Source organism: Cryptomeria japonica, chromosome 7 (genome assembly GCF_030272615.1).
Source record: "Cryptomeria japonica chromosome 7, Sugi_1.0, whole genome shotgun sequence".
NCBI classification, from domain to species: domain Eukaryota; kingdom Viridiplantae; phylum Streptophyta; class Pinopsida; order Cupressales; family Cupressaceae; genus Cryptomeria; species Cryptomeria japonica.
In genome coordinates, this window is record NC_081411.1 from 830,449,005 (window position 1) to 830,521,093 (window position 72,089).

The following is a 72,089-nucleotide window of genomic DNA, read 5'->3' on the forward strand; positions in this document are numbered from 1 at the left end:
GACCCCACATGCACCCCAATGAGACCATATGACCCCTTAGGACCATGTATGATATCCCAAGGCATCATATGGTGTCATAAGGGATCATATGATGTTGTAACACATGTGTGGCCCAATTAGGACCCCACATGACCCCTAACGATATCATGTGACCCCTTAGGAGCATAAGATGTCGTAAGGGGTCATACGGTGTCCTAGTGACTCATATGGTGTTATAACACATGTATGGCACCATTAGGGCTCCACATGACCCCTAATGACACCATACAACCTCTTATCACATCAAATGACCCCTCAGGACCATATGATCTCCTACGGGGTCATATGGTGTTCTAACACATGTGCAGACCCATATGACCCCTTTAGACCATATATAGGGTCATATGGTGTGCTAAGGGGTCATATGGTGTTCTAACATGTGTGGCCCCATTAGGACTCTGCAGACCCGTAACGACACCATACAACCCCTTAGCACATGAGATGACCCTTTAGGACCATACTATATCCTAAGGGGTCGTATGATGTTCTAACACATGTGTGGACCCATTAGAAACCTACATGACCCACAATGACACCATATGACCCCTTAGGGCCATGTATGATATCCTAAGTGGCCATATGGTGTCGTAAGGGCTCATATGGTGTTGTAACACTATGTGGCCCAATTAGGACCCCATGTGACCTCTAACGACATCATGTTACCCCTAAAAACACCACATGACCCCTTACGAGCATATGATGTCCTAAGGGGTCATATGGTGTCCTAGTCGATCATATGGTGTTGTAACACATGTGGCACCATTAAGACTCCACATGACCCCTAATGACACCATATGACACCTTAGCACATGACATGAACCCTTAAGACCATATGTTGTCCTAAGGGGTCATATGGTGTCCTAAGGTGTCATATGGTGTTCTAACACACTTGTCGACCCATTAGGACCCCACAAGACCACTACAACATGATATGACCCCTTAGCATACCACGTGACCCCTTAGGACCATATGATGTCCTAAGGGGTCGTATGGTGTCTTAAGGGGTCATATGGTGTTCTAAAACATGTGTGGCACCATTAGGATGCTCAAGACCCGTAACAACACTATACGACCCCTTAGCACACAACATGACCCTTTAGGACCATATGATATCTTAAGGGGTCGTATAATGTCCTAAGGGGTCATATGGTGTTCTAAGTCATGTGCAAACCCATTAGGACCTTACAAGATCCCTAATGACAACATATGACCCCTTAGCATACCACATGATCCCTTAGGACCATATGATGTCCTAAGAGGTTGTATGGTGTCCTAAGGGGTCATATGGTGTTCTAACACATGTGTGGCCCCATTAGGACCCCAAAGAACCATAACAACACCATACGACTCATTAGCACAGGACATGACCCCTTAGGACCATATGATATCTTAAGGAGTCGTATGATGTATTAAGGGGTCATATGATGTTCTAATATATGTGTGTCCCCATTAGGATGCCACATGATCCCCATTGACACCATATGACACCTTAGGACCATGTATGATATCCTAATAGGTCATATGGTGTCGTAAGGGGTCATACGGTGTTGTAACACATGCATGGCCCAATTAGGACCCCACATGACTCGTAACGATATCATGTTGCCCCTTAGCACACCACATGACCCCTTAAGAGAATATGATGTCCTAAGGGGTAATATGATGTCCTAGTGGGTCATATGGTGTTATAACACATGTGTGGCACCATTAGGACTCCACATGACCCCTAATGACACCATACAACCCCTTAGCACATGACATGACCTCTTAGGACCATATGATGTCCTAAGGGGTTGTATGGTGTCCTAAGGGGTCATATGGTGTTTTAACACATGTGCAAACCCATTAGGAACCCACAAGACCCCTAATGATAGAATATGACCCCTTAGCATACAAGATGACCCCTTAGGATCATATGATGTCCTAAGGGGTCGTATGGTGTCCTAAGGGATCATATGGTGTTCTAACAAATGTGTGGCCCCATTAGGACCCCAAAGACCCATAACAACACCATACAAGCCCTTAGCACATGACATGACTCCTTAGGACCATATGATATCTTAAGGAGCCGTATGATGTCCTAAGGGGTCATATGATGTTCTAACACATGTGCGGCCCCATTAGGACCCCACATGACCCCCAATGACACCATATGACCCCTTAGGACCATGTATGATTTTTAAAGGCATCAAATGGTGTCGTAAGAGGTCATATGGTATTGTAACACATGTGTGGCCCAATCAAGACCCCACATGACCCCTAATGACATCATGTGACCCCTTATCACACCACATGACCCCTTAGGAGCATACGATATCCTAAGGCATCATATGGTGTCCTAGTGGGTCATATAGTGTTGTAACACTTGTGTTGCACAATTAGGACTCCACATGACCCCTGATGACACCATATGACCCCTTAGCACACCATATGACCCCTTAGGACCATGTATGATATCCTAAGGGGTCATATGGTGTCGTAAGGGGTCATATAGTGTTGTAACACATGTGTGGCCAAATTAGGACCCTACAAGACCCCTAACAACACCATATAACCCCTTAGCATACCACATGACCTCTTAGTACCATAAGATGTCCTAAGGGGTTGTATGGTGTCCTAAGGGGCAATATGGTGTTCTAACACATGTGGCCCCATTAGGACCCCGTAACAACACCATACAACCCCTTACCCCATGACATGACCCCTTAGGACCATATGATACCTTAAGGGGTTGTCTGATGTCCTAAGGGGTGATATGATGTTTTAACACATGTGCAGCCCCATTAGGACCCCACATGACCCCCAATGACACTATATGACCCCTTAGGACTATGTATGATATCTTAAGGGGTCATATGGCATCATAAGGGGTCATATGGTGTTGTAACACATGAGTGGCCCAATTAGGACCCCATGTGACCCCTAACGATATCATGTGACCCCTTGCACACTACATGACCCCTTAGGAGCATATGATGTCCTAAGGGGTCATATGTTGTCCTAGTGGGTCATATGGTGTTGTAACATATGTGTGGCACCATTAGGACTCTACATGACCCTTAATGACACCATATGACCCCTTAGGAAAATGTATGATATCCTAAGGGGTCATATGGTGTCGTTAGGAGTCATATGATGTTGTAATAGGCCAATTAGGACCCCACAAGACCCCAAGTGACACCATATGACCCCTTAGCATACTACATGACCCTTTAGGACAAAATGATGTCCTAAGGGGTCGTATGGTGTCTTAAGGGGTCATATCATGGTCTAACAAATGCGTGGCCCCATAAGGACCCTGAAGACCCATAACAACACCATATGACACTTTAGCACACAACATGGCCCCTTAGGACCATATGATATCTTGATGGGTCGTATGATGTCCTAAGGGGTCATATGGTGTTTTAACACGTGAAAATCCATTAGGACCCCTTAGGACCATGTATGATATCCCTCTCTCTCACCCTTTCTCTTTTTCTCTCCCTCCCTTCACACTCTTTCTTTGTCCCTCCCCCCTTCTATATCCCTTCCTTTCTCATCCTCTCACTCTCCCTCTCCCCACTCTTTCTCTCTGTCTCCCTATCCCTCACTCCCCTTACCATCCCCCTCTCTCTCTCACACCCGCTCTCTTTTTCTCTCCCTCCCTCCCCACTCTTTCTCCCTGTCTCCCCTCTTCTATCTCCCTTCCTTTCCCATCCTCTCACTCTCCCTCTCCCTCATCCCCACCTCCCTCTCCCCACTCTTTCTCTCTATCTCCCTGTCCCTCACTCCCCTTACCATCCCTCTCTCTCTCTCACCCTCTCTCTTTTTCTCTCCCTCCCTACCCACTCTCTCTCTATCTCCCCTTTTAATTTAATTTAAAAATAAGAGGGGGTTAGGGACCCCGCAACCCCGTAAGGTTGAGGACCACCCCACATCATCATAGGGTTGTGGGCCCCCCTCCCCAAATCCCTTTTCGGAGTGTGGTGGTTACCATACTCTCACAAGGGATTTGGGGAGTGGGGCCCACAACCTTGTGGGGCTGCAGATTTTAACATAAAAAACACATATGGGTTTTTCAACATAAAAAGCACATACATGTTATGGGAATTATGAATGTTGCCATGTTGGGGTATTTTTAGGGACTAATTATGTGTATGGGTTAACTAAACATAACTCGTACACATTTCTTGTACATATTTTTATTTGGTCAATGGCCTTAATGGTCACAAAAGGAGTTTGTGAAGTCGTTGAAGGCCCCACTACAACTGATACTACGATTCTATGATATTTTTATGTCAAAGTAAGGGAAATTTTATTTTGCATGATTTTAAATGATTGAATTATTGTTCTAATTGGTGCAAAATGACTCTATTTAGGAAAATCGTTATTTCTGTGATAGTTATTTAGAAAAATGACTCTATTTAGGAAAATCATTATTTCATTAGTCAATGGCCTCAATGGTCACAAAAGGAGTTTTTGAAGTCGTTGAAGGCCCCACTACAACTGATACTATGATTCTGTGATAGTTTTATATGTCAAAGTAAGGGAAATTTTATTTTGCATGATTTTAAATGATTGAATTATTGTTCTAATTGGTGCAAAATAACTCTATTAACAATGGGAAAGAACAAGCGAGGAGCAATCGAACAATGAGAGGCTGAAAAGGAAAGACAAAGGTAATGTATGAAGAAATTATGTGAACTAAGAACAATGGGACAAGAAGGTATGTCATCCACAACATCTCAATCAGATGTACCAAATGAACCTAATGCAATTGAAAAAGAAATCACAATCAATAATCAAACAAATGATAAAGATGCACCAACAACATTTGATTTACCGAATGAACCTAATGCAATTGAAGAAGAGACCACAATGAATAATCAATCAAATGATGAGCATGCACTAGCTCAATTTTATGCGATGCATGTACCTAATGCACGCAATGCACTAATGTTAACACCTCCTAGAATTATTCGCAAGAAACCAAAGTATCTAAATGACATTGATGAGAATATTTTGAATCCAATGCCTGATAAAATAAATGAACGAACTTGTAGAAGAATGGTTAAACTAATATGGCAGCAGTATTTTGAAAAAAATAAAATTGGAAGATGCCATTTAATTGTTGAAATGATTAAAAATTTGAATTTTAGAGAGAATTAAAATTCTAGGCCTAAGATCATCGAAGAGTAATAGTGAAAGAACTATTGTGAGAAATCTATTTAATGCATATCAAGATATTGGTTCAAAATCATGTACTAAAGATTCTAATGTTACTCAACATGATATTTCACCAACCATAATGAGTAATAAAATAAAAAAAATATTGTTTGATAAGAAAAACAAGTAATTCATTAAACATAAGTAGAACAACATTACCTAAAGCATTAGAGAGGCAAGAGAAAATAGAGGATCCTAAAAATAATTCTCTTTGGGTGCTCTTAGGTAGACTACTACGCAAAGATAAGGTTGTCATTGATGCACTAAGAACATTGATTGAATTTTTTTGACATGACAACACAAGGGCTTCGCCCAACCAAAGAGATGTTGTTAGAAGGTGAATTGGATCTATAGATCGTGAGCCACATGCCAAACACTATTTGGATATGACTCAACAAAATTTTATCAAAGATTCCTTCAAAATTTTCCTCAAATAATAATTAGTCAAATATTTTTTGAAATGGAAAAACCTTTTTATTTTAAGATTAATTATGTACGCACCGCGTGTTGTTCTAGGATACATATTGAATTTTCCATGCACTATGATATTTATCGTCATATATGTTGTCCTTTTCACTCTAACGATGTTTTGCAGGAATGCAATATACAAGTACCTCATAAGTCACCAAAAGAATTTATTTCAAGTGTGCTATGTAAAAGACATTATGATTTCATTTATTATAAGATGATGTGTCTGAAAGGTTCTTGTGCTACATGTAGTGGTTTGCAACATTTACCAAGATGTGTACATTTGGAGAGCATACATGAAATTGGTAAGAAACTATTTTCTTTTGGAAAATACAAGACAATCACATATGGGGTTAAAGATGGAAAAGAATTGAAGAGATGTGAGTTAGTGAAAAATGATATATGTGTAGCTAAATTTATGAAAATGTTTCAAGAGAAACTAGTTTATGAGTACATAATACATACACATAGAGCTTGGTGGTTAGATGAGAAATTCAAGTTATTCAAGGACACATTTCCTCTTGGTACCATTGTCTCTATCATTGATTTTGCTAAACATTATACACTAAAACCTCAAAATGAAGTGAAATCTATGCATTACTATTCAACAAAAGTTTCTATTTTTGTACACATAGCATTCATGCATGCAGATGATAGCACAAAGGAGGATAGAAATGTTGTAAGAGAGTATCACTTTTACATAAGTGATGATCGTACTCATTCGTCAGAGTTTGTGCAAGGATGATTTAAAGTTTTTTATGATAATTTAAGGGAAAGAAACATATAATAAAACCAACACATAATATGGTCAGATAATTGCACCTAACAATTCAAGAATGCAAGGATGTTCTATTGGTTGACTAGAATGCATGAGACAAGCATTGTACAAAATTTTTGGAATTTCACTGAGGCTAGACATGGGAAGGAGGAGCACGATGGTGTAGGAGCATGTGTAAAAAGAGCTCTAGCTAAAGAAGAATTGAAGTATGAAGGTGGTGCTGAGTTGATGGATGCAAAAATAATTGTGTGATTGTGTAACTCTACAATGGGACTGGGTAATGCAGGTATGTCAATGTTTCACAGATATTTTTGGTTGATCAGTGAATCTAATATTGAAAACTATCGAGGTTGTTGTACATTTGTAGGATCGAGTGAAATGCACTCATTTAGAAGTTCAAATGCAATTTCACTAGTAATTTATACTAGAGAGATTGTATGTTTTTGCTCTTCATGTATTTATTTTTTTTGGGAAGAATGTGAATCACAAGAGTGGGTTGACAAATGGTCTTGTAGACCATTGGTTCCAATTGATACATATCAAGTTCCCAAAGCACTGCAATTGAACCAGATGAAAGCATCAGTGGATTTCAACCATGTATCCAACCTAGTTGAACTAGGTGATTGTTTTGGTTAATTTTTTGCAAGATTTTTTTTTAGCACATTCTTTTACATCACAGATTATTTTTGGTATTAATTACCATTCTATAAAATGCAGGTCATGTGTACGTAGTTGTTGCAGAAGAGAATAATGAAAAAGGAACAAATTAATTTTTGTCTCATTGTAATGAGCCTAAAAGAAGATTGACAACCACAATCATTGAAGAAAAGGGTATTGAGTACCCAATAGGGTCTATTGTCATGACAGACACATGGCTTAGGAGATACCCTATCAAGAATTTGGATGTTTGGTTGTTTAAGGACTTTGAAACACATAGGCATATTTTTCATTTCTCCAACCTTGTTGTTATGACAAATATTCAATTGATTAAGTATCGCGGTATACCTCATAACAAGAATTAATGGAAAGTTTGTGAATCAGACCACAAGGCAATACTAGACATGATACGGGTTAGACCCAATCTAGAAGGCTCGATTGATTTTGGGTCATCTACAAGTGTTCAATTGTTGGAGCATTACAATGATTGTATGGTTTAGGGTAGAATGATTTTGAGAATTTTGTATATATTGTCGACAAATTGTTCTATATTCATTTTTTGTATATATGTGTGTCCATGAGCTAATTTGTTCATATTTAGAGGTAAAATTTTGCATATTTAAATGGCCATGAGCTGATTTGTACATATTTAAATGCCAATTTTTTTATATTTAGATGACCATAAGCTAGATTTTGCATATTTAAATGCCGAATTATATATAAATGCCCATGAGCTGATTTGTAAATATTTTTTTTGTATATTTAAATAGCCAAGAGCTTATTTGTCCATTTTTAGAGGTAGATTTTTTAATACAAGTCAATTTTTGTATATGAAAATTTTTGTATATGTAAATTTGTGCATAAATGGAATTTTGTGATGCATTTTGTATTTTTTATTATACTTAAAATTTTGTATGACTATTTATGAGTACTCGACCTAATTTATGACTATTTATGGTTACATGTGTATGCCTACCATATGGCTCTGGATGTTCCAATGAGCTGGGATGCACAAAAAGAGTGGGCCTACCATAAACCTCCCCACTTGGGTGTACTCGTGTAGTTGGTTCATGCCCACAATGAATGAAATCATGTTTATCCTATCTTCCAACCTTGCATTGCATGCATTTGACAATTATTACATGCACTAAAAAAATGCTACCATATGAAAATGGCTACAAGTCTTCAAAAACCAAGATAGGTCATTGTAAATGGGACTCACATGACCCTATAAGTCCAAATAGATCAATCATATTCCTCTTGGACTACAAGAAATAGTTCGTCAAAGTTTGACATTTTTTTGGACTTAGGGCACTTGAGAGATCGTGTCAGTGGGGTATGGCTTTGGAGGTTTGAGTGAGCTAGGAGGCACAACAAGAGAATGCATACCATAAACCTTCCCACCCAAATGTGCTCCTATTATTGGTTCATGCCCACGACGGACATAATCAAATTTATCCTATCTTGTAACCTTGCATTGCATGCATCTGACGATTTTCACACCAACTTAAAAAATGCTACCATGTAAAAATGTATCTAAGTCTTCAAAAACCAAGATAGGTCATTGTAGATGGGCGTCACATGACCCTATAGGTTCAAATAGATCAATTGTATGCATCTTGGATTGCAAGAAATAGTTTGTCAAAATTCGACAATTTTTTGGACTTAGGGCACTTGAGAGATCACGCAGATAGGGTATGGCTCTGGAGGTTCTGCCAAGCTAGGAGGCACAATAGGAGCATGCCTACCTTAAACCTGCACACCCAGATGTGCTTGTGCTACTATTTTATGCCCACGATGAATGAAATCAAATTTAGCCTATCTTGCAACCTTGACAACAACTGATCAACTTTTACATCTTTTATCCAAATGACCCCAAACTTTCACAAATGACTCCAATTGATCATTAGAGCTCCCAAATGACCTTATTTAGATGAAACAACACAAAACAAGACAAAAACCCAAATTTGACCATTGCAAGCATGAGGGTTCTCTCGCACCACTCACATTGATAGAGATAAAGGAAATGAATAAAAAACATCCAGTGATCATTACTATGGATCAAATGTGATCATTACCATTGAATTTCATTGTTATTGAGGCAAGGAGTTTTGTAGGGTTAATTCTATAATTTATAAAGCTTATCAAATCACCTTATTTCATTGTAACCCATGATTGTAGAAAATAGATTTTTGTTGTTTACGTTCATATTGTTGATTACATAGGTAAAAATTCATTTAACTTTATAAAAGGGAAATCACCAAATACACTGAATAGTTGTCTAAGTCTAATATCAAAGATTAGCCAAGTCTATGGAGTAGCTGAGATCAAAATTTATCAAACAAGGATCCAGCTATTGTTAGGAATTTAGTAAAAGTGGAAGCTATTTTGAAGTGATCAAAGACTTTAATTGTGATTGAGACATGGAGTTTTCCAAGGGTAGTTCAATATCTGAAAAATCTTATCAAATCATATTCCACAGTTGCAATGCTTCATATTCCATGATAGCAATTGTTAAGTCTCTTATATGGGGTAGAATTCAACAAAAGGCTTTTATTTAGTTGAAGTAATTGATTAGCAAGCCACTAGTTTTGGCAATACCTAACTTGCAACTACTATTTTAGGTAGAGACAAATTTTAATGATTGTGGGTTGGAGGCTCTTTTATTATAATTTTGTAAGCTTGTTTGTTGTCATTCAGACTTATTTCATTGAGCACTTTGGATATATTGCTCACATAATGAATTGTATTTCTTTGTTTGAGCAAAAATTAACTAAATCAATTATAAATCATTTATATATATCAAAATGCACAATAATGAACACAATGAACAAATTGTGTGTATCTAATATCAAATCAATATCAACAAAATGCAGAATAATGAACATAATGCACATTTATTGGACCGAATATCAATATTTATATAATATCAAAATGCACAATACTTGTGTATGTATGCATAAAATGGCATATATGCCAAGTTGATAAAAGTTTTACAAAAATATGGCATATGCCATGTCCAGATCGATATACAATAAAAATGTAGACTATATCTAGATGTGTTGGTCCTTCAATGACCAAAAATAACACTATATGATCCTATAGTTGTGGTGGATCATCAAAATCGAGCCTCTTTGATGTAGTATGTGGCTTTGTAGATGGCTACACAAGCACAATTCAAAAGCCAAGTTAGAATCATTTTGTAGAAAATAGTTCACAACTATCAACATAACTATACATTCAACTATAATTTTTTTGCAATTGAATTATAGATTACCTCATCTATTGATCTGAGATCTATCATCTTTTCTTTCGTTGCCTTGTTAGACTTAGGAGTCTTATTAAAATGGAACTTAAAAGGATCCACGTTATGCCGAAACTGAGAAGGGCACTATTGTAGGTTAAATACAATTAATACAAGGTAATAACATATGTAGATCAAAACACTAAAAATATACAATATATAGAACAAAAATGTATTGGAGCCTAAGATGCTTCTCCAACAGACTTAGGAGGGCTCGCAATTGATGAAGCAAGTATGACTATTTCCTGTAGGAAAAAAGATAAGATTAAATACAATTAATACAATGACAAATATTGTAGGTTAAATACAATTAATACAAGGTAATAACATATATAGATCAAAAACACAAAATCTACAATATATAGAACAAAAGTATACTGGGGCCTAGGAAGCTTCTCAATAGACTTAGGAGGGCTCGCCATTAATGAAGTAGCTATGGATATTTCCTAAATGAAAAAAGATAAGAATAAAATTTATCTAAAGTTCACTTGTACATGTGCATATAATCATCAAATCAAGAAAGTAAAGTAGAGATACATACCTCTTCCCTCTCTTGATCCTCTAGCATATTAGGTTCATTCATAAATTCTACAAATCTCAATTGCTATTATATATAAAAGAGAAAAAAAACACTAATCAATCTACAAGTTCCAATTTAGACAATTTCAACCATTTCAAACAATTGTGTCAATTAAAAATGTGTTCAATTACCTTTTGACATTTAGGCATCCCTGAGGATTTATTTCATTGAGGAGGTGTCCTAGACACATGTAGGGTACCCTAAAAGAAACAAAATTAACACAAGAGATATCAATAGATAATATCAAATATAATTTAATAAATCTAGAATTAAGTGACTTTCATATTCAATCAAAATAATACATAAAAAGAGGTGTGCAAAATATGATACCACATAGCTTTCGAGGCCAAAATTGATCCCCTAACAACACCTATAAAATGAAAAATAAATATACATTAAAGAGAGTTGGTATATCTTATAAAAAAAAAAATTAATTCAAGTTACTATTCTATTGTAACATGTTACAAAATTTATACCTCAAGAGTCGAAGCTACAGCTACAACAAGTGTGGGAGGAATATTCGATGGTGTATTAACACCCGATGCTACATCCTGAAATGCATATTGTTTGTGTCAATTTAAATCGATCTATAAATGAAAATTCATTTATATTTACAAGTTCTAAGAGATTGATAAATAAAATTTTATCAATTCAAATCAACACACCTGTGTCTATGTGTGACCACCAAACACCATATCTATCAAATCATCCATCAATGCCACATCCTCTATAGTGGTAGTTTGACATCTACTCCCACAAATTCTACATAGATGGGACATGGAACCATCTTCACTAGTCTCGACATCCATCTCAGAGCATATACCTAAACAATTGGGACACACATGCTAAATGGGCTCACCAAGGCCAGATGGCTCAACTACTAGATCATCGTCCACGCCAAGAGGGTGTGATAGTTGTGTGCCATGTTGAATGATGACATCAGTCAATGCAATGGCCACCTGAAGAGTCTATAGCTCCATCAACTCTTTCAAGGGCTAATGGGATTGTGACATGGACCACAGGTTTTGGTGCTAAGGGGATGTGACTTTGGGGGTTTAATACCCTCTGAGCTCCGAGTTTATCTTGGCCAGAGCCTCACCTCTACCCTGGAACTCTCTCATATCAAAATAGTTCAGCCGCTCAGTGAGGATAAAATCACAATATAGATTAATCAAAAAATATAATAGAACCTCAAAATTATTACAAGGTGGCTGATCAAAGACCATCCACCACCTATTCCAAAAAACATTTTTCATTTGTAAATGGCTACACCAATGTATAGGAAACCTCTTTGAATTAATAGGTAAGGTCTCACTTGTTTTGGGATCAATAAAAAGAGCACATATTTGTGCTTTACTTTATGTTTTTTTTTTCACTTCATTATATGACAACCCACTAGCATAAAAAGCATGACATCGATCTCTATAGCATCCCCATTTTGTAATTTGATTGAAAACTTAATTGGCACTACAAGAAAATGATTCTAGGTCTGTGGAAAGGGATGGATGATGCTCATGCTCGGATCCCTTTAGTCTATTCACCAATCTAGTTATTTTGGCAGTGTTTTATGTTAACGGATTTATCAAATCCTCCTGTGTAGCTTGTGAATGGTCTACTGGAGGAGTTGGAGGGTTTGTATCTTCAGGGTTTGGTTGTGAGTTCTCTTATGGGTTCTCTTGTGGGTTTTTCCCTAAGTTTTCAAGAGGTGTGTCTTGTTGGGGGGCATTATTTTTCAAATCTGATATCCATTCATAATAAAAAATAATAAAAAATGATGAATTTTCATTCAAATTGCAAATATAATTTATTAAATGCATAGAATAGATGAAAAAATTAGATCGCATACCTCTTTCCATTGTGCATGTGTTTGATTTTTAAAAACCTTGTTTGCCTATCATTTAGCTTGAAACCCTTAAAGTGTTTTTTCTTGTAGCCGTGGGTGAAAATGACCCAGTGACTGTAGTCAAATTTTTTTTATTGATAGCAAAATGCATATGGGGTTTTGAAAACTAAATTGAGTACACATTTATTATAAGAAAAACCTTGTACGTGGTTTTTCTTCGGTTAGGCTCGACAAAATGAGCCAAAAGGCATACGGGCTTTTTTAAATTTTAAATAACCCTTGCACGTTTTGTGTTTTTCTAAGTTTTTTGGGGGTGTGTCCACTTTTTTGCACACCATCTTGGTGCACACACCTGAAATTTTTTTATTAAATTGATATAGTGCTACTAGAAGTTTTGAATAAGGATGCCAAGGAGGTTGAAACTCTTGTTAATCCAATAGTTTGAAATCTTCATTTGGGAAAACTAGTTACTCACTATCTTATTCAATTGAAATTACAATAAAATTCATAATATTTTCCTATCAAGTGTGTTTTTGTGTAGAAAATAATTTATTAGGTCTATTCAAAGGCTATTATATAAGGAGTTAAATTAGAGGTTGGTGGCATTAGAGACTAGAGGATCTTCATCATTTAAATAGAATTTTATACCAAAGGTTTACTAGAGAGAAGCTATACATATAGTAGTATATACCCTTAATAGAATTTTATTTTGGAAAAGATATGGGAAGACATCATATGAACTATGGTATGAAAGAATTCTAATAGTGAAGTATTTCAAGGTATTTGGAAGCAGTTGTTATATCCAAAGAGTTGAGGATAATCTTGGAAAATTTGACAATAGAGAAGATGAAGGCATATTTGTAGGATACTCTATAAGGAGAAAGGCATACCAGTGTTAGAACAAAAGAATAAACAAAATTGTTGAAAGTGCAAATGTGAAGGTTGATGAAGACATTTCTAAAGACTATGATCAATTAGTAGGATATGAATCAGATGAGTCCTTAGAATGAAGAAGGGAAGAGGAAAATAAAGAAGAAGAAAAGAAAAATGAAACTCAGGATGCTTTAGAAACTACATCAAAGACCCTGAGGTATGTATAGATGAAGCAATTCAAGGATTAGATTATTGGAAATAAGAACAGAGGAAAAATCACAAGAAGTAAGGCAACTCAAGAACAAGTGTCACTATGTTTACTTTCGGAGACTGAAGCAAAGGTAGTAGAAGAAGCTTGCAATGATCAAAATTGGATAAAGGCAATGAGAGAAGAACTAGACCAAATTGAGAAAACTCGGACATGGGAGCTTTTACACAAGCTGACAGATAAAATTGTAATTGGAACAAAGTGGGTATTCTAGAACAAGCTAGATGAGGATGGAAAGGTTGTAAGAAACCAAGCAAGGTTGGTTTGCAAGGGTTACACTTAGGTTGAAGGAATTGACTTTGAGGAGACATTTGCTCCATTTTCTCAAATGGAAGCTATTATGATGTTCTTAGCCTTTATATCTTTTAAGGACTTCAAATTTTATAAGATGGATGTAAAATCAAAATTTTTGAATGCAGAACTGAAAGAAGAAGTTTATATAGAAAAATCAAAAGGATTTAAGTCGAGAGATGATCTAGATATTGTTTGCAAGTTGAAGAAGAATTTGTATGGATTTAAATAAGCTCCTAAAGCTTGGCATAGAAGCCTAGACAACTATTTGATTGGTGATGCAGGAGAATCGATCTAGTTCTTACTGGTTGGGAAGTTTTCAGTGGAATTGCTTGAGAGCGTGGTATTTCTTATGGTTTGAGTGTTTAGTGTTGTGGTTTTGGGTTTATTCCCTTGTGTTCATGATCCTTTTCGTGTTCAAGATTCATGGCATTTGAATTTGTTCCCAATGAGTTATTGATTTCGGTATTGACCCGGTTGATATGTTCTTACCAATTAGCCTGGTAGTGTGTTGAGAGAAGTTGGATTGGGTTACGGTTGATCTTCATGACTTGCAGATCATTGGAGATTTTTCTTTAGGCCTTGGCTAGTATTTCTAGAGGTTTGTGCATCATTTTATGCTTTTGGAGATGTTTTTAGTGGTTTGAGCTGACTTGTTACCATTGCATGTTTCATGAACCGGATGGTCTTTGGGCTGACTTGATTGAGTTGTAATTACTTAAAGATGGTATAAAGGGTGGTTTGCAAATCATTTGAGGGACAAAGTTAGATGATAGAAGACAGAGTTTTGAGATCAAGCGAAGATGTAGATCTGGAAAGATTCTGATCCAGTTGGACTAATCTCAGAAGGCTGAGGTCTAGATTAAGATAGAACTGACAGACTGTTCCCGAAAGCTAATTTGATATGAGCATGATCTATGGATCTTGTAATTGTGTTGTAAGAATTATTTATATCCTAAACTATGTTCTAGCATGTGGCATGTGTAACCCTTCAAACTGTAATAAGATTTATTCATGTTATTTACCGGTTATGTGTTTTGTGTTGTTACCGGTTGTTCTTGTTGTTGTTCTATTACCGGTTACTAGGATATCTTGCATGGTTTATGTGTTAAGCTGCAAGGTTGGTTTGTTCTTCATTGGATCTCCCTACCTTATTTGCATCAAGTGGTATTAGAGTGAAGTCTCAATCTAGAGGTTGCATGCTTTGAATTTCTTATTGTAGGGTGGTGGATTGTGGATCCAACCTATGGTTGTAGAGGACTAGCATGAACGATGGTGCAAAGAGGAACTAGGAATAGTGGAGGGCATGGGAATGCAAACCCTACTGTGATGGAGATGTTGCAAGGAATAGAAACCTGGTTAGAAACCATGGAGATAGCCCAGAGAAGAGGCCAACACACTAAAGATGTGAGTGAAGATGAAGGAGAAGAAGCCTCGAGAGAAAAAGTAAACCTACCAGTGGTTGATCCGGATGAAGAAATGTTTTTGAGGGTTTTGAGTAGGGTGAACACTAAACCTCATTTTACCCCACCGGAATATGATGGGAAGTTAGATTCAAATGAATTGATGAATTGGATCTCAAAAATGGAGAAGTATTTTGATTTTAAAAACACTGCAGAAGAGAGGAAGGTGAAATATGTCTGTACCTGGTTGAAATGTCATGCATCTCTTTGGTGAGAGGATTTGCAAGCTGATAGATAGAGAAGACGTAAAGAAAAGATCAAGACATGCGATCAGATGATTGCTAAGTTGAAATCAAAGTTTGTGTCAGCAAATTATCAAGTGGATTTGTTCTGAAAGTTGCAGAATCTGAGACAAAAGGAATCTAGTGTGAAGGAGTACACCAAACCATTTTACAAGTTGAACATCAGATCTAGACATGTTGATGATGAAGTTGAACAAGTTGCAAGATATTTGAACGGATTGTAGATGTCTATACAAGATTAACTCAGTATGATAAAATTGGAGAGTGTTAAAGAGGCTTACTAGTATGCCCTAAAGGCTGAAGAGAAGTTGACCAAAAGACCTGAGAAGAGACAGAGAGGTAGAGGTGAAAGGTTTACTAAAGGAAGAGGATATACTGGAGGAAGAGGAACCAGTAAAGATTATAACAAGGAAAAGGAAGTGAACAAAGAAAGTAATTCATACCGGAAGGATGATAGAAATTTTTACCGAAGGAGAGAACTAGATGGTTACCAGAATGAGAACTTTGGAAGACAACACAAGAGGATATTTAGAGGAACTTTATTTAAGTGCGGAGGAGAAGGACACCGTGCATTCGAGTGTAAGAAGACAGAGACTATCGAAAGAGCAGTAGTGGTGGAAGAAAACCCCACTGAATTAGACAATAAACTGGAAGATGGAGAATTGTTGATGATGAGGAGAGATTTGTGTCATACCGGAGGAGATGAAGAGCCCTTGCAGAGGAAGAATATGTTCAAGACCAGATGTAAGGTATCTGGTACATTTTGTAAAGTTTTTATTGATAGTGGTAGTTTAGATAATCTTGTTTCAGAGGAGATGGTAAATAAGTTGAAATTGGAGAGATTGAAACACCCTAAGCCTTACTAGATAGCATGGATTCAAGATGAACATAAGTTTCTAGTAAGTGAACAATGTTTAGTAAAATTGAAAATTGGGAATTATCATGATGAATTCTTATGTGATATTATGCCTATGGATATTTGTCATCTTTTGTTGGGTAGACCTTGACAGTTTGATAGATAGGTAGTACATGATGGGAGGAAGAATACATACACTATTGTGGTCAATGGGATGAAGCAAACCTTGTTACCTTTGGAGGAACCTTTGAAGAGTGAAGTTTGTACGAATGCTAGAATTTATTTAGTAGATGGAAGGAAATTTATGGATGGACTGAGACATGAGAATGTATGTTTTGTCTTAAATCCTAAGAAGACTGAGAGACCAGAATCGGAAGGGGAGCACCCAGAAGAGATAATAGATTTGCTCAAAGCATATGAGGACATCATTTTAGATAATATACCTAATGGATTTACACTTGTAGGAAGTATTATTCATTGCATGGACTTGGTTCCCAAAGCTAGTTTTTCTAACAAATCTGCATGCCGATTGACACTAATAGAGAATGAAGAATAGAATAGACAAGTACAAGAGCTATTGAAGAAAGGTTTGATCAGGGAGTCTAAGCCCTTGTATAGTACTAGTAGTATTAGCACCTAAGAAGAATGGAGAGTGGAGAATGTGTACCAATTCGAGAGAAATAAACAAGATCATAGTGAAATACCGGTTTCCTTTGCCTAGGATGGATGACATAATGGACTATTTGAGTGGAGCAAAATACTTTACAAAGATCAATTTGAAGAGTGGATATCATCAGATCAGGATCAGAGAAGGTGATGAGTGGAAGACAACTTTAAGACAAATGAAGGGCTATATGAATGGTTGGTGATGCCTTTTGGATTGACTAATGCACCGAGTACTTTCATGAGGCTGATGAATGAGGTATTGAAGAAATTCTTGGGTAAGTTTTTTATTGTGTATTTGGATGACATTTTGATTTTCAGTAAGACAAAAGAGGAGCTTTTGTTGTAATTAAGACAAGTTTTGCAGAGATTGAGAGAAGAAAAGTTGTTGATCAATATCAAGAAGTGTACTTTCATGAAGGATGAGTTAGTCTATTTAGGATTTGTGATATTTGAGGATGGTTTGAATATGGACCTTGAGAAAGTGAAATCAATTTTTGAGTGGCCGACACCAAAAATCATTGGAGAGGTAAGATCATTTCATGGACTAGCTAGTTTTTACCAAAATTTTATCAGAAATTTAAGTTCAGTTTCTAACCCTATGACTGAGACCATGAGAGGAGATTGAAAGGAATTTAAGTGTACCATCGGAGAAAACAAAAGCTTTGAACTATTGAAGCAAAAAGTGACTAAGCAGCCTATGTTAGCTTTACTGGATTCCAATGAAGTATTTCAAGTGGATTGTGATGCAAGTGAACAACAATAGGAGAAGTCTTGAGTCAAGAAGGGAGAGTACTAGCCTGTTTCAGTGAGAAATTTATTGATGTTTGGAGGAGATATTTAGTGTAGTATAAGGAATTTTATTCCATAGTTCAAGCCTTGAAGAAATGGAGACATTAATTATTTCCTAAGGAGTTTGTGTTGTAAACAAATCATCAAGCTTTGCAGTATTTGCATAGTCAGAGTAAGTTGAATCAGAGACATTTGAGATGGGTAGAATTCTTGCAGATTAACACTTTTTTGTTGAAGCATAGAAGTGGGAAATCTAACAAATCTGTTGATGCATTGAGTAGGAGAAGGAATTTTCTGATAGAGAAGAGGGTGACAATATCAGGTTTCGAAGATTTGAAGACTTTGTATGATGAAGACCCGGATTTTGCAGAACCTTGGAAAACATGTAGAGAACCGATTATGGTTGATAGGAGCAAATGGTTGGATTATTTCATTCAGGATGGAATGTTATTCAAGGGAGTTCAGTTGTGCATACCTAAGAGTTACATGAGAGAGAACCTAATAAAGGAAAAACATAGTGAAGGACTAGTTGGACATTTTGACATTGACAAAATAGTAGCATTGGTGAGTGAGCAGTACTTTTGGCCCCAAATTCATAAGGAGCTTAAGAGATATGTGTAGAGTTGTAGACTTTGTCAAGTTGCAAAAGGTAGTAGTCAAAATGTGGGATTGTATAAACCTTTGAAAATACCAGTAAGACCTTGGGAGGATATAAGTATGGTTTTGTACCTGAATTGCCTAAGACACCAAGAGGGAATGATTATATATTTGTGGTAGTGGATAGATTTTCAAAGATGGCTCATTTCATACCTTATAAGAAGACATCAGATGCATCAAATGTAGCACACCTATTTTTCAAGGAAGTGGTGAGATTGCATGGATTACCTAAGAGCATAGTTTTAGATAGAGACACTAGGTTTGTTGGCTAGTTTTGGAGAATAATTTGGAAGAAGATGAAGACAGATTTGAAGTTCAGTTCTACTTTTCACCCACAGACTGATGGATAGACAGAAGTTGTTAACCATAGTTTAGGAAACTTGTTGAGATGTTTAGTGGGATATAAAATGGGAAGTTGGGATTTGATTCTTGCACAAGTAGAGTTTGCCTACAACAATTTTGTGTATAGAAGTACCAAAAAAACACCTTTTCTTAGATAGTTATCGGAGTGCATCCTAGAAGTATATCAGATTTCAAAGAAATTAGCAGTGAATATCGAAAGATTTTAGAAGCAAAAGGTTTTGCAGATCACATGTCAACATTGCATATTCAAGTTAAATAACATTTGGAAGACATGAACAATAAATATAAGGAGAAGGCGGATGAGAAGAGGAGACATAATGAATTTGAAGTTGGCGATGAAGTGATGGTATATCTGAGAAAAGAGAGATTCCCGGTTGGAACTTATAATAAGTTCCAAATGAAGAAGTTTGGACCCTGTAAGATTTTGAGGAAGTCCAGTTTTGGAAATCAATATGAAGTGGAGCTATCGGATTGTCTAAGTATTTCATCTATATTCAACATTGTATACCTTCATGAATACCATGAACTAGAATTCAGTGAGGACAATATTGTAGACTTGGAGAAATAGTTTCCCCAAATGGAACCAGATCAGATTGAAGAGGTTTTGGACAGTAGGATTGGGCATAGTACCCAGAATAGTCAGTATAAGGAATATCTTGTGAAGTGGAAGGACATACCAGTTAAAGATTCATCTTGGATTTGTTAGGCAGAGGCTGACCACCTTGGTTTTCCTCTGACCCCAGCAAAGTGAGAGGCTCACTTTTTCAATAACCCTTGATGTCTGATGCACGAGCATCCTCAATTCATAGCAATCTTGCATCAACCAAAAAAACATTTTCCTTTCTATTTTTCTTTATGTTTGCAGTTTCAGTTTTCCTTTCTGTGTGTCCCATTTTTGGCTCACCGGATCCTGTGGAGTTGGATTCTACTTGAAGACTTAATCATCTTTCTTGTTTCCTAGCCACATCACATTCAAATCACTTTCCGACAAGATATCATTGTCGGTTTCCATGACAGTTTCTTGTTGCCAGTTTCCTTTATACCCGTTGCCTGGACCTATTTTGGTGATCTACCTGAACCCATCCTGAAGATTGTGGAGCCTTAGGCATTGATTTTGATGTTCCTTGGCATGTGGCCAACCTTTTCCCATGATCTATGTTTCATCCTTTATATTTTCCAAAGGAATCTCTTGGAAAAGGCCGACCTTGTTGTTTTCATGTTAGGTCTTGTTCTTTGGATTTTGATCCCTTTTGGGTCAACTGGAGAATATATTTGTAATTATGCTTTAGAATGTAATCAATGAGAGAATCAAGTAGCTAGGTTGTGTATAGAAGATAGATATCTTGATTGAAGGTTTCAGTTGTGACCTATTCTACTAGGCCTATGAGCTGGTATGTTGTAACCTGATTGTTACTGGTTGGATGTAATCAGATTTCATGCAATAAAAGCTACCTGTTTTGCATTGCCTCCATCATATCTATCCATTTCTACTGTGTTTACTCTTTTTGATCGGTCTAGATTGATCTCTTTGATGTCCCTCCTCACTAGTGACTGCATCAAGTGGTATATGAGCTGGTTTGTGAACCTATTGTTGGAGAGAGTGTCGATTATGCACCGATTGGTTGGAGAGGAAGTTGAGGCAACTTGTAGACTTGTTCAAATTACTGAACATAAGGCAGAGAAAGGTTTTTAGGTAGACCACTAATCCTAGAGCTTGAGCTTGAGGCAGTTAGTGGGTGGAGACTTGAATAGATCGCCGATTGAGGCGGGTTGTAGTTTGGACTGGTAGATAGCTGTGGAGAGGCAACCAAAAGCTGTAGTCAGATTGTCGAACCCCTAAGGCAGTTGCAAGTACCTACTGATAGATCGTCAAACCAGATCAAGTGATAGGATTGACTTTTCAATTAACCCCAAGAGTATGATGCAGGAGCACCGGTCTAGTTCTTACAAGTTGGACACTTTTCGATGGAATTTCTTGAGAGTATGACATTTCTTCCAGTTTGAGTGTTTAGTGTTGTGTTCTTGGGTTTATTACCTTGTGTTCATGATCCTTGTCATATTCGAGCTTCATGGCATTTGGTTTTGTTCCTAGTGAGTTATTGATTCCGATATTGACCCAATTGATATGTTCTTACCGGTTAACCTAGCAGTATGTTGAATGAAGTTGGATTGGGTTGCAGTTGATCTCCGTGACTTGCAAATCATTGGAGATGTTTCTTTGGGCCTTGACCAATATTTATGGAGGTCCATGCATCGTTTTAAACTTTTATGCTTTTGGAGATGTTTTTAGTGATTTGAGTCGACATGTTATCATTGCACGTTTCATGAACTGGTTGGTCTTTGGGCTGACTTGATTGAGTTTCAATTACTTACGAATGGTATAAAAGGTGGTTTGTGAATAATTTAAGGTGTAGAAGTTAGAAGATAGAAGACAGAGTTTTGAGATTGAGCAAACATGTAGATCTGATGAGATTCTAATCCGGTTGGACTAAGGCTAGAAGGCTAAGGTTCGGATTAGGGTAGAATCGAAAAATTGTTCTCAGAAGCCAATATAATATGAGGATGATATGTGGATCTTGTAATTGTTTCATAAGAATTATTTGTATCCTAGACTGCGTTCCAACATATGGCATGTGTAATCCTTCAGACTATAATAAGGTTTATTCATGTTATTTAACGGTTATGTGTTTTGTGTTGTTACAGGTTGTTCTTGTTGTTTTGTTATCGGTTACTAGTATATCTTCCATGGTTTATGTGTTAAGCTGGAAGGTTGGGTTGTCCTTCATTGGATCTCCCTGCCTTGTCTGTGTCAATTGGTTAAGGTTTTTAAAAGAGATCTACTGACAGTAATCTTTATTTCTAAGTTGATTCAGATAAAATCTTAATCGTTGTAGCATATGCTAATGATGTAATATTTGGAGGAAATGATGGTATGTGTAGAAGGTTTGTTGGTGAGATGTAGAAGGAATTTGAGATGGCCATGATTGTTGTGTTGATTTTTTTCTTGGAATGCAATTTAATCAAAATAGCAAAGGAATTTTCAATTCTCAGTCTAAATATGTCAAAGAGTTGTTGAAGAAGTTTGGGTTGGAGAATTATAAACCGGTTTGTACACCTATGAAGTCCTACCAAATGCAAGTTATCAAAGCATGATAAGTCTCCTAAGGTTGATGCAAGTAAGTATAGATCAATGATTGGAGGAATATTATATCTGATTATAATCAGACCAGATATCATGTATTTTTATTTTTTAGTAGCTATATTTCAGTAAGAACCAAAAGAATCACATCTTATTATAGTGAAAAGGACTTTTAGATATTTAAAGGGAAAACAAGAGTTTAGATTGTGGTATCCTAGAGATTCGGATTTAATTTTGATAGCATATAGAGATGCAAATTAGGTAGGAAGTGTTGATGACAAAAAAAGTACAAGTAGTGGAGCATTTTTCCTTGGCTCGTGATTAGTTACTTGGTCAAGTAAGAAGTAGGATTTTGTGTCTCTATCCATCACTAAAGATGAATATATTGTAGAATATTCATTCCATGCATAGGTACTTTGGATGAAACAAACTTTGAAGGATATCGGTGTATTGTTTGATGAACCTATCTCAATTATGCACGATAACACCAATGCAATAAATATTTCTAAGAATTTGGTATAACATTCCAAAATAAAACATATATATATATTCAGTATCACTTTTTGAGGGGAAAGGTGTTGGATAATTAAGTAAGGCTTGATTATGTATCTACGAAAGAGAAAATTGTAGATATCTTCACAAAGGCATTGTGTAAGGTTACTTTTGAGTATCTTTGGTAGAAGTTAGGGGTATTACCCCTTCCTAGCTCAAACTAATGTGTATTGGTCCAATAAATTGCATGATCATTCTTGTCTAGACTGATGCTTCGGGGATTCCTCTCAGGGGGAGTAGAGTAAGTTTCATAGGGGGAGATATGCATGCCTTTGTCCTTGATGTCAAAGGGGGAAACATGCAAAGAAAATGATGAGGCAAATAATGATGTAGAGAGACATGCACATAAATAATATAAGTGAGTTTTTTTGTTTGTTGTTGATGGATGTTTCCATCAGTGACAAAGGGGGGGATTGTTGCAAATGTGATATTGATGATGTTGATATGATCGTCATGGTTGTCATTAATGTCAACAAATGATGTTATGAGTTGGTGATCTGGAATATGTTTCTCAAACTGTTTGGTGCTCTAAAAGTTATGCTCCAGATGATGTCTAGTGTTGACTAGTAATTGATAGTGTTGGTTGTTATCTATATTTCTCCATTTTCTGGATATGGTGTTGATTGCTTGGATTCATGTTTATCTTGGTTATTTATTTATTTTTTAAATTAAGAAGCATTATTTTGGTTCTGGTCCGATCTAGAATTGGAGACTATGTAACGTGTTGATCTGATCAATGAAGTGTGTTGTGGTGTGGTCCACTTCTCATTCTTTTCCACCATGAGAATTCTTAGTGCAGATCTATTTTAAATTATGTTTAGCCAACTTGGAAGGTTATGTAGTTAGGAGGACAATATAAGTAAAGGATGACTACAATGAATGAGGTATGGAAGACATGCAAGATTGATGTTTGATGTGAGAAGTTGTGAAAAGTGTGTAGTGTATTGTTAGGTACCGAAGGCTATTTTGGCATTGCTATTTGTGGTAATTGTATCATAGTGGTGGATTTTATTTTTTTCTTTCTCTTCCAGTAGTGAGCCATCCTATAGTGAACATTTTGGTAGTGAGACACCTTTATGAAAATCAACTTAACTGGTGTCACCCTAACAAGTGTTATATATTGAGAACTAATGTTCTTCATGGTTTTTCCCTTCTAGAGATTTCCATGTCAGATCTGGTGTTCATTGTGTATGATTTCTTTGTGTATGTACATGCTTTCATATTTACATCTACTCATAGTAAATAACTCATATGTTGGTTATTTCAGATCTATGAACGAATCAAAAAGTTTAATTGACAACTGATTCACCCCCCTCTTACTCAAGTCTAGACATTCAACACTTAAGACATCAACATAGGACTATGTTGACATCTTAAGGGGGGTATTGCATATTTCCCTCTTTGTACTATATTTTTGTATATATTTTGCATGTCTTATACGGCATGTTTATTGTCAAAACTAGATAAAACGAAGTCTTATATGAGATGCTTCGTGCCTAAAACTAGATACAATACTTATATGTCCTATATGGGGTATACATTCTCAAAACTAGATAAAACAAAGTCTTATACAAGATGTTCCTAAAACTAGACATATATTTGTCTTATATGGGGGTACACATTCTCAAAACCAGATCAACAAAGTCTTATACGAGATGTTCCTAAAACCAAACACATTCTTTCATTTCATGTCTTATACTTGATTTATTGCATACTCGAAACCAGACTAAACAAATTCTTGTACAAGATGCTTAACTCCTGAAACTAGGCAACAACATATGTGATGGGATGAGTGGAACTAGTAAAACATAGCTAGACTATTCAGACAACCCTTATCCCCAACACAGATCACCTAGCATAACACAAATTGCTAGCTCACAACATCCATATCCTCTCTTTTCTCTTCCCCGTGAGCTAATATATTTTCTATTTGTGGATCATAGCTCATCATTTGGTGCATGCTCTTGATCTTTTTATGTGATTATTTGTGTTCTTGTAATGGCATTCCAAGAAGGATATTAGTGGTTAAGACATTTTATTATTGAGTTCCCTTCAACTAGTTGACTTAGAGCCTTTTTGTGTTTTGTGTCTTTGTTTGCCTTTTTTGTCTTTATCTTCTTTTGTGTGTCCTTCCACAAGATTGTGTGAGTTAAGATCCTAAGATTGTGGGCTTGGTTACTTGAGATTAGTGATGTCTTATCTCCTTATGATCTTGTTCCTAATTTACCCTCTCTCTTATCCTTCTACTTTATGATGAGAATTTTCATGGGCTCATAATATAGTTAAAGTGGGGGCTACATGTAGCATCATAAATTGTAACTGGTCCAATTTACACCTCATGTTTGTGCTCTTACTTTAGCATGTCCTATCTCCATACCCTCTTGAAGTCTAGTTTGACCCTATTCTACAACTTTGATATGAGGAAATAGGTGCAAGATCTATACTCAAAAAATTTGGCAGAGTTGATAGTAATGAACACACTCAACTTTTGAGGACAGAAAATTTAGAGGACTAGGGTGGATCTATGCTACTTGGTCTCGATAAATTAGGCCAAACTTCTATGAACAAGTTTTGAATCTATTTTTTTGCCCAGATCCTAGTCTATGGCTCTATGAGATAACTATAGCATTTTGTATTCATTAATTTACTTCAATTATCTCTCATTTTGTCCTAATTTCACAATTACATTCCAAATTACACTAAGAAAGAGGATAACCATTCCCAATCAAGGCGAATCCAATCAATATCTCAACTATTTTCTCATGTGGATTGAGGCAAGATCTATTAGATTCAACCCTCTTTAAATATTTTGGTTAATTTGGATTATTAGTGGTCTTAATTGGTAAAACCCTAAACCAAATTACACCATTACAACATGTATACAAGTATATGTGCATATGTATATATACATGTATACATATATACACATATATGTATGTATGTATGTATGTATGTATGTGAATATACATGTGTGTGTGTGTGTGCATATATATATGACTTTAAGTCAAAAGAACACATATGGGTTCATTAAACATAAAAAGTCGATTAGGGTTTTTGAATTAAAATAGCATACGAGGTTTTACACATATGCATTAAGGCTTGTAATTAGGCTTGGATGATGGGGCTAAGGCTTGGGAGCTTCGTTTTCCTCCTTTCTACCATTTTTCTTCTTCCAATTTGGTTTCTCAACTTCCTCCTCAATCGGTTTACACAATATCAAGTGGGTATTTTTAAAACTACGATGATAATTTCACACGTTTTCTAAGATTCGAATCGAATTAACATATTAATTGTTAATTTTGTTTTAGTAATGTCTTCATAGTTCTCGAAGACATATGTGTACCATTTTTTAAATAATATTAGACCTACTTGTCCAATTTTAAAATAATTTATATATTATTGTTTTATACTTTATTCTTTACACTTTCAAAAAAAAAATTGAATTTTTTATTATTTTGGTGCAAGTTATGTGACCTGCATGAACATGTATCTTATTTTCAAGATCCATCCACTCCAAAAAATCATAAAAATAATACTTTTAACAAAAAATACACAACTTCTAGTACCTCACTCTTAACTATATTTCTACCAAAGGGCGTTTCAAAATACTAAATGCAACTATAATTTTTTTGACCTACACACCAAACACTATGTTATGTTTTGCTAAAAAAGAGAAGGAATACTTGAGTGTGTGGGAAAAATTTGACCCTCTTAATCTTATCCATTTTTTAAAAACTTTAGTAGTTTAGAAATTACATTCAAAGTATTGCAACTCTTGTTTTTATGGTATCTTCAAATTTTAAGTGCACGAGTCTCAAATTGCTCCTCCAAGTTCAAGTTTAGGTGATTTCAAAAAAAAAGAGTGGCCACTTATACTCCCCTTTTTGTTCACCATCTTGGTACACTTACCCTATTATGGCACATGCAACATTAGCATATTTATAATGTTAATTTGTAAGATGAGAGGCTCCATGGAAAGATTGCCTCAGCTGTTTCTTGTTCTGTGGGTGGTCATCCTAAGTGTTCAGAAGGAGAGGCTATAAATGTCAATAGTACTAGACGATTAAATTTTTTTTATATAATTAGAGATGGTCTATATAAAAAATTTCTATATAATTACATCATCTACAAATCAAATTCTTTCTTTACCCTAGATTTTTGGTAAATTATAAACTTAAATGGTACCTATTGTAATAATGTTTTTGTTACTACAATTCATCTATGCTTATTTAGATTGAATTGTAACTTATGTTTTAGATGAAGATGGCATGTTATATGGTTTTCATATCTATTTCAAGTATAAGTTTTATATATAAAACAAGTGTTCTATGTCTCCAACCTTTATTCAAATTTGATTTTTTAAGAAAATTATTTGATTAACATTCTCATTTTAATTTTTATTTCAATATAATTGAAATAAATTGTACTCCACCTCAAAAAAATTATTGTACTTTATTTTTTTTGTGAAAATATTATTGGTTTGAATTTTTTGCCATACTCTTAGTTGTACGACTTCTACTCACTTTATGCCTATAACCAATTGTAATTTTCTTATGAACCTACTTGCTATGTTTGGTTCTTTGTGGTCCCTTGTGTCCCCTATTTTATGTGGCAATGTCTTAAAGGGTTCTAGGCCTACATTACTTGGTAAATATTTTACTGCTATAGCTCATTAAGGTTCTTTTCCTCCTTTGAAGCATTGTAAGGATGCTTTGGGAGGCTCTACTACTTCCACACTAAAGAAATTTGTTTTGATGCGTGATCCTTTCCCCCTATTGTGGTTCTTGAGGAGGGAGTTCAAATAAATGAGGATTTTTTTTTTCCAAAAAAGGGCTGATATGTAGGTTTGATAGATTGTGGCCCTATCTTAAAGTGATTCAAACCACTTGATTTTTTAGTAGTGAAACAACAAATGGGAAAATACAGATGGTTGATGCACTGCAATGCCTCGGAATAGATCGATATTTTCAAGGCGAGATAAAAGCAGCTCTTGATTACGTTTACCAGTCTCTTTTAAGTTTCTCTTTTCAACTATTGTTTGCATTTAGATTTGTAATTTTTTATATATGTAAAATTATTATGGAAGCTTGAAAACATTAACCAGGAGAGTTATTTTGTGGGTACAGAGCTTGGAATGGAAGTGTGGGGATAGGATTGGGAAGTGAAAGTTCTACAATGGATATTAATGCCACAGCTTTAGGCCTCAGACTTCCTCAACTCAATCGTTATCATGTCTCTGCAGGTACCCAAATAAATAATAGTCTAGATGCTTTAAAATCTCTACTAGGTATATACGTGAAGCTATCAAACAATATATTTAAAAAATGTTTTTTCACCCTTATGATTTATGTGCGTGTATCAAATAGCTCAATACATTTTGAATACACCTTTTATTTCAACATTTGAAACAAGATTAATTTTTATTATTTTTATGTTATGGATGCTGAGAAGATACGTTGATGAATTTCAAGGACAATAATGGACAGTTCATTCTTTGTGGAGTAAACAATGATAAGCATGGGAATAATATTAAGGAAGAGCATGTGATGAGAATTATGCTCAATCTTTTAAGAGTTTCGAGTGTGGCGTATCCTGGAGAAGTCCTTATGGAAGAGGCTAAAGTGTTTAGCACTGAGTATCTTAAAAAGTTATTAGAAAATTCTGGAGATACATATAAGAGAAGTTTTCTCAAAGAGGTAATAATTTCTTCTTAATATTAAATTATTTTATCATATATTTCAAATAGCCACCAAGACGCAAAGTAGAGAAAGACAAACTGGAATATGAATTTTAAGATTGTTTTTTTTTTCTTTCTAAATTTTAGCTTGTTATTTTGTAGGTGGAATATGCCCTTGTATATGAATGGCCTCGTACCTTTACTAGATGGGAGGCATGGAATTTCATAGAAATCTATGAACTAGATAATCAAAGGTATAAGTAAAATATTATTGTTGTATCAAGATATTTTAAATCTTTTATAAATTAACTATAAGATTTTATTTTTTTCTTTAGGTTGAAGACGAGGATTTTAGAGCTTGTGAAACTAGATTTCAATATTCTACAATTTCAGTACAAGTTGGAGATGAAAAAACTCTCAAGGTAATAAATCAAATAAATAAAGAGATACTCCAACGACACCACCACCACTTAACCAACATACTATGGGAAGAACCCCAGTGATTAATAGAAACTTAATTATACAAATTTGTAGTCAATTTTATTCATTTATATTATATAAGCATTGATTTGATGAAAATTCAGATTATAATATGCAATTGGATCTTGACAAGTTATCAAATAATAAAACTTATTTTGTTTGAAGTTTATTTCGATTTTTAATCTTTTCCTATAAATCTTAATTTGCATGACAATTGGTGGGTAGGTTCTAGCATCTCCAAGCTAGTTGCAATAAGGGAGTGAACAATTGAATATCTCTTTTGAGAAGTTAGTTTAGCAGATGAACCGGAGCTTTCTAGTAGTAGACTTGCTCTGGCAAAAGCCACAACCGTCATCACAATCATGGATGACATTTTCGATGACTATGCAACACCTGAGCAACTCGAATGTATTACAGAGGCCATTGCTCAAGGTTGGGATGTTTCTATTATAAAAGACATTCCAAGCAACCTCAAGACATGTATTGAATTTGTTTTCAAAACAGTTCTTGAATTGACAAGTGATGCTACTGAAAAGCAAGGGCGTGACATGATGCCTTTTGTTACAAAAGCAGTATGTATACTTCTTCAAGGCCTTTTTAATGTGCTTTATAACATACTATGTAGATTATATAGCAAAGTAATTATCAAACAAAATATTAGATTTGGTAACAAAGTGGTGATAATTTAGAGCCATTAGACATAGTTTCTATAAATTTTTACAAATAATTAGATTTTATAGAAATGGAACCTTATGAAACTAACAAAAAGAAAGCAAGGGTTGAGTAATAAGTACTAGTGGATATTTCCTAACTCTTATGATTCTGATGATTTTTAATAGAGTCAAGATACTCCTTAATTTAGATGATTGATGGATACTAATATGATTAAATAGAGAACCAAAATAAAAATATCAACTTGCTAATGACTTAACCATATGGTATCCCAAACAAGCAACAACAAACCTTATATTTAGAATGTTGTAATATATCTTTCGACACATCATCAAAATTTATTGAGGATTATTGTTAAAAATAATATATTATTACCAAACAAAACATTTCTTTATTATTTTTGTGCCCAATCTTGTACATAGATTCTAGACAATAATGACAAAAAAAATAATATTCATTTTTAGGCTTCAAGTCCATGTAAGAATTTATTTTGATCATATTTAAAAATAGAACTAACTATATAGATCTTGGAATAAAATTATCAAATAGTTCTAACGTGTATATATTGTATTGTGTTTTAGTGGGTAGATTATGGAGAAGCTTGTTTTGAGCAAGCACGATGGAAAATAAATGGATATTTTCCAACCTTTAATGAGTACATGAAATTTGTTGACTAAAGTGTAGCATTTGGACCAATATTGTTACATACCGCCCTATTAACATCTCATATTTTATGTGATGATAATATTGAGAAGATATATCTTGATAGATCCAGATTCTACCAACTCATGCGAGTGTGTATGCGGTTAATTGATGATATACATGATTTTGAGGTTTTGATTCTTTTCCCCTTTTTCATAGACATTAAATATAGATATAAATTTTATGATACATTTTAATATTAACAGAATTCTAATGTTAATGTAGGATGAGAGAATCCATGGAAAGACCGCTTCAGCTATTTCTTGTTATATGGGTGATCATCCTAATTGTTCAGAAGGAGAGGCATTAGATCATATCATCAAACTCAATAATGAATCATTGAAGGAATTGGCAAAGGAATTTTTGAAACCAGACAATGTTTTGTTTGATTGGGAGAAGATAGGCGTCAATAGTACTAGAGGAGTACAATTTTTCTATATATTTGGAGATGGCTTTACATATTGTCAAAAGGAGATCAGGAATCAAATATTTAAAGTTTTTGTTGATCCAATAGAAGTATAAAAAAGAAATCATTTTATTCATCTAAAAATAAAATGTTTTCTTTACTCTAGAATTCTAGTAAATTTCAAATTTAGATGATACTTCTAGGTTTACTCTAGTGTAATAATTTCTTTGTTACTACAATTCATCTATGCTTAGATTGAATTGCAACTTTATCCTTGATAGAGTTGATATGTTATATGGTTTTCATATACATGTTGTATAAGTTCACTATATTAAACAAGTGTTTTATGTATCTAAGCTTTATTCAAGTTTGATTATTTAAGAAAATTATTTGACTAGTGTTTGTCATTTTAATTTTTCTTTCACAATGCTATAATATAGTTAAAATATGTTGTACTCTTTATATATTTGGATGCTTAGTGATTTTGTAGTGTGCATGTCTTTTGCAATGTCTAATTTGAAGGAAGACCACATTTCTTGAGATGGTTGATGCACTGGAATGCCTTTGAAGAGAGCGATATTTTCAAGCTGAGATAAAAGTAGCTCTCGATTATGTTTATCAGTCTCTTAAATTTCTCTTTTCAACAACTATTAGCATTTAGATTGTAATTTATTACATAGAACTATTGCTTACTTTTTGTTTGCAATGCACCATGGAAACAAGGAATGGAAGTGTTGGGATAGGATTGGGATGTGAATGTTCTACAATGAATTTGAATGCCAAAGGTTTAGCATCCAAATTTCTTCAATTCAATTGTTATCATGTCTCTAATGGGTATGTATTCTAAAAATGTTTTTTCACCCTTATGATTTATTGGAGTGTATCAAATAACTCAATACATTTTGAACACACCTTTTATTTCAATATTTGAAACAAGATTGTTTTTTTTGTTATTTTTATGTTATAGATGCTGAGAAGATACATTGAAGAATTTCAAGGACAATAACAGGCAAGTTCATTCTCTGCAGAGTAAACGATGATAAGGGTGAGAACAATATTAAGGAAGAGCATGTGATGAGAAGTATGTTCAATCTTTTAAGAGTTTCAAGTGTGGTATATTTTGGAGAAGTTCTTATGGAAGAGGCTAAAATGTTTAGCACTGAATATCTTAAAAAGTTATTAGAAAATTCTGGAGATGCATATAAGAGAAGTTTTTTAAAAGAGGCAATAATGTTTTTTCTAATATAAAATTATTTTATTATATATTTCAAACAGTCATGAAATGTAAAGTAGAGAAATACAAACTGCAATATGAATTTTAAGATTGATTTTTTTTTTCGTTTGCTTTTTAGTTTATAAGTGGAATATGCCCTCGTATATGAATGGTCTCATATCTTTACTAGATGGGAGGCATGAAATTTCATAGAAATCTATGGACTAGATAATAAAAGATAGAAGTAAAATAGTATTGTTGTATTAGGATGCTTTAAATATTTTATAAATCAACTATAAGATTTTACTGTTTTCTTTAGGTTGAAAGAGTAAAAGGATTTTAGAGCTCACGATATTGGCATCTTAATTTGTATGACACTTGGTGGGTAGATTTTGGCATCTCCAAGCTAGTTGCAATAAGGGAGCGATCAATTGAATACCTCTTTTGGGCAGTTAGTCCGGTTGATGAAGTGGAGATTTCTAGTAAAGGAGTTGCTATCACAAAAACCACAACTATTGTCACAATCATGGATGACATTTTGTATGACTATGCAACACTCGAGAAACTCAAATGTATTACAGAGGCCATCGCTCAAGGTTGGGATGTTTCTATTTTACAAAACATTCCAAGCAACCTCAAGACATGTATTGAATTTGTTTTCAAAATGGTTCTTGAATTGACAAGTGATGTTGTGAAAAAGAAAGGGCATGACATAATGCCTTTTGTTATAAAAGCAGTGTGTATACTTCTACAAGGCCCTTTTAATGTGCTTTAGAACATACTATGTGGATTATATAGCAAATTAAATATCAAACAAAATATTAGATTTGATAACAAATTAGTGATAATTTAGAGCCATTAGACATGGTTTCTATAAAAAATTACAAATAATTAGATTTTATAGAAATGGAACCTATTGAAACTAACAAAAAGAAATTAAGGGTTGACTAAGTAGTGGATTTCCTAACTCTAATTTGTATGATGATTTTTTACAAATTTAAGACACTCCTTTATTTATATGACTGATGGATACTAATATGATGAAATAGAGAAACAAAAAAAAAATACTAAATTATATTGCTACATTAGAGTTTCTAATGTGTTAACCATATATAGTATATCAAAGAAGTAACAACAAACCAAATTATATATAGTATGTTGTAAGAAATATTTAGGCACGTCATTAAAATTTATTGAGGTTTAATTTTAAAAATAATATATTATTACTGTGAAAAAACAATTTTGTATTATTTTTAGGCCCAACCTTGTATATAGATTCTAGACAATAAGGACAAAAATAAGAACAATTTTTATACTTCAAATCCATGCAAAAAATTATTTTGATCATATTTAAAAATAGAACTAGTTATATAGATCATGGAATAAAATTATGAAATAGTTCTAACATGTATATTGCATTGTGTTTTAGTGGGTAGATTATGGAGAAGCTTGTTTTGAGCAATCACGATGAAAAATAAATGGATATTTTCCAACCTATAATGAGTACATGAAATTTGTTTCATGAAGTGTAGCATTTGGACCAATATTGTTACACATTGTCTTTAAGATTAGCATGTTGTATTTTATGTGATGACAATATTGAGAAGATATACCTTGATGGATCCAGATTCTACCAACCCATGTGAGTGTGTATACAGTTAATTGATGATGATTTTGAGTTTTTGATTCTTTTCCTCCTTTTCATAGACATTAAATATAAATATAAATGTTATGATACATTTCAATATTAACATATTTCTAATGTTAATGTAGGATGAGAGACTCCATGGAAAGACTGCCTCGACTATTTCTTGTTATATGGGTGATCATCCTAATTGTTTAGAAGGAAAGGAATTAAATCACATCATCAAACTCAATAATGAATCATTGAAGGAATTTACAAGGGAAATTTTAAAATCGAACAATTTTTTTCTTAATTGTGAGAAGATATGTGCCATTAGTACTAGAGGAGTACAATTTTTGTTTTAGAGATGGCTTTACATATTGTCACAAGGAGATCAAGAATCAAATATTTCAAGTTTTTGTTCATCCAATATAAGTATAAAAAAGAAAGCATTTTCATCATCTAAAAATAAAATGCTTTCTTTACTCTAGAATTCTAGTAAAGCATAAACTTAGATGACACTTCTAGTTTTATTCTATTGTAATAATTTATTTGTTTTTTATTACGAAAGAAACAGGTTTTGAAGGGACCTAAAACCCTTTAATAAAGATCTACATCAAAAAGCAACCTTGAGTAAAACCATTAGAACTAGAGCCCAAAGACAACAAAAGACCAACAAAAAACAAAAATCTAGCAAAGAGACAAAAGAAAGGAAGAAGATAGTACAATTTTTTTAGGGCCTCGACAGCCTTAGTTTCTAGCTAAGTCATGTTTAGAGAAAATTTCTTAAGCTCCTGAATTTCTTGGCAGGTAGATTTCTTCTTCAAATTAGCTCTGGTTCTTTTACAAGGCCCAACTGTTTCCTCCTATTTTTTTGTCCAAGGCATCCACATCCACAGTAGTACCTTCATGATGGAGGTATTCAAGCTTTCCAACAATGGTGTTTATACTCTCACTAGAATTCTTCACCACTTTATGGTTGTAGGTCACCAAAGATATCAAATTCTCATTGACTTTTTGGAACTTGTTCTCCATCTGACTGAATCTACCCTCAAACTCTTTCTTGAGTTTATCCTCTAGCTGTGAAATTCTCCTATCATAGTCTTTCTTCATCTCACTAACCGTACCCATCATTTTCTTCATGAAATCCATAATTGACTTTCTCTGGTCCACTATCCATTATTTTGTAGCCTGATATCTTGTTTGTTGATAATTACCCGAAGTTTCACATTGATGTCCTTAATTTCATGAAAAGACCATTTAAACATCCTAAACTTATCCACAGCATCATCGCAGGCCATTGACAAGACATCATCAGGGTTCTCCCTTCCTAGATTGAGAAAAGAGGAGTTGGCATTGAGATCCTTTGGGTAGGGGGGTCTATCACTTCTGGAAGGGGCTGAGATAGACTTATCTGGAATGGAGTTGTGGGAGGGTAGAGAATTAGACATTGAAGTAGAAGAAGGAGTAGCTCTTCCTTATTTAGCTTTGTGACCAATCTTCAAAGAAGAGTATGACCCAGATTCAAACTTTTCCATATCAGCAATCCATTCTTCCTCATTAGAGGAAAGGCTAACATGATCATCTTCCTCAGACTCACTAGAACCTTCAAAAACCCTAGTTGAAGGAGAGGGTAGGGTTTTGATACACATGTTCATGGATAAGGAAAAGAAAACCCCCATGAAGGATAGGAAATTTTTTGATTTTTCTATTGTCCTTAATGTTGGCATTGATGGACACCATTAAAAAGAAGGGGAAAGAAACCTTCACATTGTGCCTAAAGCAATTAAGCAAAACAAAATGATGCCCATAGGCCCTAGTGTATCTACCATCAAGGGTAGCATATTTTATCAAACCAACAAGAACAAAGTGTCATATAGATTTTATGTTACCCTTGTTGTAGCTTCTTTTATCCACTTTGGCTAACTTTTCCCTCTCCTTCTCATTTCTGGGAAATCTTTTGACAGCGATAGCAAACATTTTCCTATCTTTGTAAAATTTCACATCTTCCATTGACAGTCCAGTAACTTTAGTGATTAGCTTCTCATCAATTTCCACCTTTCTTCCCTCAATTTGGATTTTCACATCCTTCAAAATCTTGGTGAATTTATTTGTGATCAATAAATGGGGTAAGACCGCCATGATCCAGAATATGCCATATCATTTTTTTCTTCCTGAGCTCTTCACAGTTTAAGGGTTCAACCCTTTTCCTTTCTCTTTCCATGGTGTCAACAATGGGATTGGTGCACAGGGTAGGGAAATTCTAAAAAGGGTCACAAGATACCCAGAAAGCATGTGACACAATTAGAAATAACACAAGAATGACATACTTAATCATTAAAATTTGAGCCATCATATTAAGGCATAACATGATCATTTAATGTTATAGCTTGTTTACCCTAGGCCAAATCATATAGTATCAAGCCCTTAATTTTGGTCGATGGCCTATCACCAAGCCCTCACACTTTTTCATCATTGCTCCTAATTCCCAAATTAGGAAAGTGGTCAGTGAGCCCATTAGCTTCACAATAGGAATGAGAGATATTAAAGTTTTGAAATGATTTTATTATATCCCTATCTTGCTCAATCCAAATTTTAATGTTCCAAGAAGGTTTTTATTTTACGAATAGGCCTTGGATACTGTTGTTAGAGTCCCCCTCAAGCCAGATTCAATTAGCATTGATTTTTTTAGCCAACAATAACCCATGGTAGGTAGTCACAACTTCAGTAAGGTGGTATGTCTAACATCCCAAGGGGAGTGCCACCACTTATAAAATCCTACTATTTTCATCCCTAATCACTCCCCCATACCCAGCTGGTAATAATTTCTTTGTTACTACAATTCATCTATGCTTATTTAGATTGAATTGCAACTTTCTCTTAGATAGGGTTGAGATGTTATATGGTTTTCATATAGATGTTGTATAAGTTTTTTATAGTAAATAATTGTTTTATCTGTACCTAACCTTTATGCACATTTTATTATTCAAGAAAAATATTTGATTAGTATTTTTCATTTTAATTTTTCTTTCATAATATTATGATATATTTGAAATATGTTGTACTTTTTATATATTTTGATGGTTAGTAACCACCTCCAATATTTTTATTGTAATTTATTTATTTATGAAAAAAGATTTGGTATAGATTTCATGATATTGTTGAAAATAAACTATATCTTCTTTAATATCATAATTGAAGAAGCTTGAGGCAATTTTTGATGCTCCTACTATCATGATAATTATAATACTAATAGTCCAATTCAAATTAAAACATTGAACATTGATCATGTTGATGGTATTGGTGCTTCTACTATAATGCCCTGCCAGGAACCCCAAAGGAATACCCACAACAAGGGTGAAACAAATTTTTTTTTAAAAGCATAAGCATATAAAGTGCATAAAACACAACATGCACAATAAAACACAAGAGGGAGACTTACACCATAATTCCTTAAGGGTTACCAACAAAGAATAAAATCAAAATTTAAATTCGACAATTAAGGTTAATCCAATAATCAATCAAAACTGATATAACATATTAAGCCATATGTAGTAACAGATTACACCATTGAAAGATTGAAAGGATACAATACAATTTCTCTTCAATAAGAATTTACACATATCATAAAGGAAACTGATAAATAACATCCCAAACTTAGGATTACATTGCTCTTCCAATACATGGCTTCTCAATATACATATAAAGTTACAAATTAACCAAATACAAGTTTACATAAATCTCATAGATACAATGACCACATAGGTCTCCAAAGAATAATAATCTCCAAACATGAGATAAAGCATGAGCCACGAACCACAGGAACACCTGCGAAGCCAATTTCTTGCATGAAGGCATGAATAAGAACTTCCAATGGGAAGTGGCACTACCACCCAACCATGTGATCCCAAACTAGAAATCACCCCATCGTGCTAGGAGATAGTAGAGGACCCTCAAGCAAGTAAAAACATGACATGGTCAACATAACAATACGACTCCACAATATCCAGGTGACTCAACATCACAAATACACAAGTGACTCGACATCACAAACACAAGTGAACCTAAAGAGAGAGTGTCATCACATAGCTTATGATAGTTACCATGGTCGGCCTCCATAGGTCTCGGCCCCCATCCTAGGTTTATCCTGGTAACCTCTCCCGAACCTCCGACTCCAACTAAGTCTCATGAAGACAAGGTGGTTGGTCTGCCATTCTAGGCCTCTCACTACATTATGAGCCCTGTATAAGAACTCACCTATGCGTGAGGTACAATATCTTATTTAATGTTATGAAATACCCACCTAATCAATTAATTAGATTATCACTTATTATCTGACTTTCAATGGGTTATCTTGCCAACCACTTTGGGTGTGGCCCCCACTCGAAAGCCACTCTCTCAAAGGACACTAAACAAACATGGTCACTCCATGTCGAGGACCCTATGGCAAAGAAGACAGCCATTACACCACTATCCAAAAATAAGTGGTCAAAACAAGGACATATTGACTTTTGGCTAACCATAAGGCAAAGACACTACATGATCAAGACAACGAAGTCATCATATATCACTTGGTCAAAGGTACCAAATACACCATCATAGGATGACTGAACCATGAACCAAAAATAACACAATACAACTCTTTGCAAGGAAAGCCAATTTCACTAAGTCCGCACTCAGATAAATCTTGAGAAAATCGGCATCATAAGCACTTGCAAATTCATTGATTGAAAATTAAATAAGACACTCTTCTACGACATTCACATCTATTCAATTTCCAAATCAATATTCCATCAAGAATAAAATCCACATTAAATAATCAACTAAATAAAACATGAATTCCTAATAGGCATTTTAATCCATTTCCAGAATATATCCAAATTTACCAATTTGAATTACTAATTCATGCCTTGATTTCCATAAATAAATTTATTAATCCACATAATAAAAATCACATTGAAAATTACTATTTTTATTTAACATTAAAAACAAGCTTTAAAAATATTTCATTTCATACACATAAATTCATAGCACATAAAAAGTTGTACTGTGAATGGTACAAGGTCATGCAGGGGCCAAGGCCAACCCATGATAGTGCTGCTGCTGAGGCAGCAAACACTACGTGCCGGTAGTACTGCTACCGACCGGTAGCAGGCCTATTGATCGATAGTGTTGCTACTGTCGGTAGCAGTCCTACCGACCAATAGCACTGCTACCAGCCAGTAGTAGTCCTACTGACTGGTAGTACTGCTACCTACGACTAGCAGCCACTACCGACCTAGATGGTGGGGCTAGCTCAGCACGAGCTAAGGTAAGGTCATCTAATAAAATGAATTCATGCTTCCATAGCATTTAAAATCAATATGCTACAAAATCAATTTAACATGAAAATGATTCATTCCCTGATCATTTCACGGGCACACACACACATAGTGCCAAAATCCAAATTACAAAGGGATATTTACCAATAAGGTAAATGGTGGGTTAAAATCACACAAGAGCCCAATAAATAAAGATTTAGGCAACAATAGAAGATTTCAACAAGTAGAAGAAGGGTTCAGATAAATTTCCTTACTTCCATACACAGGAAGAGTTCCTTGCATCTAGAAAAAGGCAATAACCAATTTTTGCCAACATAAACCCCAAATCTTGGGCAATTTGATACTAGAAAGCACACAAAAAACTAAATCTAATTCATTTTATTCCAAATAGAAGAGGTAATTCAAGAATTTGATTTTCAAGAACAAATAACAAACAACAAATAGAGAAATGAACCATTTCTTTCCTATATGCAAACATATGATATAAGTTTCACAAAATCAACAATAACAGGCATTTCTTCTTCCATTCCAATCATTCCATAAGAATCTACAAAGAGATTTGCATTTTTTTAACACACAAGAAGCAACTAAAAAATTCAAATTTAAATTTCAAACAAGAAGAGATTATCCAACCTTGAAGCAAACTAGCAAGCAAAATGATGGAAGAATCTCAGTCCTTACAAACCAAATCAAATTCCATCTCCTCTTTCATAATGGCTTTTCCAAATTTCTCTTCCAAATTTTCTACCTTATTTTCCCATAAACTTCCAAGAATATATGGGAAAATAATTTCAACCTAAAATTTTGAGGTTAAAAGTCTTCTCCACCAATCAGATTAAATTATTTTTTAAAGTAAAAAGCAATCAGATTTACTCTTTTCTAAAAATAATTCTTTTCCGAAAAACAAAATACAAAAGGGCAAGTGCAAGTGCAATGTAATGAGTCACAAATTCATGAAAGTTTGCACGTTGGAAAACATGCTCTTGAAAATGGGGGCTTGTTTTCAAAAAATGGGAGCCCATTTTCAAAAAATGGGGGCCCATTTATGCTTTGGGACCCCAAGTCAAAAGGTAACGGGGGGCCGAAGCTAAAATAAACGGGCCCTCATTTTGTTCTAAAACAGGGGCCTTCTTTTAAACAAAATGGGGGCCCATTTTTTAAAAACGGGTCCCCATTTCTAAATCGTATTTTACCTTTTTTTTCGGGGGAATTTTTTCATTTTCACCCTAGAAGTGAAGTGAGAATGAGAGATCAAAAATGGGCCCCCATGCTGTGGATTCCATTTCAAGCCTCCACCACTATCCCAGGTACACATTCAATCATCTATTTTCACATTTTGTAATTTTATTGTATATTTTTACTGTTTTTTGTGTATTATTTAGATTTTTTGGTATTATTTTAGTTTTTTTTTTAAAGTAGCCTATAAATTAATTTTTGTTTACATTTGTAAATTCTTAATTTTGATATGAAATATTCTTCAACAGTTAACCCTAAACCCTAATCAACAAATTTATAAATCAAAACCAAACCTAGATAGTTAACAAAACAAAATATCAAATTTACAAGATACAAGATATCTCAGAAACATCAAAATGAAAACCAAAACCAAATCGAAACAAAATCAAAACCAAAACCAAAACCAAATCGAAACAAAATCAAAACAAAAACCAAAACAAAATTGAAACTAAATGGAAATCAAAACCAAATTCAAACCAAACCAAATCCAAACTAAACCAAACCAAATGAAATGGCACAATAGGATCGTTAAATGTTTCTAGGAATTTTTTTTTAGGTATTGGGCCTTTCAACCAGTAAATGAAAAAAAAATTAACCACTTGTAGCAAGCCACCATTCCAATTCCTTAAATTGAACATATGTACCAAAATTGTTCTTAATCCTCAGTAGGCAATACAAAAGTTACCACTATTAGTATAACCTTAAAATTAATTAACATTACCCTTCAAATTTTAGATATCAAAGTTTAGGCTCAGATTCATGCCATGTCATGGCATAATAGGACACATTATGCCATGATGGCATAATATGTCCTATTATGCCATGGCATTGCATAATAGGTCCATAGTTGGTCCTATTGTATCATGTCATGGCATAATAGGTCCTATTATGCCATGACATTGCATAACAGTCCACCTATTATGCCATCATGGCATAACAGGTCCATAATGGGACCTATTAAGCCACAACATGACATGATTTTCTCGAATTGCCAACTTCATCATCTAATTCATCTCCAACACTGAATTTGTGCTAATTCAACATGTTTACTTAGTATGATAGGACCAATTATGGACCTATTATTCCATGATGGCATAATATGTCCTATTATGCCATGTCATTGCATAATATGTCCTATTATGCCATGGCATTGCATAATAGGTCCATAGTTGGTCCTATTATATCATGTCATGGCATAATAGGACCTATTCTATTATGCCATGACATTGCATAATAGTCCACCTATTATGCCATCATGGCATAATAGGTCCATAATAGGACCTATTAAGCCATGACATGACATGATTTTCTCTAATTGCCAACTTCATCATCTAATTCATCTCCAAAACTGGAGTACTAATTCGACATGTTTACTTAGTATGATAGGACTAATTATGCACCAACAAAGTGAATGTACACATTGAGGTGACACATAACATAAAAGAGAAACCACTATATATGATATATTAGTGTATCACCTAGATTTAACTCTTACTTTTCCTTCATTCATAAATTATCTTTCATATTGTTCACTTTTCACGTCTACTTTATCTTTTGGTAGCTATTTATCTCCTTTATGTCTTATCTCCCACTTTGGGAACATATAGGTTTAATTTAATCTTTTATGTTTACTTCATATTCTATTACCCCACTTGTAGGGCATGTTTAATATTTTCTCACTTCATTTCCTTTCATGATTCCTACTTTTTCTTCATATGTTTTATCTTTTATTTTTACATTATCTAATCTTTATTAGTAACTACTAATTTCCCATAATGATTTATGTCTTATACTTTAACCTTTGTTCTATCTTATGATCTTCAAGATTATTTGCTTCATATATGTTCATATAGTGTTTTTTTAATCTTATTAAAGCATTATCTTATGTTTGTATATTGGTTAATCTATCTTCTTAAAGTATTATCTTATGTTCATACATTGGGAAATTTATCAATTTAGATCATTTTTGTATATCCTTCCACTTATATATAATTATATCTAGGTACACTGATAATTAGGTCTATATGATCTCTTACTCTTATGTCTAGTTACTAAAAACATGTTATTTATTATTTTTCATCAATGACTTATCATCATTATTTTATTTTTTTCAACAAGAGCATGCTATTTACAATCCTTTTTTTTCATGCCTATTATTTTAGAGAATATAATAGATTATCACTATTTGATCACGCATTTTTGCATCTTAGTATCATATGATTGTTCCTCACATGATGATCTCATATTGCTATTATCTTTCATGATCTTATGATCATATCTTGGTTTATAGAGCGTAATGATCTTACATTTCAATATCTTATTTTAAGCACTTATCATCAGGGTATATGCATGAAGTTGTGATACCAAAAAGGCACCACACTTCAAAAAAAAGAAAAATAGTCATAAGGTGTGTGCACTATAGGGCACACGCCCTATAGTGTGTGCGCCCTGTGAGCATTTAAAACTTTAAAAAAACCCATGTCCGCATTTTGGATGCATTCTGCATTCCCAAACTCGTGTTTTGGTGATTTCGGGTGCCATTTTCTTGCACTCGCCCTTTGTAAAAGCTTGATATTGGGCACTAAGTTGTCCATCTCTCATCAAAATTCCACCATGCCATCGAAGAGCTCGAAGAGGTATGCGTTTTTATTTTCTTATTGTCATTTATTATTAATTTGAAGATTAAACTAGGTTTATTGATTTAAATTTATTTTCATTATCAGGAAATGAGATTCGACAAGAAAATGTTGAAAACACTCAATCACCTCCTCATGAAGACCATATTGAAGAAGAAGCACATCAATCACCTCCTCATGAAGACCATATTGAAGAAGAAGACATCAAGAACCTCCTACAATCTCTATACATCCCATAGGTACACAAGAAAACCTATTAGGTCAAATAGAAAATAGCCAAAAAGAGCTTGAAGGTTTAATCACATGGCTAAAAGATCCCATTGGAACAAACTCCCATAGGACAAACCTTGCCAGTTCTTTGCAATATATTGTATCTCACATACAATCTGTGACTAGGCAAATAAATTTTTGATCCATTAAGAAAGAAGAACAAAAGCAATTTTATGCTGACAAATTATCATATGTGGAAGTGGAGAAAAAGAAAATTAATAAATTTGACTTGTGTGCTCTTTTTACGGACCCCTGAATGAATCAACCTTTACACCCTGGATGTAGGAGATTCCCTATTCATTGGTGTCATCATGAAGGGATTAAGAATAATTTTTGGGATAGGTGGTGGATGGTATTTGATCAGCCCCCATGCAATAATCATGAGGCACCCCAATACTTTTTGAGAAAACTATACTGTGAGTTTGTCCTTATTGAGATCCAAAACTATTTTGATTTTCTAGATTTCCAAGGTAGAGGTGGGGGTTCCTCGCATGATAGAGAGGGTGCACAGTGTGACCCAAATCTCCCACCAAGACCCTTGGCCAAACCTATGGTGGAGCATGCTATTATTCCTTCCATTGTGAAGGAGAGTATTGAGGTCGAAACTCTAGACTCGATTAGCTCACTCACTCAGACCCTTATACAGTATGATAGGCCTCTAGTAGAGGGTGATGTGAGTGATGATGGTGATTCTTCTAGGCATCAAGTTCCAGCTCATTTTTGTTGATCTTGTGATTCTCTTTGCACTTATGATCCTAATAGTTCTAAGAATGCATGTGCATGAGTGGAGTTTGCTACAGAGAACATTGTCATGACAAAATCCTTGTTGAACGAAACATTTGGCATTGATACCTAGGTAAATTTAATTACAAGTACATTTCATTCTTTTTATTAAATCTTATATGTAAATTTGAGAATATATCTAAATTAGTAAATTATTATGATAAAAAATCAGAGTCAAAGTGTTCACAATACTAGCAACATTCCTACAGCACCCTTTTCATGACTTCGTCGACTTCACGGGTATACAACGAGTGAAGAAATATAATTATTATATGTAGATAGTTGAACCTTATGTGAATGAATTTCTAATTACTCATTTTGGATGTCAAATAGTTTGATTCTAGACCTTCAACATCAACACCTCACAGTGTATTTCATCGATAATCTTTCACCCAGGGAAACAATCTATCTTTAATGTTCTTATCAAATAATATTGATAGTTTTGGTGATTAATCAATATACTTTGTTTAATTTTCAGATGTTGACATCAAAGACTCCTCCTATTGTCTGCTCGTTAATGGAGTGTAGTGTTACTGTAGCAATAGCAAGTTCAACTACTTTAACAGAAGTATGAGATATATTTGTAAATTTAGTGAATTTAGCATTACATTTGTTATCTTTATAATATGTTATTGAAAATTTTAATGACACTTGTATTTAGTTTAATTTATATTGTGATGCTTATAGGAGGGGCTTGTCACTCCAGATCATGAATGTGCACTTGTTGTGGATGAACATCATGATTATTTGTATGCAGTAAGTGACTATTATATTATATGTCATTCTAAAATTCAATTTTTGTATATTCTAACATCATTCTCTTCATTGTATCAAGTGGAGTTACAAAAAAATCTGAAGAGGAGGTCGAGTGGACGTACTCGAAATACACATGCATCATATACATCTCCATCCCCTCAACAGGAAAACATATCTCATGATCTATTTCCTTCCCTTAGAGGGAAATGAATAGAATAGGGTCCTATGTTGTATGCCTATATGGAAATTTTGAACATATGTTTTGTATTACAAATATGTGACATTCTATCTCCATATGGCTTTTGGCAAGCTCCTATTTGACTTTATTGGATACCATGTTGTATGCCTATATGGAAAATTTGAACATATGTTTTGTATTACGAATATGTGACATTCTATATCCATATGGCTTTTGGCAAGCCCATATTTGACTTTATTGGATATCATGTTGTATGCCTTTATAGAAATTTTGAACATATGTTATGTTTTATGAATACGTGAAATTCTATGTCCATATGGCTTTTGGAAAGCCTATTTGTTTGTATTGGATATATTTGATTGTTTTAATAGTATACAATGTTGTGTGGATTTCTAGCTTTTTGGTTAATGCAAATCATTTATCATGGTTATCCATAATTGCAGTACAAATGATTAAATGAATAATTGTGCAAAGTTTATTGTTACTTAAGCTTTGAACCTAAATATATGTTTGTAATCCAAGACACAAGCTTATGAGGATCAACACAAATTCAATAGTTATAGTCAAAATAAGACTATATAAAGGAAACATGGAAAGAACCAAAAATAGACAATATAAGACACCATTGTACCAATATCCATTCTAAAAAAATTGCACAGCCCATAAACTTATATTCATCCAATGCATGCACTTAGGCGATTTTGCTGCTAAGGTGTGGCCTACAATTATTGGGCGAGTTGGAGAGAAAAATTAAGGCATTCCTAGCATAAACCTCGCCACCCCCGATGCGTACGAGCTAACGGTTCGGTGCCACGATGAGCAGATTGAAAGATGGGGCATTGTGCAACTTTTCATTGAACTCATCTAACACTTTTTGTCACAACCGAGAAAGTGTTTCCACGAGCAACTGGATCTGATTCTACTAAAACTAAGAGATGATTTTTTAGAGTGCCATAACACGACCCCATAGGATCAGATGGCTCGTTCTTATGATTAACAGGCACTGAGAAATGCGATGCCAAATATTGACAACTTTGAGCAACTTGAGCACTTAAGCAATTTCGTTGCTAGGGTGTGGCCCGCAATGATCAGGTGAGTTTGAGAGAAAAAAGAAGGTATTCCTAGCGTAAAACCAACCACCCTGATGCATACAAACTGACGGTTTAGTGCTACAATGAGCAGATTGAAAGATGGGGCATTGTGCAACTTTTCATTGAACTCATCTGACATTTTTTGTCGCAACCAAGAAAGTGTCGCCATGAGCAACTGGATCCGAGTCTACCAAAATGGAGAGAGAATTTTTTAGAGTTCCATAACACGACCCTGAAGGATCAAACAACTCATTCTTATGATTAACGGGCACCAAGAAACATGATGCTGAATATTGACAACTTTGAGCAACTTGAGCACTTAGGTGATTTCGCTGCCAAGGTGTGGCCCGCAATGATCGGGCGAGTTGGAGAGAAAAAAGAAGGCATTCCTAGTGTAAAACCAGCCACCCCGACATGTACAAGCTGATGGTTCAGTGTCACAACGAGCGGATTGAAAGATGGGGCATTGTGCAACTTTTCATTGAACTCATCTGATGCTTTTTGTCACAACCGAGAAAGTGTCACCACAAGCAACTGGATTCGAGTCTACCAAAATCGAGAGAGTATTTTTTAGAGTGCCATAACACAACCCTATAAGATCAGATGGCTTGTTCTTATGATTAACGAGAGCTGACAAATGTGATGCCAAATATTGACAACTTTGAGCAACTTGAGCACTTAGGCGATTTCACTACCAAGGTGTGGCCCGCAATGATTGGGCGAGTTGGAGAGAAAAAAGAAGGCATTCCTAGCATAAACCTAGCCGCCTCGACATGTACATGCTGGCGATTTAGTGCCACGATGAGCAGATTGAAAGATGGGGCATTGTCTAACTTTTCATTGAACCCATCTGACGCTTTTTGTCTCAACCAAGAAAGTATTGCCATGAGCAACTAGATAGCAGTCTATCAAAATCGAGAGAGGCATTTTTAGAGTACCATAACATGACCCCATAGAATCAGATGAACCATTCTTATGATTAATGGGCATCGGGAAACGTGATGTCGAATATTGACAACTTTGAGCAACTTGAGCACTTAGGTGATTTCATTGCTAGGATGTGGCCCGCAATGATCGGACAAGTTGGAGAGAAAAAAGAAGGTATTCCTAGCATAAACCCAGCCACCTTGATGCATACAAGCTAATGGTTCAGTGTCGCAATGAGCGGATTGAAAAATGGGGCATTGTGCAACTTTTCATTGAACCCATTTGACTCTTTTTGTTGCAACTAGATCCGAGTCTACCAAAACCGAGAGAGGATCTTTTAGAGTGCCATAACACAACCCCATAGGATTGGATGGCTTATTCTTATGATTAACGGGCGCTGAGAAATGCGATGCCAAATATTGACAAGTTGAGCAACTTGAGCACTTAGGTGATTTCATTGCCAAGGTGCGGCCCGCAACGATCGAGCGAGTTGGAGAGAAAAAATAAGGCATTCATAGCATAAACTGAGTCACCCTGACATGTACGAGCTGATGGTTCGGTGCCACGACAAGTGGATTGAAAGATGGGGCATTGTGCAACTTTCATTGAGCCCATCTGATACTTTTTGTTGCAACCAAGAAAATGTCACCACAAGCAACTGGATCTGAGTCTACCGAAACCAAGAGAGGATTTTTTAGAGTGCCATAACATGACCCTATAGGATCAGATGGCTCTTTCTTATGATTAACAAGCATTGAGAAATGTGATGCCGAATATTGACAACTTTGAGCAACTTGAGCACTTAGGCGATTTCACTACTAGGGTATGGCCCGCAATGATCGGGCGAGTTGGAGAGAAAAAAGAAGGCATTCCTAGCATAAAACCAGCCACCCCGATGCATACAAGCTAACAGTTTGGTGTCGCGATGAGCAGATTGAAAGATGGGGCATTGTGCAACTTTTCATTGAACTCATTTGACGCTTTTTGTCACAACCGAGAAAGTGTCACCACGAGCAACTGGATCCGAGTCTACCAAAACTAAGAGAGGCTTTTTTAGAGTGCAATAGCATGACCCTAGAATTAGATGGCTTGTTTTTATGATTAACGAGTGCCGAGAAATGTGATGCCGAATGTTGATAACTTTGAGCAACTTGAGCACTTAGGCGATTTCGCTGCCAGGGTGTGGCCCGCAATGATTGGGTGAGTTGGAGAGGAAAAAGAAGGCATTTCTAGCATAAACCCAGCCACCTCGATGTATACGAGCTAAAGGTTTGGTCTCGCAATGATTGGATTGAAAGATGGGGCATTATGCAACTTTTCATTGAACCCATCTGACACTTTTTGTGGCAATCGAGAAAGTGTTGTCACGAGCAATTGGATCCTAGTCTACCTAAACCGAGAGAGGATTTTTTATAGTGCCATAAAACAATCCTACAGGATCAGACGAATCATTCTTACATGTCACTAACATCAAGAAAAATGATGCCGAATTTTGACAATTTTTCACACTTTGAGTGATTGACAACAAATGAGCAATTTTAAAATCTTTTACCATATTATCCTAAAATGTCATGAAATGATCTCATGTGATCTCTAATGGTCCAAAATGACATTATTTACATAAAATCACAAAACAAGACAAAAGCACATTTTTTTATATTATGATGCCTCGAGTAGTCAAAAATACAAGTCATGTACATATATCCAAATAAGAATGATATTACAATTTTTTACATTTACATTTAATCCAATGAACCATCTAGATCTTCTCTACTCTTTATCATGTCTAGTATGGCTTCATGGTCAGATTCAGGAACCTTCCATAGGTTCTTGTTTAGTGGTCTACCCCCATATCTGATCAAATGAACATTTGAAGCTACAACAAGGTTAGAATAATGAAGAATCTTCCTATGTATCTCAAAGTCCTCAAACAACCACAAGTTAGACTTCTTCACTGGGTACCTTCTAAGCCATGTACTAGTAACAACTACTGATCCTGTGGGGTACTCAATATTTTCTCCATCTACCACAGGGCCATCCAATTTCTTTTTTGCATCCACACAATGACACAGGTAATAATTTGTTCCTTCTACATTGTCTTCAACTATAATTACTCCATAAACATGCCCTGTAATGATAAAGTGAGAAGAATTTAGCAAACAACTAAGGTAAAATATTAAAGTACAAAAAATTGCAGGTAGATAATTTACTTGGTTGGACTAAATTTGACACATGGTCAAAGCCAACTGATGCTTCCATCTATGTTAGTTGTAGTGCACTCGGAGGTCGATATGTCTCAAGTGGGATTAGAGGCCTCATACACCATTCGTCCACCCACTCCTTTGACTCACACTCATTATAGGCACCATCTCTACATGAAGAACAATAACATGCCATCCACCACATATGGATAGTCCATGAACCTGCATTAGAGCTTTTGAAAGAGTGTATCTCACTCGATCCTGTCAATGTACAACAATCTTCTAATTTTGCAATGTTAGTATCATCTACCAACCAAAAAAATCTATGAACTGAAGACTTACCTTGATTACCTAGACCAATTGTACCATTGCACCACTTAACAATTGATTTTACATCTTTCAAGTTTGCATTCCCTTTGTACTTTAACTCTTCTCATGCTAAAGCTCTTTTAATACATGCTCCTGCACCATCATGCTCCCCTTTTCCATGCCCAACCTTAGAGAAATTCCACATATGTTGAATTGAAGTCAACTTATGCATCCTAATCAACCAATAAAACATCCGAGAGTTCTTAAATTGTGATGCACAATTATCTGACCATATGATATGTTGATGGAATGATATGCCTCGACTAGCCAAATCATTGTAGAATATCTGAAAATGACCTTGCACAAACTCTATAGAGTGTGAGCGATCATCACTAATGTAAAAATGATACTCCCTCAATATCTTCCTATCCTCTTCCATACTATCATGTGCATGAATGAATGCTATATGCACATATATAGCAACTTGTGTGGAGTTGTAATATTGTGATTGCACCTCATTCTATGGTTGTAGTGTGTAGTTCTCTATAAAGTCAACAATTGAAATGATTGTATAAAGTGGAAATGTGTCCTTGCATAACTTAAATTGTGAGTCCAACGAATGAGCTCGATGGTTATGCCTTGCATACTCATACACTACTTTCTCATGAAAGATTCCCATAAACTGATACACTGGAATCTTATCACTAACCAATTCACACCTTTTTTCTTCTTTTCCATCTTTTAGCATGTAGGCCACTATCTTATATTTTCCAAATTCTACTAATTCATTACCAATTTCTTGTCCAATATCCATATGTTGACAAATTTGTAAATGTCGTAATCCACCACAATCAACACATGTGCCATCCAAGCAACACTTATTGTAATATACTTGACCATATACTCTTTCACATAAGATGCTAGATATGAATTACCGTGAAGATGTCGATGGACCATTTATGTTGCATTCTTGCAAAACATTGTTAGCATGCAAATCTATACATATGTGTTGATAAACATCATAATGGTTAGAAAATTCAATATGTACTCTACAATAACAAGTTGTGAATGTGTGATTTATTTTGACATAAAAAGGCTTTACCATTTCAAAGAATCTTTGACTAATTTTAATTTGAGGATACATATGTTGAAACTTGGCAAAAAATTGTGTTTGAGTCATATCCAAAAAATGTTTCAGATGTGGATCACGGATTTTGCTACCAATCCTCTTTACAACATCTCTTTGATTTGGAGAGACCCTTGTTTTATTCTTCCAAGAATCTTCAATTAGGGATTTCAAGGCTTCAACAATTGCTTTATCTTTTTGTGGTAATCTACCAGAAAATGCCCATAACTCATTGTTATATGGATCCTCCGCTCTTTGTCGCCTTCCCATAGCTCTCTTTAGAGTTTGTCTACTTATCTTCAATTGTTTACTTGTCTTTCTAAGGAGGTGAGCTTTCTTATTTTGAGTTCTTACAATTGTTGATGTAATGACATGTCATGTGGCATTACTATCTTTTGTGCATGAGTTAGAACCAACAGTATCATATGCATTCATCAAATTCTTCACAATAGATTTGTCGCTTGATTCAATCGATGTTCTTAGCCCAAGAATCCTCATTATGGGTCTAAATATCAGATTAGTTGACATCTTCCTGTCTCATTTAAAGGCTCAAAAAATATTTTCCATATCCGGTTAGCATGTCTTTGACAAGTACACTTCAGAATCTTGTCAATCATTGGTTTCAAAAGATTAGCATTAATATCAATCAAATACTTAGGCTTTCTATGCAAAACTCTAGGAGGTGCTCTCAAACTTTGAGTTACCTCAATATTAGGAATGTCAACAACATTAGGGATAGGTGGCATACCTTCAACTGAAGATGAAAATGATGACATACCTTGAAATTGAGGTATACAAGATGGTGTAGCTCCAATACTTGATGTCAGTCGTGAAGTACTTGCAACATCAAATGTCATAGAGGGAGTACATTCAACATGAGATGTTGTAGACACCAATGGTGTGCCAATAAGAGATGGTGTACCTTCAACTTGAGATGTAAGAGATGGGGTGCCTTAAACTTTAATTATGGTAGACATGCTCTCAACCTTAGGATTCAATTGTCTCATTGCATGAAGGTTTTGCATCTGTTGCCTTTGTGTGGCCAATTTCATCTCTCTCTTAGATTGGATGGATATTTCATGTTCCTCTTCAATTAGCACATCTTCTTGTATGGTATTCAATTTCCTTTCTTCATGAAGTTGCTTCATTCCTTCTCTTTTTTTGTATTCTTAGCTTCGTGCTCTTCTGGTGTTACATTTTTTGTCCATTTCCTCGGTATGATGATGATTTCTACATGTACATGCACATAAAAGAGAATAAAGTGAATTCATAAAGAGATTTCAAGAGACGTAACGAGCAGTCCTAATTGATCTATGACTATCCTAATTATGCATATGTTAAAATGGATATATGAAATTAATAATTTTCTTATGCAACTTCCTTCAAATGCATTGTTAAATCTAATGTAAATCTAATAGGATTATAATCAATTTTGACTAACACTTTTATTATAACATTTAAACAAAATAACACTTAATAAGTATTTGAATTCTAAAAACAAGAAAATATTACCTCAATTATTCAAATTTGATAAAAAAAAACTATGTTCTTCCTCTTTGACGTTGCCAAATGAAAAAAAAGGTGGTGGAGAGCTAATGGAATGTATAAAATAACCTTGCATAAAATGTCAAAACCATGCAAAAAGCATTTTTTTGTCTGATCATGCGCAGAAAGAAGACAAAATGAGAGAATGTGGGCTTGGATCATGGGTCAAGGGTACCATATAACCGTTTTTTAGTGCAGCTCATTTGGCTAGCACAAAATATGGCGCTAGCTATATTTGGTGCTAGCCAAATGAATTCCATTGAAATTTTTTAACCTTTCATAAATTTCTATTCTATACCCTATAATCTATACTCTATACCCTATAGTTTGATAGCCACAAGCATAAAAATTAAACCATTTCAAACCTATAACAAATACCCTAGATCGTATGACCAAATATGCTAAATCCTCGACCCTATACAATAGCCATAGACCCTATAACCCAATATGCTAAACCATATGAGGTTGTTATGGGTCGTATCATGTCCTAAGGGGTCATATGGTGTCCTATGACCCCTTAGGACACCATATGACCCATTAGGACACCATATGACCCCTCAGGACACAATGTGAACCCTAACAACATGTAAGGGGTTATATGGTATCCTAAGCGGTCATAGGAGATAATATGACCCATTAAGACACCATATGACCCCTTACGACACCATATGACCCATAATGATAGTATGTGGTGTTCTAAGGGGTCATATGGTGTCCTAAGGAGTCATATGTTATCTTATGACCCCTTACGACACCATATGATCCATAATGACACTATATGGTGTTCTAAGGGGTCACATGGTGTTGTAAGGGTTCATATGGTATCCTATGACCCCTTAGGACACCATATGACCCCTTAGAACACAATATGGTGTCGTTATTGGTTGTATGGTGTCCTAAGGGGTCATATGGTGTCCTATAACCCCTTAGGACACCATACGACCCCTTAGGACTCAATATGGTGTTGCTATGGGTTGTATGGTGCCCTAAGGGGTCATATGGTGTCCTATGGGGCCATAGGACACCATATGACCCCTTAGGTGTTGTTAGGGATCATAATGTGTCTTAACGGGTCATAAGATGTGTTATGACCCCTTAAGACATCACATGACCCCTTAGGACATCATACGACCCATAATGACACCATATGGTGTCCTAAGGGGTCAAATGGTGTCCTATGGCCCATATAGTGTCCTAAGGGGCCATAGGACACCATATGACTGCTTAGGACACAATGTGAACCCTAACAAGATGTAAGGGGTTATATGGTATTATAAGGGGTCAAAGGACACTATATGACCCGTTAGGACACCATATGACCCCTTAGGACACCATATGATCCATAACGACACTATATGGTGTTCTAAGGGGTCACATGGTGTCTTAAGGGGTCATATGGTATCCTATGACCCCTTAGGACACAATAGGACCCCTTAGGACACAATATGTTGTTGTTATGGGTTGTATGGTGTCCTAAGAGGTCATATGGTATCCTATGACCCCTTAGGATACAATATGGTGTTGTTATGGGTCGTATAGTTTTCTGAGGGGTCATATGGTGTCCTATGGGGCCATAGGACACCATATGACCCCTTGGGTGTTGTTAGGGACAATATTGTGTCTTAACAGGTCATATGGTGTGTTATGACCCCTTAAGACACCATATGACCCCTTAGAACACCATACGACCCATAATGACACCATATGGTGTTATAAGGGGTCATATAGTGTCCTAAGGGGTCATAGGACACCAAATGACCCCTTAGGACATAATGTGAACCCTAACAATATGTAAGGCATTATATGGTGTCCTAAGGGGTCATATGACACTATATGACTCCTTAGGATACCATATGACCCATAACGACACTTATGGTGTTTTAAGGGGTCATAGGGTGTCGTAAGGGGTCATATGTTGTCCTATGACCCCTTAGGACACCATATGACCCCTTAGGACACAATATAGTGTCATTATGGGTCGTATGGTGTCCTAAGGGGTCATATGATGTCCTATGGGGTCATAGGACACCATATGACCCCTTAGGACACAATATTGTGTTGTTATGGGTTGTATGGTGTCCTAAGGGGTCATATGGTGTCCTACGACCCCTTAGGACTCCATATGACCCCTTAGGATAGAATATGGTGTTGTTATGGGTCGTATAGTGTCCTAATGGGTCATATGGTGTCCTATGAGGGCATAGGAAACCATACAACCCCTTAGGTGTCGTTAGGGATCATATTGTGTTTTAACAGGTCATATGATGTTTTATGACCCCTTAAGACACAATATGACTACTTAGGATGCCATACGACCCATAATGACACCATAGTGTCCTAAGGGGTCATATAGTGTCCTAAGGGGTCATAGGACATCATATGACCCCTTAGGACATAATGTGAACCCTAACGTCACGTAAGGGGTTATATCATATCCTAAAGTGTCAGAGGACACTATATGACCCGTTAAGACACCATATGACCCCTTAGGACACCAAATGACACATATCGACACTATATGGTGTTCTAAGGGGTCACATGGTGTCGTAAGGGATCATATCATGTCATATGACCCCTTAGGTTATCATATGACCCCATAGGACACAATATGGTGTCATTATAGGTCGTATGGTGTCCTAAGGGGTCATATGGTGTCGTATGGGTCATAGGACACTATTTGACCCATTATATGTCATTAGGGATCATATTGTGTCTTAACGGGTCATATGGTGTGTCATGACCCCTTAAGACACAATATGACCCCTTAGGAAACCTTGTGTTGTCATTATGGTTTATATGGTGTCCTAAGGGGTCATATGATGTCCTAAGGGGTCATATGGTGTCCTATAGTGTCCTATGGTGTCAATCCTCATGACATGTAAGGGGTTATGTGCTATCCTAAGGGGTCATAGGATACTATATCACCTGTTAGGACACCATATGACCCCTTAGGACACCATATGACCCCTTAGGACACAATATGGTATTGGTCTAGGTTGTATGGTGTCGTAAGGGGTCATATGGTGTCCTATGAAAGCTTAGGAAATTGTATGACCCCTTAGGACATAATTCCGTGTCATTATGGATTGTATGGTGTCCTAAGGGGTCATATGGTGTTCTATGGGGTTATAGGACACCATATGACACTTTAGGACACAATATGGTGTTGTTATGGGTTGTATGGTGTCGTAAGGGGTCATATCATGTCCTATGATCGCTTAGGACACTATATGACCCCTTAGGACACAATCTAGTGTCATTATGGATTGTATGGTGTCCTAAGGAATCATATGGTGCCCTATGGGGTCATAGGACACCATATGACCTCTCGGGGATCGTTAGGGATCATATTGTGTCTTAACGGGTCATATGGTGTGTTATGACTCCTTAAGACACCATCTGACCCCTTAGGACACCATACGACCCATAATGACACCATATGGTGTCCTAAGGGGTCATATAGTGTCCTAAGGGGTCACAGGACACCATATGACCCCTTAGGACACAATGTGAACCCTAACGACATGCAAGGGGTTATATGGTATCATAAGGGGTCATAGGACACTATATCACACATTAGGACACCCTATGACCCCTTAGGACACCATATGACCCATAACGACACTATATGGTGTTCTAAGGGGTCACATGGTGTCGTAAGGGGTCATATGGTATCCTATGACCCCTTAGGACACTATATGACCCCTTAGGACATAATATGGTGGTCTTATGGGTCGTATGGTGTCCTAAGGGGTCATATGGTGTCCTATGACCCCTTAGGACACAATATGGTGGCCTTATGGGTTGTATAGTGTCCTAAGGGGTCATATGGTGTCTTATAGGGCCATAATACACCATATGACCCCTTAGGTGTTGTTAGGGATCATATTGTGTCTTAACGGGTCATATGGTGTGTTATGACCCCTTAAGACACCATATGACCCCTTAGGACACCATATGACCCATGATGACACCATATGGTATCTTAAGGGGTCATATAGTTTCCTAAGGGGTCAAAGGACACCATATGACACCTTAGGACACAACATGAACCCTAATGACATGTAAGGGTTTATATGGTATCCTAAGGGGTCATAGGAAACTATATGACCCATTAGGACACCATAAGACCCCTTAGGACACCATATGACCCATAACGACAATATATGGTGTTCTAAGGAGTCACATGGTGTCATAAGGGGTCATATGGTATCCTATGACTCCTTAGGACACCATATGACCCTTTTGGACACAATATGGTGTTGTTATGGGTCGTAGGGTGTCCTAAGTGGTCATATGGTGTCTTATGACCCCTTAGGACACCATATCCACTTAGGAAACAAAATGGTTTTGTTATGGGTTGCATGCTTTCCTAAGGGGTCATATAGTGTCTTATTGGGCCATAGGACACCATATGACCCGTTAGGTGTCATTGCAAATCATATTGTGTCTTAAAGGGTCATATGGTGTGTTATGACCCCTTAAGACACCATATGACCCTTTAGGACATCATATGACCCATAATGACACCATATGGTGTTAGAAGGGGTCATAGGACACCATATGACCCCTTAGGACACAATGTGAACCCTAAAGATACGTAAAGGGTTATATAGTGTCCTTGTTGGGAAAAATGATGTCTCAACCTTGCATTTATGTGAGGTTACTATTTATATTAAGTTTTCATTTGAGCACAAAATGGTGCGAAACTCTCCCTGAAGCTTCTGGTTGGCTAGATAAGCATTCCGGTAAAGTTGCGTCGCAAGGTCACAGCTAGTTTTGAAGATATTAAAGTTTTCGTCTTGGAGGGGTGCAATAAAATGTTTAAACTTAATTTTGGGGACTTTAGAGGCTCCAAAACGCCCTGAAAAGTGGCCGTAACCGGCGAAGCGGGTTACGAGGTGATAGATCACTTCGCGAGCTTTCCGGTGCTTCAAACGGTTCGTCAATCGGACACCCGGTTCTCAAGTTATGGCCTCCGGAAGTTTGTACTCCTGAAATAGGAAAAATAATTTGTATCGAACACATAAATGAGCTGTAAAAGGGAGCGACACATGTTGATGTGTACTTTAACATGTCATAGGGCATCTAGAAGGGAGATAAGGTCGGCTACACCTTATTGGGTGGTTTTAGCCCATGGTTTTGTAATACCGTTTGACGGTTTCTTGTATTGTATCTCCTATTTATGAGGTGTGTGAGATAGAGGTTGTGTGTAAGAGTCTCATGGCTATTGAGTTGCCTCTGAATCTCTGATTAGTGCTACTCCTGCGAAGAGCTTGCTCTGCAAGTATTTTGTAATCTGTTTTTGATTGCTGAATAAAATATTGAGCTGCTTTTGGAGGGTGGGGTTTTTCTCCCGAAAGGGTTTTCCCCACGTAAATCACTGTGTTGTGGTATGAATGCTATTATATCTATTTCTACTTTTCTTTAACTGTTGTAACGATCTGAAAAATTTTTGCATTACCCTCCTCTCAAGGTTAGTGTAGGAAGTTGTTTCCGCTACTTTACTTCCTTACAGTCCTAAGGGGTCATATGGTGTCCTAAGGGGTTATATGACCCCTTATGACACCATATGACCCATAATGACACTATATGGTGTTCTAAGGGGTCACATTGTGTCCTAAGGGGTCATATGATGTCCTATGACCTCTTAGGACACCATATGACCCCTTAGGAAACAATATGGTGTCGTTATGGGTCATATGGTGTCGTAAGGGTTCATATGGTATCCTATGACCCCTTAGGACACCATATGACCTCTTAGGAAACAATATGGTGTCGTTATGGGTCGTATGGTGTCCTCAGGGGTCATATGGTATCTTATGACCCCTTAGGACACAATATGGTGTCGTTATAGGTCGTATGGTGTCCTAAGGGGTCATATGGTGTCTTATGGGGCCATAAGACACCATATGACCCCTTAGGTGTCATTAGGGATCATATTGTGCCTTAAAAGGTCATATGGTGTGTCATGACCCCTTAAGGTGCCATATGACCCTTTAGAATAGCATACGACTCATAATGACAACATATGGTGTTCTAAAGGGTCATATAGTGTCCTAAGGGGTCATAGGACACCATATGACCCTTTATGACACAATGTGAACCCTAATGACATGTAAGTGGTTATATGGTATCCTAAGGGGTCATATGACCCTATATGACCTGTGAGGACACCATATTACCCCTTACGACAACATATGACCCATAACAACAATATATGGTGTTCTAAGGGGTCACATGCTGTGATAAGGGGTCATATGGTATCCTATGACCCCTTACGACACCATATGACCCCTTAGGACATGATATGGTGTCGTTATGGGTCGTATGGTGTCCTAAGGGATCATATGGTGTCCTATGTCCCTTTAGGACACCGTATGACCCCTTAGGACACAATATGGTGTTGTTATGGGTCGTATGGTTTCCTAAGGGATCATATGGTGTCCTATGGGGCCATAGGACACCAAATGACCTCTTAGGTGTCGGTAGGGATGATATTGCATCTTAATGGGTCATATGGTGTGTGATGACCCCTTAAGACACCATATGACCCCTTAGGACACCATACAAATCATAATGACACCATATGGTGTCCTAAGGGGTCATATAGTGTCCCAAGAGGTCATAGGACAGACCATATGACCCCTTAGGACACAATGTGAACTCTAACAACACGTAAGGGGCTATATGGTATCATAAGGGGTGATATAGTGTCCCAAGAGGTCATAAGACACCATATTACCCCTTAGGGAGCAATGTGAACCCTAACAACATGTAAGGGGTTATATGGTATCCTAAGGGCTCATATGGAACTATATGACCCATTAGGACAACATATGACCCCCTAGGACACCATAAGACCCATAATGACACTATATGGTGTTCTAAGGGGTCACATGGTGTCATAAGGGGTCATATGGTATCTTATGACCCCTTAGGACACCATATGACCCCTTACAACACAATATGGTGTCGTTATGGGTCGTATGGTGTCCAAAGTGGTCATATGGTATCATATGGAGCCATAGGACACCATATGACCCCTTAGGTGTCATTAGGGATCATATTGTGTCTTAACAGGTCATATGGTGTGTTATGACCCCTTAAGACACCATATGACCCCTTAGGACACCATACGACCCATAATGACACCATATGGTGTCCTAAGGGGTAACATGGTGTCCTAAGGGGTCATAGGACAACATATGACCCCTTAGGACACAATGTGAACCCTAATGACATGTAAGGGGTTATATGGTATCCTAAGGGGTCATAGGACACTATATGACCTGTTAGGACACCATATGACCCCTTACACCATATGACCCATGACAACACTATATGGTGTTCTAACAGGTAACATGGTGTTGTAAGGGGTCATATGGTATCCTATGACCCCTTAAGACACCATATGACCCCTTAGGACACAATATGGTGTTGTTATGGGTTGTATGGTGTCCTAAGGGGTCATATGGTGTCCTATGGGGTCATAGGACACCATATGACCCCTTAGGTATTGTTAGGGATCATATTATGTCTTAATGGATCATATGGTGTGTTATGACCCCATAAGACACAATATGACCCCTTAGGACACCTTATGTTGTCACATGGTGTCCTAAGGGGTCATATGGAGTCCTATGGGATCATAAGACACCTAATGATAGCTTAGGACACCATACAACCCATAATGACACCATATGGTGTCCTAAGGGGTCATATAGTGTCCTAAGAGGTCATAGGACACCATATGACCCCTTAGGATGACAATGTGAACCATAATGACATGGAAGGGGTTATGTGGTATCCTAAGGTTTCATAGGACACTATATGACCTATTAGTATACCATATGACCCATACCGACACTATATGGTGTTCTAAATGGTCACATGGTGTCCTAAGGGGTCATCTAGTGTCCTATGACCCCTTGGGACACAATATAGTGTCCTTATGGGTTGTATGGTGTCATAAGGGTCCATATGGTGTCCTATTACCACTTAGGACACTATATGACCCCTTAAGACACAATATGGTGTCCTATGGGGTCACAGGACACCATATGACCCCGTAGGTGTCATTAGGGATCAGATTGTGTCTTAATGGGTCATAGGACACAATATGACCCCTAAGGACACAATGTGAAGCCTAACGACACGTAAAGGGTTATATGGTATCCTAAGGGGTCATAGGACACTATATGACCTGTTAGGACACCATATGATGCCTTAAGACACCATATGACCCATAACGACACTATATGGTTTTCTAAGGGGTCACATGGAGTCGTAAGGGGTCATATGGTATCCTATAATCCCTTAGGACACCATTTGACCCCTTAGGACAAATTATGGTGTTGTTATGGGTTGTATGGTGTCCTAAGGGGTCATATGGTGTCCTTTGACCCCTTACGACACCATATTACCCATTAGGACACAATATGGTGTCGTTATGGGCCGTATGATGTCCTAAGGGGTCATATGGTGTCCTAAGGGGTCATAACACACCATATGACTTGTTAAGACACAATATGATCACTAATGACACCTAAGGGGTCATATGGCATCCTATGGGGTCATATGGTGTTCTATGGGGCCATAGGATGCCATATAACCTCTTAGGTGTCGTTAGGGATCATATTGTGTCTTAATGGGTCATATGGTGTGTTATGGCCCCTTAAGACACCATATGACCCCTTAGGATAAAATGTGAAAACTAACGACACATAACGGGTTATATGGTGTCCTAAGGGTTCATATGACACTATATGACCCTTTACAACACCATATGACTTGTTAGGACACCATATGACCCATAACGACACTATATGGTGTTCTAAAGCATCACATGCTATCCTAAGGGGTCATATGGTATCCCATGACCCCTTAGGACACAATATGGTGTTGTTATGGGTCATATGGTGTTCTAAGGTGTCATATGGTGCCGTATGACCCCTTAGGACACCATATGACCCCTTATGACACAATAAGGTGTTGTTATGGGTCGTATGGTGTCCTAAGGGCTCATATGGTGTTCTATGGGGCCATAGGACACCATATGACCCCTTAGGTGTTGTTGGAGATCATATTGTGTCTTAACGGGTCATACGGTGTGTTATGACCCCTTAAGACACCATATGACCCCTTACGACACCATACGACCCATAATGACACCATATGGTGTCCTAAGGGGTCATATAGCGTCCTAAGGGGTCATAGGACACCATATGACCCCTTAGGACACAATGTGATCCCTAGTGACACATAAGGAGTTATATGGTGTCCTAAGGTGTCATAGGACACTATATGACCCGTTAGGACACCATATGACCCTTTAGGACATGATATGACCCATAATGACACTATATGGTATTCTAAGGGGTCACATTGTATCCTAAGGGGTCATATGGTGTCCTATGACCCTTTAGGACACAATATGGTGGTGTTATGGATCGTAAGTTGTCGAAAGGGGTCATATGGTATCCTAAGGGGTCATATGGTGCCCTATGACCCCTTAGGACATAATATGGTGTTGTTATGGGTCATATGGTGTCCTAAGGGGTCATATGGTGTCCTATGGGGCCATAGGACATGATATGACCATTTAGGTGTCGTTAGGGATCATATTATGTCTTAAAGGGTCATATGGTGTGTTATGACCCCTTAGGACACCATAAGACCCATAAAGACACCATATGGTGTCCTAAAGGTTCATGTAGTGTCATAGGGGGTCATAGGACACCATATGACCCCTTAGGACAAAATGTGAACCCTAACGACATATAAGGATTTATATGGTATCCTAAGGGGTCATAAGACACTATATGACCTGTTAGGACACCATATCACCCCTTAAGACACCATATGACCCATAATGATGCTATATGGTTTTCTGAGGGGTCACATGGTGTTGTAAGGGGTCATATGGTGTCGTATGACCTCTTAGGACACCATATGACCCATTCAGACACAATATGGTGTTGTTATGGGTCATATGGTGTCCTATGGGGTCATTGGACACCATATGACCCCTTAGGTGTCGTTAGCGATCATATTGTGTCTTAATGGGTCATATGGTGTGTTATGACTCCTTAAGACAAAAATATGACCCCTTAGGACACCTTATGTTGTCATATGACCCCTTAGGACACCATATGACCCATAATGACACTATATGGTGTTCTAATGGGTCACATGGTGTCCTAAGGGGTCATCTAGTGTTCTATGACCCCTTAGGACACCATATGACCCCTTAGAACACAATATGGTGTTGTTATGGGTTGTATGGTGTCGTAAGGGGTCATATGGTGTCCTATGACCATTTAGGACACCATATTACCCATTAGTACACCATATGACCCCTTAGGACATAATATGGTGTTGTTATGGGTCAAATGGTGTCCTAAGGGGTCATATGGTGTCCTATGGGGTCATAGGACACCATATAACCCCTTAGGTGTTGTTAGTGATCATATTGTGTCTTAATGGGTCATATGGTGTGTTATGACCCCTTAAGACACCATATGACCCCTTAGGACACCTTATGTTTTCATTATGGGTCATATGGTTTCCTAAGGGGTCATATGGTGTCCTAAGGGATCATCACATGCCATAAGACCATACTCACCCCATATGGTGTACTAGGGGCTTATATGGTGTCCTAAGGGGTCATAGGACACCATACGAACCATACTGACACCATATGGTTTACTAAGGGGTCATATGGTGTCCTAAGGGTTCATAGGACACCATATAACCCCTTAGGACACCATATGACCCCTTAGGACACAATATTACCCCTAACGACACATAAGCAGTCATATGGTGTGCTATGACCACTTAGGACAAAGTATGGTGTCGTTATGGGTCCTATGGTAACCTAAGAGGTCATATGGTGTCCTATGACCCCTTAGGACACTATATGACCCCTTAGGTGTTGTTAGGGGTCATATGGTGTCTTATGACCCCTTAGGACCTAGAGAGAGGAGGGAGTGAGGAAGAAACTAAGGGAAAGAGGCAAGAGAGGGAATTATATAGGTGTAAGGATGAAGAGGGAGCTAGCTCAAGGGATAGGAGAATAAGGGAATTGTGAGAGCTAGAGAGGGGAGGGACAAAGAAGAGTATGTATCTATAAGAGTGAAGGGCCCAAGAAGAGGTAAGGGGAGAGAGAGAATATTAGATCTAGTTCATAGAGAGAGATGGAACTATGAGGGAAGGGAGATAAAGAAGGGAGAGGTAAGCTGGGGGTTTCTATGTACACATTTGGCGCTCTCCCTATGGGTTGGATTTGTCTTGAGCATCCAACCCAAAGGTTTGGATGACCATTTCAAGCTAGAGACATGTTTTTATCAAAACATTGAAAATTTTGACATATTTTTGGTCGTGCTCTTGGTCAATTTGCATGTGTTTCAATGAAGTAAAAAAAAATACCATGGTAAACTTGAGCTCCCTCTTAGCTATCCAACAATGTAATTTATTTCAAATTTTGATTTCATTAAGTCTTTCATCTATAATTTCTTTTGTCAGTGTGTCCAATTTTTTTCAAAAACCAACATGCACTATTTTGGGTATAGATTTTTACAGGTTCATCAGATTTTGAAAAAACTTACATTTTTATAACTAGACTCCATTCTACACAATTTAAAAAAAAAATTGATTTTTGATTAGTTTTCAATGATTTTAGGGGGGAGCATGCTCAAATTTCCATTTTTCAGGATGTGTCCACTTTGAAAATTAGTAAAAAATCATCTTCTCATTAAAAAATTAGCTAAAAAATCTGGCATAAACTATAAGGTGTTAGCTAATTTCTCACAGAAGTGATTTTAAAAATTCAAAAAAAAAGTTAACATTTTAGGGGGGCCACAACAGATGCTATGTTATATTTTTTGCATAAAAACAGGACCACTTTTTGTGGCCCCCCTTTTTCAAGCCCTTAATCTCCACCATTTAAAAAAAAAAATTAGTAGTTTAGAAAGTAAACTTGAAGCACTCTGACTCTTGTTCTTTCTGCATCTTCAAATTTGGAGTGTAACTATCTTCAATTTGTCATTGAAGTTTAGACTTTTCTGATTTCAGAAAAAAAAGTGGCATCTTAAGACCCCCTTTTGGTACCACAAATTGGTGCACATGCCCATCAATCCTTATATATTCTTACACTAAGGAGGATCATCTTATTTCACACTTCTTTATTGATCTTACATTGGCATATCTTATGAGCAATCCTACTTATATCAATATTATATTATTATATCAGATAGCTTGATCCTACATTAGAGGCATCATGGTACTCGACTATCATGCATATTAAATATTTTAAATTACATATCATACTTATCATATTATCATAATTTGTATATTTGAATATTTGCACCATTGTTGAGCTTCAAATCATTGATCACTTTTGATCCTAACTATACTTTTATATCCCATCCATCATATTGATCCTATTACACTTCATTTGAAAGTATTGAGTCTTTTGCTAATGAACCCACTTGTCCTACTAATCCTACAAGAAATATTTGATCATACTCATTGATGTCAAGTTGGACCATTTGTTTTAATTTCATGGTCACTTTTGCCTATATGATGTGTACTACATCACCATTATTTTGATCATATGTTGATCTTATTTAACTTTTTTTACAAGTTCATGTATGAAATATTTTATATTGATTTTAATAGTTGATGCATTTTACAAGAAATGAATGCATTAAATTGAATATATAATAGATTTGTGAAGTTTCATTGAAATATTTAATCAAATTTTGTGCGCAAATTGTATATTTAAAGATTCAATAGTATGTACATGTATATTTTTTTAAGTTCAATATTATATTATATTTCATGTGTATCTCATTCAATAACATAGAAATGTTACTATTTATAAATGTTTTTTTAAATTAAAATAGATTCTTCTTTGACATAGAATTGTATATAATTCATGTATATCTTTATATATTTAGGAGCTCTTTGTTACCATGGATGTCTTTGAAATAGATGAATTATTAGGTGAAAACCCCCCACCACAACTGCCTCCTCCTCCACCTCCACCTCCACCCCCTAGATTGGATGAAATTAATTTAAGAGAAAAAATTAATGAAAACCTACAAGTGATTGAAAAAAATATTACTGCTATCCAAAATGAGCCAATCACGCCACCCCATCTTCTAGAGTTTGCAAAATCAATGTAAACTATTGTCAAGTCAGTTAGATCTGTTCATTCTCAATTAGATCAATTTCATAGATGATGAAAAGAGTTGCATGATTTTTATGCTGATGGTTTAACTTATAGGCAAATCACTGATCTCAAAATAACCAAAGCTCATTTATGTCCATATTTTACTAACCCAAAAACAAGAGAACCAATGCAACCTAGCTAGAAAAGAATTTCAATTAGGTGGTGTGTGCATCCAGAAATGGCTAGACACTTTTGGGATAGATGGTGGATGGTTTTTGATTATCCACCACATCATAATTATGAGGTCCCTTTATATTTTTTGAAGAAATTATACTATGAGTTTTTAATGCACCAAAAACCAAATTATTTTGATATTAAGTCATTCCAGGGTGTTGGTCATGGAATGCCACAACATAGATTAGGGGCATGAAGTAATAATCCCCTACCAGATCCACCCATAGTTCCACCTGTTGCTCCATCGATTCCTGCAGATGTGCAAAATACATCATTCATTTCGACATTAGATGCTTTGACTTCCCTCACAAGTAACCTGAATGATCAAGCTGCTCACATGGCATCCACTCCTCAATGGATGCCACATATGTGTTTGAGTTATCATGAGATGTGTGTAGGTCCTTCTGCTAATCCAGGATCTGCTTTAGTTCCAGTTGAGCATGATGCAGTAGATGATAGTATGATGACATCATATATGGATTTTCTTTGCTCTAATGATCATCTTGAGTAGGTATAGATATATACATGTATATGTCAATCTTTAAATTCTTCATTAAATATAGGTATAAATTAAGTGCATGTCTTTTTTATACAATCTAATACTTGATTAAATAAATTTGGTTTATGTAGATAAGGACTACACCTAATATTAGATTCAATATTGCATCTACTGGAACACAACTCGACACACCTTATGGGGTATAATATCAATTTCTATCTAGACATTGTACTAGCTTTTTAAGTTAATATGTTATCATCATATACTATATAAATTTTCATGTTGATACATTGAATGCTTCTTTCTCTAGGATTCAAGTCATGAGGGACCCTCTACATCACATTGAGAAGAGGGTGTGACAACTGTGACACCATCTATGGTATGTATCTTAGAATTTATAAATTAAATATGAACTCTTACAACATTGTAACTTAACTTGAAATTATTTAATACACATATATATGTTCAATAAATATGATTTCATTAAATGCATGTTTGCAGGTAGACACTACTATCAGGATAGGTTATCCTCATAATTTTTATTAGAGCCAATTTGAACGCACATCAACATCCTTTGAGGTCTTAATATGTAATACTTAATTTTATCTTATTTTGACTCTTAATTTAAGATTTAATTGGACACTTTGAATTTGACCTTGTACAGGACTTAGCTAGCACTACTTTCGGCATTGATATTGCACAAGATACTACTAGAGAAGATGAGCAACCTTATGTATGATATTTTATTATATGATTATTTTAAAATCAAATTATAAATGTTCATTTTTATTTAATAAAAAAATAAACACGTGTATGTGCTCATGTTCGTTATATCATGTTTCTTATGATGTATACAAGATGGCACAACTATCGAGCATACAGTACATAGAAAACAAGTTACTAGAGTTGATGTGCACACACATATGGTAAGTTTGTAACTTAATTTATGAATTCCAACTATATTTGATAAATTATTCTTTTAATAGTTAATTTCAATTATTTTAATATTATTTTTTCCTTGTACAACATGAGATGGGTGGATCTGGTCCAAGTGCCAGGGAGAAGAGACCACGAGATGTTCTTGATGATAACACTTAAATTTTATTGTTTATTTGTCTCTGATATGATGTACATGTACTATTTTATATGATATGTACTTTTTTTATTGACTTTGCACATTTGTTTACACGTGTAATTATTTTTTAACATTGTATATATTGTCTTGGATGTGCACATACTTTATATATATGGATAGTTGCATAATAGGATTAGATCATATATATTTTGTGTACATTAGATATTATGTGGAGTTCATCATGTTACCATCCAAATATATATATGGCTTAGATATTATATGGATTATGTGGACTTGAGATTTTATTTATGAAAGTTGTGCTTAAATAACTTTATATGGATTATATGGACTTGAAATTTTATTTTTGGAATTTTATTTAAATAACTTGTGATTAGATAAACTAAATGTGTACATCATGAACTAACAATGATAATAAGACCAAAGTATCAAAACATATCTTATAATTATAACATATTCTAAATTAAAAAGTATTAATCATCATACATAAGAAAAATATATATAATCAAATATATAATACCATTACAATAATAATGATGATAAGAGAAAAGTATCAAAACAAATATATTGAATAGAACTTGATTAAAACATAATTATCTCATTCATAAATTTGACCAACAGTCTATCATTTATGTATATTACACAAAGTGTAATCAAGAAGAGGTCTATCTAAAATAAAATAAATAGTCTATTTAAATTATAATAATAAGGATTTATATCTCTCAAAATAAAACATAAAGTATGCACAAACAATAGTAGTCATTGAGGCCAAGTCTACTCTGAGAGACTTGGAAAAAAAAATACCTATGATTAGTTTTTATAATGAAGGTGCATTGAATTTAAAATACAACATAAAGCATACATCACAACTCTTCAAAGGGATTTTCCTTAAGGGTACAAAAATTTAACTTACTTGTAATTATTTAAAATGAAACATAAAGTATGCACAAATAACTTGGTTTTCACTGATGCATTCTATTTGTGGTAGACCTGAAACAAAATTACTAGATTAGATTTTATAATTATGATGCATGATTTAAAATGGTATATAAAATATACATCACGACTTTTAAAAGGGAGGTGGATTAAGGGTTCAAATTATAACTTACTTGATATTCATTCTGTTATACCATCTGCATCCTCTCTCTTTTGCAAAGCATCTATAATTGTCTTGTTCTCTTCCATAAAGAGAGTCCATAATTGTTTATTAGTAGGCCTGCCATGATATCGACCTAATTTTATATTAGTTGCCACTACCAAATGCAAGTAATGTATAATCTTCTTCTCTAATTCATAATCCTCAAATGCAGTCAATCCATTCTTTCTTGTTAGATATTTGCGTAGCCAAGTGCCAACAAAAACCACATATCCTATTGGATAGTCATAAACAACATCATCTACTCGAGGAGTCGTTAGCTTATGTTTTGGCTCTACACATTGAGCCAACCAATACTCTTTCCCCTCTTCATTGTCCTCTGGTGCAACAACAACATAGACATGTCTTGTGCACAAAACAATTTAATTTTAATATTTAATGAGAAATAAAAACAAAAATATATAGTGTAAGATTTCATATATATGTACTATTTAATAAATCAAAACAAATTTCAAAAACAATTTTACCTTGTTGTATAAGATCTGAAATGTGGTCATAGTTATTTGATGCAAACATCTGATCCATATCTTCATCAGTTCTTTCATGTGAATCATTTGCATCTATGGGTGTCAATGATCTTTGTTGCCATTCTCACAAAATTCTCAATCTCCTAAAACATAAAACTAACAAAAGCAAGTGAGCTGCCTTGTGAATATAGTCCATGTGTTTGAATTAGAACTCTTAAATGAATACCATTTAGCTGATCCAATGATGGTATTGTAATCATGCCAAATATGAATACTATCTTCCTCTACAACCCAGAAGAAACATCAAATTGCAGAGTTCTTAGTTGATCCTTTTGACAACTTTGAATTGCACCAATCTACAACTGCACGAGCATCTCTGAATTTCACCGCATCCTCGAATTTCAATTGTTCTCTAGCAAGAGCTTTTTTTGCATAGGCAATAGCTCCATCGTGTTCCCCCTTACCATGTCCCTCTTCAAAAAAACTCCATAAATGTTGGACATTGGTTATCTTGTGAATTTTGCATAGCCAATAAAACATTCTTGCATTTTTTAATTGTCTAGTGCAGTTATTCAACCATATCATATGTTATTTCATGTCAATTTCTCTTTCCCTAAGATTATCATGAAATACCTCGAAGCAATGCTGAAGAAACTCTGATGAGTGTAATTGATTATCACTAACATAGAAATGATACTACCTAAAAAAAAAATTGTTATCTTTTGTACTATCATGGTCATGTCTATATATAATGTGCACAAATATGGCCACTTGCACTGCATTGTAGTATTGTGATTGAGTTTCCTCTTATGGTTTTAGAGTATAATTTTCAGCAAAATCCACAACTGATACTATTGTTCCAACTGGAAATGTGTTCTTGCATATGCAAAACTGTCCATCAAGCCATCAGGCATGTTGGGAATGTTTCACATATTTTGGAACAATATGACTTTTAAACTCACTGATAAATGCATTCACACTATTCTATTTTGTAATCAATTATAAACATTTCCCCATCTTTCCATCCTTTAGAGGGTATTCTATATTTTTAAATCTCCTAACATCAACCATTTATTGTCCAAACTCAGATGAAACATGTTCATGCAAACATTCACCTATCAAAGAATAGTTCCCACATAAATTGAAAAGGCCATAAATGCATGAACTAGAAATAAATAATTGTTCATTAGGTGGTTTACAAAATAAACTTGCAATAAAATCTTTTATAGTTTCGGGTGGAACATAAACACCACAATCCTGCACAAGATCATTACCATATAACATACAACGTATATATCAAAAAACATCATAATAGTATCGAAACTGAACATGAGTTTTACAACAACAAGATATTCTTTGTTTATTGATTTTAACATACTAGGGTTTGCATTTTTCAAATTATCTTTGACTAATTTGTAAATTCATTAACATAGATTCATCACTAATTTTTTTAAAGAATTCAGTTTGAGTCATGTCAAGAAGATGTTTTGGATGAGGATCATGAATTTTTGATCCCAACCTAAACAATAAAACATCTCTAGAATTTGATGAAATTCTAGTGTTATCATGCCAAAATTTTGCAATTAATTGTTTAGTTTCATCATTTAAAAAAATGTCTGACCTTTGAAGTCTACCACTAAAACTCCAACAATGGTTTAGTGGATCAATTTCAATTGTGTCTCTTCTTTGGACACTCTTGACAAGGTTCGACGATGTAAGTTCAAATAGCCACTTATATCACTTAACATTCTTTTACTAACAATTGTTTTCTCAACTATAGCAGTTATTATAACTCTACATGCTGCATTCTTATCTTTAGATTGACTTTTTTTTTTTATAGAATCAATGGCACTGACACTAGTAGATACAACTTGCTTATATGATTCATCTTTTCTTTTTGGTTTTGCATAAATACCTATTTTTTTCATGACTTTATGCATTTTTAACATTTTTATTAATTGTAGCATTAATTGACATTGGAATCCTAACTTTTTATTATAGAAAAATTGATTATATAATTTGTTCGCATGTGTTCTGATTTGTCTCCAAGAAACTAACCCATTAAGATTATCTAGCACATTGCTATCAATAGTAAACAAATTACATTCATTTTCTTTCAGAGAGGGTGGTGTAATATTTTCATTTTTTATTTCTTTTCGTATTGGTGTATGAAATTTATATCCAACTTCATTTAAATCAGCAATTTGATTGGCATCATAGTCTTTGGGATTTAAAAACATACTAGGATTCACATCCACATGAACATTTGCTTCCACAGTCATACCCGTGTTTGGTTCTACATTTCTTGTGTCCATCATGATCTCTTCAATGGTCTCATCTAGAACAGGCACTGAACTAGATGCTTCAGAAGTGTTATTCAATTGTCGTTATTGTGATCTTTGATCTCTTTAGCATTTTTCCTCCTCTCTTTGTGCTTGAATTTCATCTCCTATAATTATCTTCCTTTGTTTCTTTTGACGTTGCTTAGAACCCATCTTTACAAACTCCTCTTCAAAAAACAATATCTTTTTACTGAGTTCTTAAAAAATTTATGTAAAAACTATTAAAAAGTACTGCCAAATGATGTAAAAAATGTTTGTTAGTACAGATTTCAATGATAGTGTGGTAAATTGATGCAATCTGTCTTTTTTTTTACAACAACGATTATTTAGGAATGGGCCCCCGTTTTAGAAACAAGGGCCTCTTATTAAATCCAATGGTCAAAAAAAGGAATAGGCCCTCGTTCTGTGGAATTTGATTCCACAACCTGCCACTTGGCTCGGGATTAGGCCTGGGATAGGCCTGGGATGGCCACACTTGAGACATGGACCTACAAATTCAAATCTCCATGAATGAAAGCACAAATATGAACTTCTGAAATAGTTTACGTGCTTGTAATTAGAGAATTTTTATATGAAATTAAAACCCATTTCAGATTATATAGTCTAGATTCTAAATATATAAATTTATTTAAATATTGATTATTTTAACTATTTTTCATTTAATTTATACTAAATCGGGTCCAGAAACTTGAAATATTAACTAATTTTGTTAATTTAATAACTTCTTTATTTTAATGAATTTTGAAAAAAAATTATGTCATCAATCTACACAAAATTATTTTCTATTTTAAAAAAAATTAAGTTTACGTCAAATTATGTGGGCCATACATGTCAAATTTTTAAAAAGATAATTACGGTCATTAAAAAATTAATTAAAAAAATATTAGAAAAAAAAATGCAAAAAAATATGT

General features: G+C 35.6%; 1 long non-coding RNA gene and 1 pseudogene across 1 annotated transcript; both read left to right on the forward strand.

Moving 5' to 3' along the window:
* The first annotated feature begins 27,962 nt into the window (after nt 1–27,962).
* On the forward strand, nt 27,963–31,732 carry LOC131074316 (alpha-humulene synthase-like; annotated as a pseudogene).
* A 6-nt stretch (nt 31,733–31,738) lies between these two features.
* Nucleotides 31,739–32,932, forward strand: LOC131074300 (uncharacterized). The gene is made up of 3 exons (XR_009113042.2): nt 31,739–31,807; nt 31,941–32,018; nt 32,506–32,932. It is a non-coding gene; the product is annotated as an uncharacterized LOC131074300 (long non-coding RNA).
* Nucleotides 32,933–72,089: the final 39,157 nt, after the last annotated feature.